The sequence below is a fragment of the Dermacentor variabilis genome, chromosome 7 (assembly GCF_050947875.1).
Source record: "Dermacentor variabilis isolate Ectoservices chromosome 7, ASM5094787v1, whole genome shotgun sequence".
Lineage (NCBI taxonomy): Eukaryota > Metazoa > Arthropoda > Arachnida > Ixodida > Ixodidae > Dermacentor > Dermacentor variabilis.
In genome coordinates, this window is record NC_134574.1 from 122,091,601 (window position 1) to 122,163,689 (window position 72,089).

At 43.6% G+C, this 72,089-nt stretch overlaps 2 protein-coding genes across 2 annotated transcripts in view; both read left to right on the forward strand.

Moving 5' to 3' along the window:
* Window positions 1-2,683, forward strand: part of LOC142587852 (uncharacterized) — a 16,679-nt gene extending 13,996 nt beyond the window's left edge. Inside the window, exon 5 of the mRNA XM_075699155.1 lies at window positions 1-2,683. This exon is cut by the window's left edge and continues 701 nt beyond it. The gene's annotated coding sequence lies outside the window, so the exon portion shown is untranslated.
* Window positions 2,684-9,556: 6,873 nt separating this feature from the next.
* LOC142587853 (uncharacterized) lies at window positions 9,557-30,555 on the forward strand. Its single transcript, XM_075699156.1, has 4 exons — window positions 9,557-9,687; window positions 10,404-10,562; window positions 27,336-27,437; window positions 28,481-30,555. The coding sequence occupies exons 1-4, from the start codon at window positions 9,627-9,629 to the stop codon at window positions 28,510-28,512; spliced, it is 354 nt and encodes a 117-aa protein (XP_075555271.1). The 5' UTR covers window positions 9,557-9,626; the 3' UTR covers window positions 28,513-30,555.
* The last annotated feature ends 41,534 nt before the right edge of the window (window positions 30,556-72,089 follow it).

A 72,089-nucleotide genomic window follows, 5' to 3' on the forward strand; every position in this document is an offset into this window, starting at 1 on the left:
ATTGAGTCAACAAGGAAGAGGAGAAATGCCACACGGACGAAATGGCCCCTCTTCAGCTCGTGTACAGCGAGTCAAAATTTTTTTACTAAATGGCATATAGGTGCTGTATGCGAACGTATTTCGCGCAGGGCCGGATTACGCTTATGCTCCGAAATGCACTATTCCAATGGCTTGACTTGAAGGAATCTAAAATACGGTCGAATAAATATTGACATTCGTAAAAATGAGCTGCCTGGCTTTATTCCCTGGCGTGTGTCTCTTCAATTATAAACAAGATGTATGTTAATTTGTGTGCAGCTGTCTACATTTGCATATAAATGCAACCTATGTTTTGCAAAGAGAATTGATCTTTGTGTGAAAATAAAAAGGATTTCTTACGTTGTCCGATGAACTATGATAAGCTCCGGAGAAGAGTAGCTTGTAGCATGCAAAATAATAGTTGAGACTAACGATGATTGTATACGTATATTTGAATGTAATAGGGTAATTTCTTATCGCACGCGTCAATCAGAAACGCCATTTATTACCAGCAACCTATAGCTTTTCTAGGCACTATACAACAGCTTTAAATGAAAGATGACACAATATCACATTGCTCATAATGTGTCGTAGCGCAAGGTGGTTATTCGTTTCTGGTGTTCTGTCAGGCATTATGTTCTTGCTCTTCAAATGGGAGCGCAGGCGCGTAATGGATTAGGTTGATTAAGCTCTTCTAAATTCAAGTGCCTATTTTTCATAATTTTTCATAAGCGACGGTCCGTGTGCTTGAGCTGAAGAAAGGAAAAAAAGAAACCTGCCAGGGGCAGTGCACATATTGTTTTCTTGTGAACTGGGCCGCGCTACGTGAACCTGAATTTTCTGGTGCTACGAGGCTGTTGATATCAGTCACAATAGTTAACAAAACATTTTCAAGCTCCTCACACAGAATCATTTAGACGAACGTCCATCAAGAGGTTCACTGTATCAGTCGTGTACAAATGCCTGTTGAACACCCGTCATTTTCAATAACTTTCTATTTGCGTGACGTGCGCGTAAGTATGGCTGACTGTGGCTTCACTAGTATTTTAGCGGCCGACATCCTGTCCTGGTCTATCTTGTTCTTCTTGCCGAAATTTCTAGGATATGTAAGCTGGGGCGCCAGGTACATTCGAAGGAATAGTGTCAATCATTGGCCGCCTATGCACTATCGGTATCTGCACAATAGCCTTAACGAAATGCTCCTCAAAGTGGCGCTCACACATCATTAATGCGGTTGAAACGTCTCAGCACAGCGTAGTTCAAGCTCCGGTTTCTCGGACAGCTATCGGTTTCACGGCATCAAAATCAGTAATAATTAGCCCGTGGCTTCCGTATTTGCAGTCAACTTGCTATTTTGCGCAAAGCAAGTGGCGCCCCTCTGGCTAGCTTTGTTCTTTGCAGGAACACTTTCACTGTGTCTCGAATACTAAAATGGTTGGTACTCACGAACATCAAACACAGTATTCAGTTAACTACTTAATCTTCTAAGTTAATTAGAGGAACATGGATAACTATCGTGACTGCGAGCGCAGGGCACCTACGTGTTAAGAGACGATAATCATGACCGTTTTTGAATATAACTCATTGCAGTATTATTCATCTCACTTTCGTGCCCTCTCCCAACATAATGTAACCATTTCGTTTCATCAATTTGCTACAGTAAAGAAAAATTACGCTAAATTTAACAGACGCGCAATTACAAAGACAAGGTAGCAGACGGCGCATAGTTCGCGAGATGCATAAGAAGACTGTAGCGCCACTCCTGTCTCATGACCGGGCGAAGCAGCTCATTACGCCACTGGGCGCACCTACCCACTTGGCCACTGTAGCAAAGCCAGATCTACGACTACGAGACAACACGTGCGCAGCAACTGCTCTTGTGTTACTACGCCAAGCAGTGCCAACGTTTTGCTGGCCGCGTACAGGACCAGGAAGGCCATACATGGACAGCAAAAAGCCGTAAACTAGGATAAGCAACCTAATAAAGCTTGTTGTTTCTTATAAAATGAATCTTGAACAAAAATAATTTGACTATTGTTTGTTTTAAGCTGCGTAGCTTCCAGTCGCTTACATTCGCGTACTACAAGTACATGTGCAGTTAAAAAGGTGTGTTTCGGCAACTAGTTTTCAATGTGTTGCAACAGAAAGCTGCCGCCGGGTATAGGGAACCTTTATACAGACATATCCTACAGCAGCTGTTGTATCACGTGCTGTCGAATACCGCGTATTGTTTAAAGATGGTATGAGAATATAGTTGTCTAGGTGGATGTTAAAGTTATCAATTCAAAAATAAGATAACTTGGCCCCACAGAAAGCCATCATTTCATTTTTCACCATATCAACGTGTTTCTCAGAGGGTTCAGTCAAAAACAACTTGAAACAAAAATGCACTATTCTCCATTTACATATGATTCCAGTACAGTGCATGCTATGGTAATTTAGAACTGTATCATTAACAAAAGGCGACTACTCCACGCAAAGGATTCGAGATGGGCAGCTTAATGAAAGTTAGAATAAAGCCAATAAATTTCAGCCGGCATATAGGCTCTCGATGAATGCCCCATCAGTAACGGAAAGTCTAGTGCTCGCTTTCCACCCTTTCACCGTTAGAAATAATACTAAGGAAGCAATTAGCTATTAACCAGTGCCACATCTCGGTAATTGTGGCACTATTGTCATCAGGTTATTGTTCGAGAGCAGCTTCTTTTGTATTTCATCTATATGTATCAATAAAATGTGCTGCTCATACCTGCTAGCTACTGTCATTCATATGTGTTGAATGATGCTCCATTGGGAGCATAGAGCTTAACATCTGTGCAAGTAAGCTGCTCACGTCTTCGATAAACTATTGCCGTGGCGCAGATTAGTTTCGCTTCGCTTTCAAGTATTGCTTTGTACAATCTGGTGGTTAGGGCAAGATTTTGAAACACTATTTGTTCGTAGAATAACATCTGTACAATGTTCCCGAGCAGAAGCTCGTATATAACTATTGTTTAATGGCATCCACTCATGGATGTACTTTCGTGGAAATTCCTCAGGAATTCTCGTTGTCCGTCTGCTTATGGACTCTGGTGCTCCCCATCGCACCATGGGTGCTTCTGCATTTGTTGTAAGTACTTTGACGGTAAAACACTCAGCCCCAGTGACTTCCAAAACACACAATTATACAGTGTGAATTGATTTGTTCTCTATTCTCTAACGTGCTGCCGACAAGATAAACTTTTCGAGTCATCTATTCCCCCCACTTCTGATACTCTGATAGTTATAAACAACTAACTTTCCACATTTAAATGAAACTACTGCTCTGACATTTTCTAGTGTTAGTGCTTTACCGTGTTTCCTTTCAATAAGAACCACTCTGTGTACAATATTTCTTGGAATATGGACGTGAGAAATGCCTAAGTTCGAGTAAAATTATATAATGTGTGTAGTTTTACGTGATCCTGAATATAAATCAACATGATACTTGTGTTGTTTGCGGAGGCTCTGAAAAAGAAAGCTTGTAATTTTGGCTTTCCAGCCCCAAGTTTGTCTATATTATTTTTTTCCTACGTCATGTTAGTATTTATTTGAAAGTGATATATTTGTCCGCAGGTGAATGGCGTCGCATGGGCAGATTGTATATTGTAAATATCACGGCGTCTTTTTTCTATACAAATAGAAGGACATCAAAATTTCATGATTTGGTCTTCGATGTAGCCTACGACACTATTAGCTGAGAAAAATCCAGGGAATATATTTTTACAAGTTTGTGGTCGTCACTGTTGGCTATTAGGAATGTGAACATTTTTTCCTGTACACCCTCAATGCGCCAGGATGTTAGATGGAAGCTAGGACCACTTTTCTTTAAAGGGTATTGAACAACGCAGTACACTACAATATATTACAAGACGTGCATTCGCACTTTATCCCGCTACAAGAACCCCTATATTTCATCAAAACAGGCAATATTTAACAATAAACAAATCTGAAAGTAGCGCATTCCGTACCTTTAGACGTCAGGGATCGTCCTTCCACAATTTTTTTCTCTCTCTCTCTTCCCACACAAAAGACATCACTGTAGTATTGCACGCCGGGGGGCATTTTAACACATTCTTCTCGCGCAGCCAGGAAAATGCGCGAAAGAAATAAGGGTGCAAGGACTGTGTGAGATTGTTTACTCAGACTATACGTCTGAATAAGAAATGCCACACTCACTGTGAAATGCGCATGTTTTGTAAGGATTACATTTTTATGCGGCGATGTACATTCATTTATGCCACAGACAGGGAATGCCCACCGAAAGAATTCGCCAGCACTTGACGCGTTCTATGTTCTGCATTTTGGGAGATGATTTTTCTGCATATAATTTAAAGCAGAATGTAGCGTGAGCGATGCCGGTTATGTTGTGAAACGCGCTAATATCATTCAACACGCTTAAGTTATAGCGCACATGATACAAATAGCACTTAGGCACCCTAAAATGCAATAAGAATAATGGGTAGAGATCCAGGAATTCCAGGTAAGAAGAAAAAAACTTATATGCACAGGTTGTCTCGCCATAGTGTTCATAGTTGTCGCTGGCATTGCATTGATGCCGTAGCATGTTCTGTTCAATATTTAGGCAAATGTTGCTTTAAAAGATGAATTCACGCTAACAGAATACTACTTACAATATGGGTACCAGTCAACGCAGGCATAATAAATGCTGAATATGTATTTAAATGAAAGTGAACACTTTACTCATCAAGAAAAAAGTAACAAAGTTCGTATGTATGTACTGTTAGATTTTTATTCGTAGAACGCTAAACTTGCAGTCCAGTGTTGTTATATGAGGGTGAAGATTTTCGTTGTATGATACAGCTATGTAACACGATGTCTAACTTTAAGATTTACTTTCGATGTAAAGGTACAAATGACTAGATTGTCAGCAAAATGCATAATACTAGCGATCTTACCGTATATGTTAGAATTTTGGATTGACCTCCGACAACACAAAAACCTAACTTATGAATACGTGGGCGAAAGGTACCATCGGCGCCTGCAATGAGTAATAGTATATCATGATGTCCCTGCGTTGTTACGCACTCCTTTGTACTTAACCTTCAGGTTAACTCGGATTCAGCTACCTTGAAAAACTTGTAAGCTACAACCAAGTGCTCATCCAATCTTTCTGGTTTCCAATTGATGCTTCTCTGCTTCGTTGCAAAATTTGCCTGAGATTTTGACTTCGTGCAGTTAGTCGTGAATCTGAGTACGTTTGGTGATAAAACATTTGTATGGCGAAGTTGCTTCCGATTGTGTATTCAACTTACAATGCTCAAGAAACGTTCATGTACAAAATGATGACACCAAAAACGTGCCTACTTCTTCAAGCACGCCTTCTCTCGTCTCGATACACTGATATCAGCACTTCTAGGAAGTTTTGTGAGTAAATAAGCACCCTGAATGAGCACTGTCTCCCTATACCGTGCTAATAAAGTTCTCATCTCCCAAATAAAACATGAGGAATTTGAATATTTTAACTTTGCTGTCTTTATTTACTAAATAAACAGGATCACACTTTGTAAAATTAGAAAGAGCGTATTCATTGTTCGAACTAGTTATTATTTTCAAGGGGTTTATATTTCATCCGTTGCAAAACAGGTGGCCGTTAGCAATTTATATTGCTGTCACTCAGTGTCTTACTGGTAGTTAGGTACCAGTGTTGCTTTAAAAAGCCTTTGTTAGGTTATACACAGAACACCGTTAGTAAGCGATAGTTCCCAGTGTCTACGTCCCGTATTTTCGTTACATCGCAATTTATCCCCGAGGTTTCCGCGAGCGTATTGATGTCGCAAAAAGTGAAGCAAATGTGAAAAGTGTAACTTACGTGCGGAACGCACGATAGTCCCTCACGTGGTTTCAGGCCAGGCGTCTTACCGCGAAATATTAAAGACAGACCGTTGTTCCCACACGCGTGTAAATGTTAGTTCTTCTGTGCGCACTCAACTTCAGAAATCACATTGTGGTAAAAGATACCGAAGTTGGTGCCCACATCATAAGAACTAGAACCAAGCTAGCGACACCTTGTCAGCAGCTGCGCGTTGTCGAAACTTAAGCAGTATACGAGTAGGAATAATGTGCCTCCAGCACGTACGCAAACGCATCCTCCTCTACTAATTTTCCGCTGTGATGACGAGCTGCCCGCCATGTCCTCTGTTCATCATGCGAATCCTCCTCATGGCAGCGCTGTCTTCTGACCCTCTTGCTGACGACCAGCTGACGACACGTACCGTTTGTTCTCATTGTTCTCTCCCCAGAGGAAAACTGTTCTAACTACGTGCAAGTGCCATTCATTTGGACGATGAAAAGAAAAGGAAGTGATGTGAACAGAAGCTGCTTGAAATATTGAGAAGCGACGAGGTGCTAGGGTATGCTTTATTGCAAGTACTACCAGTGACAAAAGCAGCCTCGCATTCTTCTCTGCGATATTTTTAAGGAGTCCAAACGGATGACACGTCCGTAAACGTGATTGGCAACAAGAACCGAAGGCCAAACTGCACTTCCGACGACATTGACTTTGGTAACCTAGAGGATCCAGCACGCAGCTTTCACAGTTGTCTTGCCAGCTCGAATTGCCCTGAACCCAGCATGACGGTGGGTGGAACGAAAGGCAGGAGGGTATGTTTTGGTGCGCGTTAGATTTAATTTCCGTACTAATTTGGCTGTACTGGCCATGTTATTGGTAAAAAAGAGGGAATTGACCTGAAGTATGGGGCTCTGGGAAAAAGAAGTGCAAGATGTGATTTTCGCTTGAACGATGCCATTTGTGTCGTAAAGAAATACCCTCCATCGCGTTGCCCTCCGAGCCATGCTTACCATACTTCGCGAGGCACAATCACTTCCATTACTTACTGAAGCACATCACTTGTCCCTGAGGCTACAAGCTAGCCACAGAGCACTATATGACATGGAACGTCTGCACGATGCATTGGATGGCCAAGCACCTCTTCATAGACTGATGCAGCGCCCATTGCGTTGCATGGCAAGGGGCGGCATTGTATACAACCATTGCTGCCAGTTCGGAAGGTGCTGTTTCAGTTACGCCTCCAGTACGATTAACGAAATTTTTCACTGCCCGTTTAACTTGCAATTCCTCAAGTACACAAAACGTTTACACTGCCTGTCCCGACGATGTTTTAATTGGTCCAGTGAAACTGATTAGAAATATTTGGTCATTATAATAAAGTAGATAAGGACACCTCTTTGCGCAGCGATTGCCAAGGCGCCTCTTCAGCTGCCGTTTGCGCTTCGACCTACGTCCGACAGGTGTTTTGCATACCGCACCCAGCCTCATCAACAACTGAGGAGCTGGAAGCGATAAGTGTTACTCTGAAGTACATGCAATGCGAGTTAAAAGACATTGAATGTGGTCGTCCTTACACGCTCCCGCGCTGCTCTCACCAGACTACAGAAAAATCACGCGGATTGCCCAGTTGTGCGCAGCATTATTGCGTCTACCAGCAGAATTGCATGACCTGGAGTATCCTTCGCAGGCCAGTGTATACCTTTAAATGTATTGATCACCCGAAAGAAAAAGGCCGATCAACTCGCTTGCTCTTGTGCCAACAACAAATGTGAGTGTCCGGAAAGTTTGTGTAGTCTTGACGATGCTCGTCTTTTGATACAAAGATGCGTAATCCAATAGAACCTACACCACCGTGCAATAAAAGGATCATTTTCTCCCCGCTTTCCTTGTCGAGGCTTGCCTAGTTGTGCTAGAGATGTAATGCTCAAGGTAAGTGTTTGCTGTGTGCTGATGTGTGAACGCTTATAGAGGCAAGGCCATGCAAACAGTCCGTCCTATGCTTCCTGCGGTTCCTGCGAGACACTTCAGCAGATTATGTTAGAGTGAAATTAGATGCAACTGATGAGACGCATGCCAAACTGCCGGCGTTAGTCAACACCCATTTAAGTATGCGGCAACGTTAGGTTTGCGTTCACTGCGCATATATACCGCCCTTACCAGTACATAGACGCTGCAGCTCAGTGCGAACACAAGTGTGCTTATGGAATGCGAGCGCTTGCAGTGTGACAGCTGCGGAAGACGGCCTGACCTAGCTTCACCGCCGAGTCAGTTGGGGGGGTCTGTTGAGCATCCACTTTGGATCGCTCTTTTTCGCAGCCAAGCAAAGTGACTCTTATGATGGTCGTTACTGCCTCCAACAGTCATTTGCTCGGCTTTGCACTTCCTGCAACACCCGGCAAATGAACACTAACGCTTATAAAAGCGACCTGATGTCCTTCGGTAAACAATCTTCTCCTTCTCTTTTTCATTACTCCATCAATAACCCCGCTTTGCGTAGGGGATCTGAGTATAACTTCCTCGGTGCCATTTCTACGCATGTCATGGTCTAATCACATTTATTGCATTTGTAACAAAGCACTAAAAAAATTTGGCTACGCAGGTCATACACTACCCGATTCTCGAAGACATACTCAGCTACTGCTATAGAAATCGCTAATTCGTCCTGTTGCTGACTACGCATTTGTCGTTTGCAACCCTTTTAAGCTGTGTGAGAATAACAGGCTATAATTTATAAAGAAAGATGTGTGATTTACACGTCACCATTCTGATCGTGACTTTCCACACTCTTCTGCATTTCGTTCCTTGAATGCACCTTAGCCCTATTCTCGTCGCCGCATAGCACCTTTACATTTTTCGCACAGCATTGTCAGTTCTCCCGTTAGACTTGCACAAAAGAACTATAGAAACGTCTCACCAGCGTCATCGACGAGACGACATAACTTCAACTTGATGCCCGACTTGGCACGCCCTAATATGTTTATGTGCAACTTTTTCCCTCATTTTACTGGAGACTGGAATTCCTTACCTGGCTCTATTCGCTTATGCTCACCCCAACCCGAAGTTTTGTATCTGCCATCCACGATAAATAGTCCTAGCACATCACGCTCATCATTGTACCGTACTTTCTGTGTATAATTTTCGTCTCTAAATCCACTCCTGCTATAGCCTTCATTGCGCTGCGGTATCAATAAATAAATTAATAAATAAAAACGCAATCACAATTTTTAGAGGCCCTCTAACCTTCCCAACTGGAGCAGTCCATGCACTGCTCATGCCGGGGTTGGACAACAATAACGGCGCCGGACTCCTCGGCAGTGGCGCGAAGGCGCCTCAATATCTCTCATATTTGCTATCCTAGTGAGATAAACTAGTAATACAAAACTCCAATCGCAAGGCTTTCTAAGATGAAAACACCCTACAGTGAGTGAATTCTCATTTGGAAAGACTGAACGATGAATCTTTTCATGGCGCTTAAGGTTTTTAACTTACTACATGTATAGATATTATACACGTGAAGCAATTAGCAGATAACGCCTTTTGGGTAGGTTGAATGCTCAATAATAACCAAGACACTAAGTTGGAGTACCAGATATAAACATTGTGCAGCTTCCTGTTAGTACTAGGAGTCCTTTAACCACAGGTGCACTTGAACAATAGGACGACTTGCTGTAGTCATTTTTTACATGCACCTTTTGCTGCGCCGTCCAAGATTTACGTATTGCGCTATCTATTCAGTACTGAAAGCCGAAGACCCAACTGGTATTCCTTACAGCAAGCTATGACTTCGAGACCATTTCCCTCCTTCCACATCCTTGTACAGCTTGTTGTGCTGACATCAAGTAAGTGAAATATCTTTGACAATTTTACGAAATACAGCTATGTGGGCTGGAAGCCACAGGGTACCAATAAATGTTTAGAAACTGCGAATTACGAGTTTTAGGAAGGCCGTCTCTTAGTTTTGTTTTGCTCTAACGAGAAAGAAAGCACTTTTTCGATTTTGAGGTTTTAGTAGAGCAATTTTTTTTTCCGCCTAATGCCAAATGTATGGACAGTTGAAATACCGATACTTATATTTGCATTCTTCCTGCTCCACGACGTCCCTCTACGTATTCGTAGATTGCGATGACAAATAAGTGGCACTACTGAGCAGTAATCTTTATATGAAACTAAGGTATTAGCAGGCATCTTATCTATAATGTCAATGAGATCTATCGCAGACATTATTGTTCAGGTGCATAGTTTTCTATACTTACCCATTTGGAGTTACGTAAATATTACCCTGAGCATCCGAGATGCTGCAAGTGGTTGACTAATATATGGAATGCCGATATAACGTAGTGCGCTTAGTATACAAAGGCTCAATAATTTCTCCTTTTAACTAACTAAATATAACATCACTTGTTTTCGACACCTAAAGTGGTCGATGAGTTGTTTTTTTTTAGCGGTAATGTGATATTTTTAATGAAAAAATTTTACATCACGATTGACAAACTTAGAGCACAGGAGGGTACGCAAGCAGAAAATACTAAACCCATGCAATTGTACTTTTTTACAGTATGGTTATCGCACGTGCTGGAAACGAAGGTATACTCGCCAGAAGAAAGTCTCCATGGTTTTGTAAGCACGTGGCATGAATCAACTGGCATAATTGAGCCCCGTATGGCTTTATCGGCCTTTCAAAGTTATCGGCGACGTCATTACGGTACACCGGGAGGTACGAGCAATCTTTAATATACCCTTGTCTTCAATCATATATACAGTTTTGTAGAAATAGGTGAATGAGTAAGAGAAATGAGACATCCACTTATTCGTACCATATGCTAGAAATGAAAGCCTACGGGTTCTTCGAAAGAAAAGATTCCCCGTAGAAGAAAAATTCCTCCTGGTCTGAGAGTCGAACCTGGGACCACCGCCTTTCCTGGACAGCCGCTCTAGCATCTTACTAAACCACGTGGCTAGCAGATGGCAATGCGAAGTCGAATTTTTCAACAACTCGAAGTAAAGGCAAGCGTTTGACGTAATAGTTGTGCGGAAACCCGCAAGGTGGGCAGAAGTAATTAATTAAGGGACATGAGAAATCCACCCATTCGCAGCTATTGCTACAAAAGAAACAGATACGGGTTCCTCGAAGGAAAAGCGTCGCGGTTGAAGAAAAATTTCGATACCTCTGATCAGATGCTACAGTGGCTGCCTCGGTAAGGTGGTGGTCCCGGGTGAGAGTCCCGGACTCGGACGAGTTTTTCTTCGTCCGCGATGCTTCTTTTTTCGAGGAATCCGTACGGGTTTCCTTTCTAGCAATTGCTACGAATTGATGGATGTCTCATTTCTCTTAATTACTGCTCTCCAGCTTGCGGCTTTCCGCAGAACTATTAGTCAAGCTCCTGCCTTTGCTTCAAGTTCTTAACAAATTCGACTTCGCCTTGCCTTCCGCTAGCCGCCTGGCTAGCTAAGATGCTAGAGCGGCTGCCCCGCAACGGCGGTGGTCCCAGGTTCGACATCCCCCCCTTCCCCGTACGAATTTTTATTCAACCGCAAGGATTTTTTTCGAGGAACCCCCATGGGCTTCTTTTGTAGCAATTGCTGCGAATGCCTGGATATCTATTTTCCCTGAATTAATTAACTCTCTCTAGTTTGCCGGTTTCCGCAGAAGTATTACAACAAACTCCTGCATTTGCTTCAAGTTGACAAATTCGAATTCGCACTGCCATCTGCTAGCCGCCTGGTTAGCTCAGATGCTAGAGCGGCTGCCCCGGAAAGGCGGGTGGTCCTAGGTTCGAGTCCTGGACCAGGACGAAATTTTCTGAAACCGCGCGGCTTTTCTTTCGAGGAAGCCGTACGGGTTTTCTTTTTAGCAATTGCTACGAATAAGTGGACGTCTCATTTCCCTAAATAAATACTTCTCTCCAGCTTTCGGGTTTTCGCAGAACTATTACGTAAAAAGAGGTGCTCAAAATAAAATAAGAAACTTGCAGAGCATAATTCAAGCTACTTAAGCAACGCATATTTCCGCGTTCTTTGCTATCAATGATCATTTAAATAACAATTGAGAACTTTGTGCATTCGGTTCGTTTATTTTCACCATTTCGTACACACGCAATTGCAAAGAAAATTGAGACATATATTATGTGAATCGTGATCTCTGGTAAGTGTCTCACATACAACAAAATGTGTTTCACAATTTGAATCTATTTCTTAATGACACATCAAATACGAACTTACTTGCGTTCACGAGCAAAACAACAGTGTTACGTCTTCCGTCTTGACTATAATCACCATGGACTCAAATGCATATTTGAAAGGTGACTTCTGCTTTTCATCTTACTAATCACAATCTGTTTGCTGTATATAGGTGTTTATTCAACTGCAGGTAAAAAGTATTGAAGACTGCCAGTTACTTTTTGGTAACTCCATGAATGTACTGCGTGAAAATATACCTAAAGGTAAAATGGTTTTTGGGGATCTTCGCTATATGCTGCAAAACACACGAGCATGCCAAGAAACTACATTTAGACAAACGGGTCGACCACGATACTTCACTCTAGCTACAACATTTATTAATAAGCATGAAATGCTTTTAGCTCACATTGTCGACGACCTTCAGCTCACCTTGAAACTAAAGGCACAGCCATTATCAGGGCGTTCAAACGAGAACACCTGGGCAAGTTGCGAGAACAACACAAGATCACGCGAGCAAGAGAGAGAGAGAGAGAACAACTTTAGTGAAAATGCCTGCAGAGTCGGTTAGGCTCCCTCCAATCACGCGAGCAAGCCGTCAAAAGTTAAGAAAGTGCGGTCTCTGGCCCACTAGCCTTTGTATAGAAGCACATTGCGTACGCTAGTTACTGCGCAAGCACGTTACAAAAAAGTATTGCTTTAGAGTTCTTGTTGATGTTTATGGTTTGAAAGTTTATTTACCATAAATAACATATACAATTGGCAAGGACAGCCTTTCGGGATCCAACAAATTTGTTCAAGGGTCCCACAATACCAATGAAGCTTTAACTTTTAGTACTTTTATTACGCTCAAGTTTTATATATCATTTCCAATGGCGACGTTCAAAAGGCACTTAACTTTTAGTAGGCTCAAGCTTTATATATCATTTCCAATGGCGACGTTCAAAAGGCACATGCAAGGCACCATACACTTCATCGTCATCTTTACCGATAAGACAGACGCCAGCGGTCCCTGAGTTCCGCGACGCGGGCTTCGCGTCACCTTGAAAGATGGTGCCACGCTGTGTGGCGCCTCCTTCAGGCGATTTTCTTCAAGCTCTGCCGTGCGCTCGGTCGTGTAACCTTCAGCTGGTTGTTTTCGTTTAGCTGGTCAGTCTCCATATGGACTAGCACACAGTACGGGGTGGTGTGGTGGTGTCTGCCGTTCCGAACATGCACTACACTCATTTAATGATTGTGGCTAATATCATCTCCAACCATTCTGTTGTGCCGGTTGCCGTTTCATTCTTACATCTACTATTGATTATGGTAGAGCCAGAAATGTTTATAGTTCATTGGTATATGACAGAAGAACTGATGGTAGCAGGCGCTTGTAAAGTTTGACCGCAGGTTCTCCCGCATATGTATCATTAACACGAAGAAGACATGCTCCCTTGATGAACAGAAACCAAAAGTGGTAGGTCTATTTAGCTGAAACCAGTAACTGCAACTGCTGAAAAGAATTACTGTTATTCACGCGTACCAAATATTTGCGAAACTTTTTTTATTTCTCGGGGATTTGAGGCACATAGTGTGTGGAATAGGTGAAAATAAAACAGGGCATACAACGCTATCGTGCAGAAACTGCAGTAATGTCATGTAAATTTATTGTCTGTGGAGAAACCGATGACGTTTCCAATCGAGCAAGGAACGTGCACTAAGTCTCCAGCTGTTGGGGCAACGTCAAATGGTCGTGACCTGCTTTAAGTGCGCCCTATGAGCAAATGTTTATATCTGCGTGCGTAGAATAGAGATCTACAAACAGTACTTAAATGCCATCGATATTGAGGCATGATTGAAAGACATTCACATCGAGATATCCGCTACAGTCAGTGTTGTACGCATGTTTGGCAAAATCTTCGCAGAGATTTTGTCGGCGTCAAGTGGACTTCTTCCTTCCTTATATAAGGGGCAAATTATGTTTTCAGATTGTTTGATAGTTTATATGTTAGGCATTACAACCGATATATATGCGTTCTCCTTTCAGAACATATAATTCGGCTGATTGTCTGTTTAGGCTCCAAGACTTCTCTACTTGAGGATACAAGACAGGAGTAGAGCCTCATGTATCCGAGGAAGTAAAAACTTTTTTTGCGAGGAATAATCTCACTACAATGGGCAGAAAATCAATGTTCCCGCAGTTGCTAGCCAAACTAGTAAAATATCACAAAGACCAGTATCGCCAACCGTGCAGGTCACGTGTGATTTTCTATAAAACAAACACAAGCAAGCGCGCATACAAGTTTGTGTATTTGTGTTAGTCCATTAGGCAAAAGTATTGCCATTGAATGTTTCGCATTCCTCCAGGCCAGATAGCTTCGTCGAGATTAATATTCCTATCGCTGCGGCAGCTTAAGTGGGTGAATCAGCTGTAGCGCAGCGCTGCTATATTGCTCAAGTATCGGTTTTGTAAAAAAACTGCAATTTCGCTTTCTTTTCTATCTTGGCTTAGGGCTGACAGGAGTAATTATTCGTGTTATGACTTATAAATTAGACGGACGAGTGGTATAAGTAGCAAATTATGCCACTTTTGGGTACCCTCATGCTTATGTGTCATTAATCGCGTGGCCATGCCGTACGTGAAGAAGAGCGGTAGCATTCTTTTTAAATCTAAAATACGCCAGTCTGTAGATTCGCTTCAATTGCCATTAGACATCGAGGAGGCCACGAGGGAACGATTATCACGTTGTAATCGTCATTTGCACGCCTCCAGCCTACTCGAATCTTTCGACTTCACTAAATGTCCGCTCGTAATTTGAGTATACCATTATTATGCCTCCGTTTTCAAAACAGTGCTATTTCACCTGCCCATTATTCGCATTATTCGCCCATTAAATGAAATTAGGTAAGTTCTCAATATCAGTAAGAAAACATTAGAGTATGTATATTGTGTTGTCTACCAGGAAATATGCCTTTACGACAAGGTTGATAGATTGGCACCTGCATAGTTCTGATTGCAGCATATAGTGTAACATATAGTGTAATAGCAAGGTGACACTGCAAAACTTTTCTTTCAAAATAAACGTATTACTCCAGCGTTATTTCGAACGTGGCACTCTGTGTCGCAAATCAGAAAAAATAATCTGCTGCTGTACTTGAGATTGTATATTGAATGTAGTGTTGTGAGTGATAGTTGTGAGTGAGCGCTCGTGTGTCCAACTTCTCTGCGTCCTTGTCTATTGTGCGCGCCGCAAATTTCACCATCAAGATTTACATTCTCGTTCAACTATCAAGTCTGCTGTAGTGTTCCTGGCAAACTACGCCTAGGAGAGGCATTCAAGCAACTTATTATGTTGTTACGTGAAAGGGTCACCATTCAGGTGTACTGTGTTCCTTATGCCGTAAAAATACTTATAAACTGAAGTAGTGTTGCTTTATTGTAAATTAGACTATGATGTCTATGAGACTATGATGACTATGACCTTTGATGTTGGCGTCACGACGTTGCTCGTCGGCGAAATGAAGCAGCTGCAAAACAGAGAATACACAAGCAGCACTGGTAATATTGGAGGAGTCAGGGTCGAAAACAGGGTAATGCGACAGGCTGTCAGCGTCTTGGTGCAGGCTGCCAGACTTGCAGACCACAGAATACGGAAATTATTGTAGTCTCAAAGCCCAGTGACCAAGCCGGCCTGTATGATATTTTAGGGATGAGAGCCAACAGAGAGCATGATGGTCAGTGACTACGGAAACAGGGCAACCGTAGAGGTAAGGACGGAACTTCGCAACCGCCAAGACTACAGCAAGGCATTCTCGTTCCGTAATGGAATAGTTGCGCTCCGATGGTGTTAGGAGGCGGCTTGCAAGAGCAATAACGCGATCCTGGCTACGCTGATGCTTGGCTAAGATGGCACCTACGCCATGACCGCTGGCATCTGTACACAATTCTGTAGGGGCATCAGGGTCGAAGTGGGCGAGAATGGGTGGGGAGGAGAGAAGAGTGACGAGAGGAGTGAAGGCGGCGGCTTCTGTAGTACCCCATGAGAATTGTACGCCTTTCTTCAAAAGATTAGTGAGGGGTCTAGCGATTGCCGCAAAATCTTGAACAAAACGACGAAAGTACGAGCATAGCTCGACAAAACTTCGAATGTCTGCGGCTGTCTTCTCAACCGGAAAGTCTCGGAAAGCGCGAGTTTTGTCGGGATCAGGCTGTACTCCGGCAGCATCAACGAGGTAGCCCAGAACAGTAATTTGGCGGTGGCCGAAACGACATTTCGACGAGTTAAGTTGAAGAAATATATCAAGTATAGCTGTTAGACGCTCAAGGTGAGTGTCGAACGTGGGCGAGAAGATGATGACGTCGTTGAGGTAGCGGAGACATGTGGACCATTCGAAACCACGGAGCAAGGAGTCCATCATACGCTCAAAGGTGGCAGGGCGTTGCATAATCTAAACGGCATTACTTTAAATTGGTATAGGCCATCAGGTGTGATGAACGCGGTTTTTTCTCTGTCCATATCGTCAACAGCAATCTGCCAGTATCCAGAACGAAGATCGATAGAAGCGAAATAACTGGAACCGTGGAGGCAGTCAAGGGTGCCGTCTATACGTGGGAGCGGGTAGACGTCCTTCTTAGTAATGTTGTTTAGATGGCGGTAGTCTACACAGAAGCGCCACGTGCCATCCTTCTTCTTAACCAACACAACATGTGACGCCCAGGGACTCGAAGAAGGCTCAATTATGTTTTTGTCCAGCATTTTGTTGACTTCGCTTTGAATTACTCGGCGTTCCGACGCAGAAACTCGATACGGTCGTCGCTGAATAGGAGTAGCATCGCCAGTAAGAATACGATGCTTTACCACGAGCGTCTGGCCTAAAGGGCGATCGTCGCAGTCGAAAATATCTCTGTAGGGCGATAATACTTGGTAAAGGTCTTCAGCCTGCGCAGAAGACAGGTCCGTGGCAACCAGTTTCTGTATCTTGGGATAGGCGGCTGAGGCTGGCACGATGGGCCTGCTAAGCTCGCAAGAAGCATCGGTTGATAACGCTGCCACGTGATGGTCGCCGAGACAATCAAAGTTGGCAAGGCAAATACCTTGCGGTAGAATTTGCTTTGCCAATCCAAAGTTAAAGATAGATATGCGAGTGCGGTTCGCAGTAATAGTAAGCACACTGTGAGGCACGGTAACGCCATACTGTAGCGGAATGTTGGGCAGAGGAGTGACGAGGTACTCACCATCAGGGACTGGTGGGGAAGACTAGAGTTCAATATAGACTATTGATTTTGGCGGCAGGCGAATAAAGCCGGTGGGGCGTAGGCGGCACTGGGGTGCGTCAGAATGTTCTGCGAGAATCGGCAACTCAAGGAGAAGAGTACTGGCAGACCAGACAATAAGGGCAGAAAGCGCGAAGAGAACGTCGAGGCCGAGAATTAGGTCGTGGGGGTAATTAGCAATCACGGTGAAGAGGACAGGGGTGTGGCGGCCGGCAATGCTGACTCGTGCGGTACACATGCCGATAATATCCGCAACGCGGACGACGCGTGCCGTCGCTGGGGTGGGGAGCTTTTTGAGTCGTCGTCGGAAGGCAACACTCATAATAGAAAGATGTGTGCCTCTGTCGATAAGTGCAGTGACAGGATAGCCATCAACGTCAACGTCAAGAAGGTTTTGTTTCGTTGGTAACGTGAGCAGAGGATTTGAGGGCAGGGTCGACAACGCATCCTCACCTCCAGAAGCTGCAGTGCCTAGTTTTCCGGCTGAGTCCGGGAGATGATAGGCGGCGAAGAGAAGCGGTGGGGTTGGGGCGAACGAGACTGATGGCGTCGAGGTGAGGGCGAGCGGCGGCAGCGTAGGTTCGGAGCAGGCGCATCAGCAACAGTGGGTTCATGGTGGGTGGCATAGGGAACAGAAGGTCTAAAAGTGCGGGAATAAGTGGCGGCGTATGTCCGAGGAGGTGGCGGCCATCGGTTGCGACAGTGACAGCGACGTGGCCGATGCGACAGCCGTGGAAGCAGATCGGCCTGTCATCGGGCGGGTTGCGGCGAGATATGGCAGAAAAGGACTGTCGGGGATGAGGAGGGCCGGTAGAGAACTGGGGAACGTTGGGTTGAGACGTTGTACACACGGAGTTCAGACCCATGCCCTCAAATTCCTGTCTGACTACGGCCTGAATCATCGCAATCGTGTTTGTTGGCGGATCGGGAGGCATCGCGGCGAAAGCTGGCGGACAGGCGCCTCGAGCTCACGGCGAACAATACGGGTGACGTCGTCACAGGTGGTAACCTGACGTGGTCGACGCTCACATGTCGACGTTGCAGCAGTGTAGGGTAGCCGCGTGATGTGGTGTGTGATACGGCGGCTCTTAGCCTGTCCAAGGCGACGGCATTCTTTAATGTTGGCGTCGATTGTCGAGACGTTGCCGAAAACAAGGAAATCGAAAGCGTCGTCGGTCATGGCTTTTAAGACGTGTGATACTTTATCAGCTTCAGACATAGCGTCGACAGCTTTTCGGCATAGAGCCAAGACGTCGAGGATGTATGAAACGTACGGCTCTGTAGATGACTGAACACGAGACGCAAGAGCCTTTCTCGCGGCAACCTCGTGGCCAGTGGGTCGCCGAACAGTTCCCTGAGCTTTTCTTTCAAATTATCCCAACTGGTTATCTCGTAGTCATGCGTCTGGTGCCACATGCGTGGGGTGCCGCCGAGATAAAAGATGACATTGGCAAGCAGGATCGTTGGGTCCCACATGGTATTAGCGCTGGCATGTTCATATAGCTTGATCCATTCGTCAACGTCCTGTCCCTCCAGGTCAGAGAACACACAAGGGTCGCGATGTTGGGCAACCATGACGGCGGGAGCAGTCGGACAAGCCGAAGCCGTTGCAGAGGTGGTCTCGTCACCGGGAGGCATGGTGACAAGCTCGAAGTACCGACCACTCCGGAGTTCCGTGGTGAGGACGGCAATCGCTCACCTCCAACAGAATGTTACGTGTACAAAGATACAGACGGAAGAGGCTATTGACAAGCTATTTACACTGGACTGGAGCCAGAGCACCAGGCCGACATTTTCTCGCGCCAAGGGCACCGACCCATTTCGTCGTCGTTCTCGCGGCGGCTCGTCTCTCGGGTATCTACCGATAATATCGTAATAATATTGTCGGATTAGAAGCAACAAATTGCCGCCACCAGTTTTATAAGCATCATTCTGTTTCCAAGAAGCGTGTGGATTCGGAACGAAGGAATAGCTAATGATGAGGTCATCGAAAAACGTGAAATTAAACTTTTTCTTGCATGTTCGCACAACGTTTATAAATTGGCGTTTTATTTGTGATAAGATATAAAAAAGTCGTTTCGAGGTATTTTTCAATAATAAGCAGATCGCACCTAAATACTTGCTGGTCAACCAATTCCAACCAAATTTTTGTTGTTATTATTACTGAATTTAGTGCCTCCAAGTTGCAAGAAGGACTGTGGAAAGGAGAGAAAACCTCTTTGTTTTACTAGCCCAGGATGGAAGGCTTGCATGTGCGCCTGCGGTAAGGATTTCACGATATCAACATTTTGACTGAATTGCTGCAAAAATTTCGCCCGTCTCACGATCACTGTCGACGGGAATGCGTTTAGGATTGAATCAATACAGCGACACTTAGAATTGTTTGCTCAATTGGCGCAAATCCAGTGGCACATACACACTAACCAAAGTTGGCGAGAGGTTCACTGAATAACGGCACATATCCTGCTATTCTGTTAAAAGATGGGGTTCCTGTCTTTGAGGAAACTGCGTGACACCGGTTCCATTACTCAATAGCCGCATATCCCGTGGCACATACAGAGTAACTCAAGTTAGCGAAATGTTCACTGAATAATGGCACATATCTATGGATTTCTGCCTATCCGGTTAAAGAATAGGGTTGCTGTCTTTGAGGAAACTGTGTGATGCCGGTATCATAGCTACCACCATGGGATAAGTTTAAGTCCCCCTTTTTGTCATTGTAGAGCAGCACGCACCTTTTTGTGTGGAAACACACAGGGACGCCGGTTGGCGAGAAAGCGGTTACACAGACAGACAGAGAGACAGATTGATTGATTGATAGATAGATAGATAGATAGATAGATAGATAGATAGATAGATAGATAGATAGATAGATAGATAGATAGATAGATAGATAGATAGATAGATAGATAGATAAAAAATATCCGTCGACAAGTACGTGAAGTACCCTAAGGGATATACCCTAATACCATAAATACAAACTTAGATATATAGCCCCCAGAATGTGGATGAAACAATCTAAGGATGCTAACGAAGTGCTCATATGTCCATATAATATTTTTTTTTGGAATATAAAGAGGAAGCTCGGTTTCCATATGTACCAAGGTTTGCAATTATGCTCTAGGAAGTGCAACTCATGCCATTTTCTCGCTGCACCACTGAGGAATTGTCCCAGCTTGAAAAACGGAGTGTTTGTATGACAGACACCCATTACCGCATCATAAAAAGTGATCCATATTTCTGTGTTGTCAGGCGACCCGCCCAAAATTTCTCGCAGAAAAATTTCAAAAGGATAATTTCTCTTGTGGCATAAAGCAGAGAGCAGTGCTTGAGCCGAAATATTCTCGCGGCAAAACAGCGGTAGTTGCGTCTCTACGGCCGGAAGAATTGTGTGTCTCTCGTCATATGACGCCGCATGCCCGATCGGTCATTTGAGTACCATCAAGTTAAACAGGGCCAAGGCAAATTCACCTTCGCCGAACCTCCTTTAATAAGCGCCCCGCGCTACACAGAAGCTCGATCAGGACAACCGGCGCTCAGGAGCTCAACCGGCGTTGTGTACAAAGGGAGATCGAGGGTAGACCCATGTTAGAATTTGTAGCGTTTGAATTTTATAGTTACATTCGTTACACCTCTCCATGAAGGAATTCGCCCACATTTCCGTTGAGTGGTCGATAGCGCGGAAATATGTAACAAGCCCGCACATATGAAATAAATTAAACGAGCGCCATGTCGCCACTTACAATTTGAGTGCTCTCCTGTGTCTCTCTGCCTCCTATGTTCACAGACTTCTTGTTTTTTTGCATGCTTCACGCATTAAAAAACCCTGTTAAAGGAACGCATACAATATGTAGAAACAAAAACACCGTTTTAAGGTGGGGGGGAGTTTAATAAGTGAAAGATATTAAACATACACAAAATGCAGCTGCATATCTCAATGTTCAGATGTAAACGCCTTAAAACTGAGAAAATTGCTAAATAATATACATAAATAAGTAGACAGCGATAGTAACAGAAACTGCTATAATCTCGCAAGGAAACATTTTTTTTCTGCAGTATCGATGATGTAATCTTGTATATTTTCCATGTAAGAGCGCAAACGACGCCTTGCGCTGGCAAATTCTATTTTGAGTGTCAAAATGTTATTGGCTTTCTTGGCTCCTTGGTTCAGTTAACACTGAGAAATAGTGTTGAAACAGAACCGAGGGTGCACCTTTGAGCCGGCAAATGATGGCAGATGCGTTCAAGCGAGTTTTCGTGTTCATTCAGCCTCTTTAAGCACACCTTCCCGTTTACCCGATGCACACAACACTCAAAAAATGGAGTAACATGTACACCATGCAATTTCAAAGAATGGAACCGTTAGACTCATTGTAAGAGCAGCGTGTATTTCTCTGTATCTTGAGGAGCGTTTGGTAATCGAGCAATAAATGCAACCAGGTTGGTTGTGATTCTAGCGAGCTACAATAATGACTGATTTATATCGTCCTACTTTCTTTATGGCGTACTAAAGATGCTAACGTAGCCCAGCGGCAACATCCCATTGTGTTCGTTTTCGCAACGCTATGACGGTTAACACAGGAAAATGGTTTTTCGGGTGAGTTAGAATGCGCCATCGTTAATGTGCCTCGAAAACCAGTCCAGCATAGAGGGCCACGCATTGCTAACTGATTCGAATTTCTCTGATAGCGAGAGCCAGTGCTCTCAACGGCTGCTGTTACTTAGCGCATGAATGGCGAAATATTAATGCGCGTGAACATCTCCAACGTACAGGCTTATGTATGCTGTATCCAACTATAGATTTATTCAAATTGCATGTGAAGCTTGATCGTTCGATGAAGTCCTGTAACAAAGTCGTTAATCTCTCTTTCCAGAACTTGCAATTGGTCATAGCAGGAAAGTGGTCCACGTATTCTAGGCAATATTGAGAGCATTTATCAAAAAATGAAAAAAATGGGCGGTATGGTATGGAAGCATGGCTAAACTGATAGCGCGAACTACTGACACACAAGCTAAGGCACAAACGCCGCGTTCAGTTTTTTTCTAGTGCCTTAGAGTGGGTGCCAATAGTTCCCCCTTTGAATTTTGCCATTACGACCATTGTTGTACATTCGCCTGTACAAGTAAATAAACGCGCACTGTATTTCACTATTTATAATTTGACTCAAAGGGTGAAGCAATAGCAGTGATGGCAATTACACGAGGTCTGTGCTGCTGCGCAACGTGAAAAGCAACTCGGAGGATACCAGGCGTCGTAAGAATATACGACGCAATGTTGAGGACGTATATGTGGTGGAAGTCCGTGGGTGAATGGTTAGCAGACACAATAAAATGTCATGAAGCCCTGCGGAGCCACCGATTTTTGACGGTTGACGGGTTACCCTTCGAAAAACACCATAAACACACCAGGAATACCGTCGTCCGTAAGCACCTACGGAGTTGGACCGCAAGAAGTTTCCAAACGCTATCACGTTTAAAAAGCTATGGCTGTCAAAGCTACCCTGTTTTTTTAAGAATTACACGCTGAAAAAACAAGCCATACCTAAATATCATCGCTCCAAGAAATATAGGCCATGACGAGCACAATGCCTTTTGTAAACAACATTTCTAATGTTTGTGCGCCTACTTTTATAAACGTTAGGTAGGTGCGAAACAAAAAGAGTAAGCATAGCCATCTCACACATTTTTGAGATGGTGATTCCGTGACGCACGTACGTGGGGCAGATCTTCGCTGGAACCAAGCGGAGAGCATCTCCGTGTTGTATAAGAGTTTGGGAGTTCGACAAACGCCCTCAACCGCGTTTCATTTCAATGGCGCAGCTGTAATGAGATATTTTAAAGACAGCTTGATGTTGTAAGATGCTCAGAATATAAAATTATTGCACGTTTCTCTACGTGCCCTATTATTACACACGAGTAGGGCAGGAAGGTGAAAATATACCTTGGACTAACTTACCGTAAAACACGAATATTTGATAGCGCGATCCCAACAAAAGTTTCTCTGAAAGTCATTTGCATAGTAAATATAATCTTAGAATCGCAAATAACTTTTCACCACTTGCTAGCTCCACTTCAAGTTAATTAATCGAAACATAAGAAAACAGCATTGAAACAGATAATAAAAATTCGTGTCCACATGTGCCTTTATTCCGCATTGAAAATCAGATTGAGGGGTGTATGCAATCCTGGTTCCTTGCTTTTTTATAACATGTGTGTACGAAAGAATATTCAAAGGCATTAAAAAAATAATCAAAGATGACGAGCCCCGACATGAAAAAGTGGAAATAATAGATTATATGCATAAGATGTCACACAAGAGTCAAGAAGCTCACTCGCTTGTGTGATAAATATGCAACCTTGTTCAATGTCTACTCAGGTTTTAGAAATTTAATGTATATTGACTAAGCAGGAGGGAAAAGACAGTGCCCCAGGAGTGGGAGGTAGAATATGCCGAGTGCAGGAACGGCGTAGTGCAGTGAATATCCCAGATTTGCACAATAATACGCATAGGACACTAAAAACGCATAAGAATACAACTTAAATAAAATAATTGTTCCGGTGGTAACCTGTACTACTATTTAAGGTCGTTCTCGTTCGACGTCGCGTCTGTATAAAACCAGGCTTTTCATCCTGCAATAATTAGGAGAGGAATAAGGAGAGCGCACATAAAGGAGCAGATATTCCTTCAATAAAACCACATTTCTTTTAAAAAAAACTTCTACAAAGTGCACTAAACATTGGCCGCCGCTGACAGCTATTAAACCCGCCATTCGTGATATTCAGCCACTAAGCTATGGCGTTGAATATTTGGAATATGTGATGGCTCAAAAAGAAAAACGGATATAAGTCGACAGAACACGATCACGAATACTCTCCCTGCTGTCTTCGGAAGATATGTAAGCAAATTCCTGTGGCAAATCAAGAAGCGATGTTTCAAGCCCGCAAAAGGTTTCTGTACACAAGCCTAGCCATATATTAAAAATTTCAGCCCCACCATTTTGCTAGGGACGAAGAATTTTCCGTTCTTAGTATGAACCTGCTTCTCAACCAGATAAAGTGGAACCCAACTGTTCATTCAACTATTTTTAATAAATCTCATCTAGAATGCCAGCTACCAGTTCTACTTCAGAGTTAGTCTATACACGTTTTTCTAACATTCCTTCCGCCTTCATTTTGGGGTCTTTCTTTTTTTTGCTGGCCGCCCACCTCTTTCCTGCAATTGCTACCTCTTTCCTGCTCGCTTTCAAACTAGCAATCGTTGCATGCTCATAGAGGGACTTTTGTGTGCAACCCGGAGTGCTAATTTGTCTAGATGGATCCTAGCAGTATAGCAAAATTACTACTTGCATCACGACTATAAATAACAGCCTGCTTGACCTTATCATTGTTGGAGAATTGGTGGCCTCCAGTACCTCGTTGTGTGGTCCAACAGGAGATAGTCACTTGAAGAAATGTCAGGATTTCACTGTGTTTTAAGCGGTAGCTTTCAGCCAAGATATCGCGAATTGCTCATTGAGTTGGGGGTGGGGCATATGATGTGCGGTAGGAAAACGGCCATGCTGATCACAGGAGACCGCACTTTTCCGAGGGCAGAGTAAAAAATGATAGCAGAGCCGCAAGGAGCACTTTGTGTTGATGGTTTCACTGGTGGAGAGGAAACACAAAAATGATGCCGTGCTTGTCCGACGAAAAATGTTCAGCATGAGTTTCTCAGATTACTAGGCCACTGGAAACTTCAATGCTACGGCGTTCTTGTGTTTCAACTGTTCTTAAGCCATTTTTTTTAAATATGACGTTATATATTGAGGAAACATTTGGTGGCAGATGATTTTTCTTTCTAGTAATGCTTTTGGCGTTCTTGTCAAGACGCTGCTTGAGCTATGGAAAGGATTCAGGCCTCTTTTTCTGGAAGAAGGTGGCAGGTATTCTACGCACGCAGTGCGCGCTAACTTCGCAGAACGCGGTCTTCACGAACAACTGTGTTCATTGTCCCGTGGGAGATATCTATCAGTACCGCAAGCTAAGAAAATGCTGTTCCTTCTTGCACAGTTTTTCTTTGTAAAGATTGCGATGCGCTCCATGGTAAATACTTTCTTTACATGTACGAACGGGCTTGGTAGCCCTGGCCCTCTTCTTGAAGTCAAGTGGCTATGAAAAGGCAAAGCGCTGAACTTTCCAGCCCTTGACAATGTTTATTAAAGGCATGTGCCTTTAATAAATACTGTGTAAGGCTGGAAAGTTCCGAACTTATCAATTGCTGAATATATGATCAGCAGTTGAAAAGTTTAGACGTTCCCTTTAACGAATGTTCCCTACGCAGCAATGGCCACCTAGCTGTCTTGTCAAGCATTGTCTTCAGTTCACATCTAGCTGTGTCAAATCTATTTGCGCGACTAAAATATGGCGCCGCCAATAATTTCCTGGTCCAAATACTGAGCTCAAGCTATTATGTTAACTTTGGTCCCCCTAAAACCTTTCATCATAAGAAGCTTTAAAATATGCATTGTTCCACCCTTACCCCCCCCCCCCCCCTTCAGCTGGGGTCACATAATTTTCTGCAGTCCTCTTCACATATACACGTTTGCTGGGAACAGACATCAAAACGCAACGTCGTTATTGCCGTTTCAAATCAGGAAAACCAGTTGATGCCAGTGGGTTTATCTATGTGCATTCTGTGCTCATGTTTATCTTTTCGTTCTCCTTACATTAAGCTGTTTCTTGAGGTAGGGTGCTCTGATTTTATACCTTCGAAGGACAAGAATGTGCTGCTCTTCAAATTTTCAGAGTATGATCTGAATCCTAAGTGTTGCGCTGGCCTAGAAACGCATATTTCTGGCTAAATTGAGTTCGCAACGAATTTTCAGATTATTTATTTCATAAAAATGAAATAAATAATCTGAACTTGCCATTTTAAACAACCGAAGTGTAATGAAAGGCACCAAAGCGGGAGTTGTTGATGTTACGCATAATGCGTGGTACAGCAGCCTTTTTTGTAGGATCGAGAACTGAAGCGTCGATTTAGCTCTCAGCTGACGGAGGCTCTCAATTTTAGCCACATGACCTTTCCTAGAACTACAGCTACGTAACTGAAAGTGACGCCTTTCTTATATGTTTCCAATAGCAATGATCGGCAAAACACACTGCAGATAAAGACAGTGGTTACCGCAACACGAAACGTAGAACTACACGGAAATAGACATTGGCATCTTGGAGCTTTGGGACAGAAAAAAAACACACCTTTCATAAGAAGCAACTTTTGCGTAATAGGTGTTTTTAGGTTCTACTTGTACCCATATCGTGCTCAGTCTCCTCTGGCGCTAAAGGTAACATAAAACCGACGAAATATGAATAAAGCGGTCTGCATGATACTCCTAAAGTGTTTGTTGGTGCAGGTGTTGACCACACTAATCATTTTGCAGCTGTAAATCTGCATTTCTGATGACTCACGTTATTTCGCACAAACAGACATGCTGCCAAACACCCTTAAACGCCTGTTAAATGTGGCCATGACATATCTTGCTTGTTGTCTGGAAAAGTATTGATTATGGTTTAAGATTTAGGGAAATAAATTATCAAAAAATGCTTTATTTGAACATATGAACGCGAGCCGGACTGTCTGTCTTAGGCGTATGCGGGCTTGTTTTGGGAACATTTGTTTCAGAAAACTGTAAAGACGTACATGTAAAATTATTCTACGGAATAACTGGCCACTTCAATGTATAGATATAGTTCGTGCTAAATTCGGTTCCAGCTGTGTAATTTCTCGGGAGCACTTTTAAGCGCTGCCTTAAGGAGATAGAGCATGAACTTAAACATGAGATAAATATTGTTGTTGAAAAGCGACATATTCCAGGCGGCATTCCAAATTCTCGCACGTGAAATAAAATATGAACTATTGCACATATGTACGAATTATAGATGATGTTTCCCAGGAGTTTCAATTACTGAAATTCATTTTTGGTGTTCATTCTGAGTCAACGAATCTAGAATTTGCTGTCAGATATGGTGGCTACGAAATGGCCTTTTGTCGTGCTAAAATGATCGAGCCTATTCTTCCAGTCCTGGCCAGTGATGCATGTCCTGCAGAGGGAAGGGATGCGTGTGCCGATGGCGTTCGCTGCATATGGACAGTTACTCGTACTATGTGCCTTTGCACATGTGGTAAGTGTGTAAGTGAATGTAGATACACTGTGGTACACAGCTGGGCGTTCTTAATCAGTGGTGCTTAATCAAATATTGACTTTGCGGGTCGCCACTTGTACAGCATTTAAATATAAAGCTGTGCAAAAAGGCGGAGCTATCACTACCAAGTGATTTAGAATGCGGTGGAGGCCTACAGAAAAGTATGATACTGGGGGGCACATGTGACATAAAACAAGTTCTAACAATGCAGGAGAGTGACCATTTCAAGAAATCTCACAAATTTCGATGTCGAGCACTAGTTTGATAAGTAGAACGATGATTCCCGTGAAAACCTGGTAAGTAACATTGTGCTTTCCGCTGGTGCGACTGCGCACCAGCGCGAACAGAATAGTCTTTAAACAAGATAATGAGCGCAATTGTTCCTTCGAATATAAGATATAATGTGTATAATGCATGTGGCATTACAGTTTCGAGACGCGCTCGAGGTGACGATGCAAATTCTGGAACGTGGTATCTACTTGCTTATCTACTTCCTTATATACCTACTTATTTTTGTCCCAGCATGCACTGTAATTTACTGTATATATTTCTAGAAATAAATATGATGTCAACCAAAGATGCGCAATCAATATCGTGAGCATGTTAATACATGATAAAGGAAACATGCTTAAAAAACGGTGCACAGATATGGAGTGCCCGAGACTGTATGGAACACGCATGGCGCGATCTCTCGCACCAAATCAAAAACAATCGCCCCGATGCTCTAAATCAATGACAGCAGTGACTGCAATCATGCATACGCACAAGAAACTATATGGAATAAAGATCACATGCACTGTCGACATACCTGCCAACGCGATTAAATTAGCCTCGAACGCAAGATGGAGACAACCGTAGTTAATGTGTGGCGTTGCTGTGATTGCCTCCATCCGCTAGAAATTTGTATAGTCGAGCGTGCTCCGAACACCTTGAATAAACATATATACATATGTGTAATACTGAAAATTGTAGAAGGCATTTGAATTCTTGCGAAAACTGAAGGTATTATTTTCTTTTTACAGAAAGCAATGGAGTCAAAGCTGGATCAGGCTGACCTGGGCTCCTTTCCCTCATATATACCTGAGCCGTCAGCACAACATTGAATCAAAATCTTACGTAATAGCGTTATCAGCTATGTGCGCTCAACAAACTTTAAGATTCACAAATTTTACAGGCTTTTTATATCCTAGGGCTCTTTACACATAGCACGTGCTGGTGATTACAAGGCAAGTTACGGAAATGAATTGTTGGAAAAAAATTATGCAAATCTGATGCACTGTGGGAATTGATTTAGGCGAATCTTTCCGTGCTGGATGCTTCGGTTCACGATAATTAGCGGGGATTTTGACGACAAAAGCTTAATTCCTTCAGCGTCTAGGCTAACATGAAAGTGGTGAGTTGATGTTTGTTGCCGTAATACACGGAACACACAGGGAGAGGTATTTATTTGAGGCGTTGTTGTGCGCCATACTTTATACCTTCTTAGAGGGTTGAGCGTTGTCATTTGCTCGCAAGACACATTGCATTGTGGCAGAAGTAATAAACTTGCATTGGATTATGCGGCTGTACGTTCCAAAACCCTACTCGGATTATGAGGTAAGCTGCAGTGGCGGACTCCGGATTAATTTTGACACCGGGTTGTTCTTTAACGTGTCCCAAAATTTAAGTGCACGCGCGTTTTCTATTCTGCCCCCGCTGAAATGCAGCTGCTGCGATTGGGAACAAATCCACGACCCCTAGCAATGCCATAGCCGCAAAGCTAACGCGATGGCCACAGAAGTATTAAATTAAACGACGAACGCTTCCGTAGTTTCGCCTGGATCCTGCGGTGCGCTTTGATTAATGCCGCTCTGCTTCTGCACGCCCTGCGTAAGTTGCCCACTTGACGTATTTGCATGGCGATATTTTTCAGAAATAGCAGCAGCGTACTGTACCGTAGCTTCAACTTAATCTTATCCTGTTTCCCCGCAACCACTGTCGTATAGTAGTGGGGTTTCCTTGCCTTCTTACGTCACCTCTCCCCTTCTTTTGTATAGGAACTGCATCTTCTCCTCCCTCCCCTTCTCCTTTCTACAGTTCTATATGCGTCCCATCTTGCCTCGCAGGTTAGTAGAAAAGGAAGCGCTGCAGTTTTTCCGGAGTGACGGATAATTACAGCTGTCAAGCGGTTAACTTAGTTACGGCCAGGGATCTCCGGAGAGCATTATGCACATTCGACATGGCGAGATGAAAACGAGTTTTTCCTGTCGCCTTTTCTCTCTTACTCGCACTGTCATCGATATACATTCTCAGAACCACCCTGCGACGTGGTGTGCGCGACAGCAGCCCACAGCAGCAGCAGGCGGAAAGTCGAAGGAAGAGGCAAATACCGCTTCGTTTAAAAAAAAAACAGAGGCGAGGCTCCTAAACCACATTACATATTAACACACCTCATTATGCCAACGTTGCGAGGTACCTGGTGAATGCCAGAGCGCTGCCTCTATTAGAAACCTACGGCCGACAGGAACTTTGTGTAGCAGCACAGCTATGGTGGCTTGATGAGTGGGTGTGCCGTCTTCCTGCTGGGTAGTTCGGCGCTTCTCCGCTTCATGAGGACAAATTTGGCGCTGCGGTCAGAGGCCTGTCTCAAGCGGCGCGTGCCACGTATTACAGTGGAAACGCGGTGTATTTATCACTCTATTTAAACAGGAAGCCGACTTTGCAGTGACCCTATAGAATGTTACACATTTCCGAATGCAGCAAAGATCTGTCACTCGCGAAAGTAACATATTGCTTTCTCCGTCAGCTGTTTGTTGTAGAGTTGGGAGGCAAAAATAAACAAAAAATTGTAACCTGGTTTAGTTTGATAAACATGTAAAATTGAGTCTGCAAGGAGGAACACAAATACCACAAGGACGAAATAGTCCTGCTTCTGCTCGTGAACATCGAATCAATTTTTTTTTACGCAATGATATGTAGGTTCTGTGTGCGAACGTATTTCGCGCAGGGCCGCATTACGCTTATGCTCTCAAATGCATCATCCAAATGACCTGGCTTGATGGAATCTAAAATGCGGTCGAATAAATATTGACATTCATATAAATAAACTCCGTGGCTCTATTTCTTTGCGCGTATCTCTTCAATTGTAAAAAAAAAATTGTGTTAATTCGTGTGAAGCTCTCCAGCTTTGCCATATAAATGAGACCTTTGTTTCCTACGTTGTTCGATGAACTATGATTAGCTCCAGAGTGGAGTAACATGTTGAGACTAGTGATGATTGTATACGTATATTTGAATGAAATAGAGTAATTTTTTGGTCACACCCATAAATTAAAAAAAACCATGCTTTAAGAGCAACCTATAGGCATTCTAGACACCATATTACAGCTCCAAATCAAATATTGCACAGTATCACATTGCTCATGGCATGTCGTAGCGTAAGGTGGTTTTTTGTTTCTGGTGTACTCTCGGGAGGCATGTTCTTGCTCTTCACATGGATGCGCAGACGAGTAATGAAATAGCTTGATCTTGGTGTTCATAGGCTCGAGTTTTTTTTTTTTTTGGCGGGGGGGAGTGATTTCTCCAGAACGCTTGAGCTGAAGAAATAAAGAACAGTCTGCCAGGGGCAGTGCACACAGCAGTCGTTTTCTTGTGAACCACGGCCGCGTACATGAAGCTGAATTTTCGGGTGCTATGAGGCTGTCGATATTTGTCACGGTAGTTCAAAAAACGTCTTCAAGTTTCTCACTAAGAATCATTTAGACGAACGCCTATCGAGAGGTTCAGTTCATCGCTCATGTACAAATACTTGTTGAACACCCGGTACATTCAATAACATTATATTTGCGTGAAACGCGTGCAAGTTTGGCTGACTGTGGGTTCAGGATTTTATAAGCGGCCGCCAATCCTGGTCTAGTTGCTTTTTTCTTTTTGTCGAAATCTTCAAGAATAAGTAAGCCGGAGCGCCGGGTAGATTTGAAGGAACAGTGTCACTCAGTGGCCGCATATACACCCCGGGAATCTACACAATAGGCCTATGAATGTGGCGAATAGGCCATCACTAATGTGGTTGAAACGTCTCAGCAAAGCGAAGTTAAAGCTCACGGTTCTTGGAGAGCTATGGGTTTCGCGGCAAAGAAACTGGGGATAATTAGCCCATGGCTTCCGTATTTGCAGACGGCTTACGATTCGGCTCAAAGGAAATGGTGCCCCTCTGTCTACTTTTCGTCTGTGCTGGAACACTTTCACTGTGTCTCGAAGACTAAAACGGTTGGTATTCACGAACATCACACACAGTATTCAGTTGGCTACATAAACGTCTAAGTGAATTGCAGGAACATAGAGAACTATCGCAATTGTGACCGGAGCTTACCGTGACACCTCCGTGTTAAGACACTATATGCATGACCGTTTTAGAAATTGCTCACTACAAAAAGAATCATCAAACTTCTGTACAGCCTCACAACCTAAAGTAACAATTTTTGTTTCGTCAATATGCTACAGTAGACACTAATTCTAGTAAATATGAAAGACACGCAATAACAACAGATCGACTAGCAGACGGCGCGCACTTCGCTACCTAGTGACGTAGTGTAGCGACGTAGTGTAGCGACGTAGTGTAGCGACGCAGTGTAGTGACGAGGAGAAGCAACTACGCCGCTCCGGGTACCCACCCGTCTAGCCACCGTAGCAGAGGGTAAGCTACGAGCACGCGCTAACACGCGCGCACTTGCTGCTCTTATTTTACTACGCCAAGTAGTGCGGACGTTTTGCTGGCAGCTTACAGGACCACGAAGACCACACATGGACACGGAAAAGCCATAAAACAAGGAGCAGCAAGAAAAGCAGATCATTTTACTAATCAAGACTTTTGTTTGTTATGAAATAAATCATTAACAAAAAATTATTTTTGGTACTCTTTCTTTTAACCTGCTTAGCTTCCAGACGGTTACTTTCGCGTACTACATTTACATGTGCAGCAAGAGAAAGTGTGTTTCGACTCCCTAGCTTTCAATCCGTTGCAACAGAAAGTTATCGCCGGGTATAGGGAACCTTCATGCCGACATACGCAACACGCGACTATTCTGTCACGTGCTGTGGAGTGTCGCGTATTGTTAGAAAAATATTGGAAAACTTTAGGTGCAACTCTGAGCGTTGGTGTCTGTTTCAATGCTTTGCCCTGAAGGTAAAATTGTGACTTTTCACCAAAGCATTTCAGCATGAAATGCGCCACTGAATCAAATATTCCACTTTTAAGTAAACCAAACTTTGTTATTGATTAAAAGTAACCATCTGGACAAGGCCTGGTTTTTCTAGTAATTAGGTCACGCTGTCATTATCAATCATTATTTGCTTTGTACTTTAAATAGGTCGTATGTGATCGGGGGTTTCTATGTTCTATGTACTATTCATGCTGATGCATATCAAATGTGTTTAAGTCTTTTCCGCTGTACGCAGGTTGTTCGTTCAAATTTGTAAGGCAAGGCAGGGTGTGTCCACATGCCTCTCAATACAGCTGTTTTTCCTGCTGGCTTCCTCATATTATGAACGTTGGTGTACTTTTTCATAAGAAAAAAGTAAAATCGAGAGCCATCAAATTATATTTGCTGATGAATAGCTTCACCTTTTGATCATCACATATGAACGCTTACACGTAATTTTGAGTTGTAGGGCCACATTACAATTTGAAGTTAGCTTTCAAAAGGGCCATCAGTGATGCTCCTTGTTTTTAGCGAGTCAGATGGTCCATTCTTTGCAAAGCGCTAACAAGCACCCATATTGCGTCTTTACTGTGAATTACTCCATTGAGTGAAGCTGGCTTAGCAGCACTCTTTAAGGAACTATGAGGCATTGTGTGGGATATCATTGGCCTTAGTGAGGTTAGAAGAACTAATAAGGCTTATACAGTGCTGACTAACTGCCACGTCTTCTGCAATAGAGGACTTCCAGATAAGAAGCAATACGGTGTAGCATTCCTAATCCATTAAGACATAGTGGCAAACTATTGACAAATTCCACCGCAATAATGAGCTGGTAGCAGTAGTCCTATCAAAACTTCATAAGAGGTATATTATAAAGATAGGAGAAGCCTACGTTCGAACCTACGGCCACGATGATGATAAAGTATTTTTATAAGGATGTTGAATACGTCATGAAAAAAGTGCAAACTCAGTATACTGTAGTCATGGGTGACTTCCATGCAAAAGGGGGGAAAAAGAAGGCGAGTGAACAAACAGTTGGTAACTACCGCGTCTATTCTAGGAACAATAGAGGAGAGATACTGGTAGAATTGGCGGAAAGGAATACACTGCGAATAATCAAAACCTTCTTTAGGAAGCATAGCAACAAAAAGTGAACCTGGAAAAGCCTATGGCGAAACAAGAAATGAAATAGATTTCTTATTTCGGCCGGTTGCAGCATATATGGCAGGATGTAGAAGTGTAAAGTAAAGTGCAGCGATCATAGGATAGTGAGGTCGAGGATTCACCTCAATTTGAATAGAGAAAGAGTAAAATTGGTGAGGAAGAAACACGCCGACCTAGAGGCAGTAAGGGTTAAAGCAGACCAATTGAGGCTGGTACTTGCAAACAAATATGCAGCCTTAGAACAGAGAGATGAAGATGACATAGAGGTAATGAATTATGCCGTAACTAGGGTGACTTCCGCAGCACCAGTGGAAGTGGAAGGCAACGCACCAAGGCATCCAAGAGACAAGCTCTCCCTTGTAAATAAGCACCTAATAAAGAAACGACAAAAATGAAAGTGTCCAACTCAAGAAATCATATAGAATTCGCGGAACTGTCAAAACTGATCAAGAAGAAAAAATTAAGGAATATTCAAAATTATGACTTAAAAAAAGACTGTGGAAGCCGTAAATAATGGTTCCAGCATGAAAACAGTGAGAAGGAACCATTGCATAGGGAAAACCAAGATATATGCACAGAAAGATAAAATATAGCAAATGTAGAAGAATGTAGTAATGGCTTCACAGTACCCAGAGCAACCACGATACCTCCATTTGAAGTAGTAATGAACACTTCACAGATGCTCTTTCTATAACTGGTGAGAAAAGTAGAATCCCCTTGCAAGACATGAAATGGCCGCAGAAGATGGAATAACATTCGATTTATTGAAAGATGGAGGAGATATAATGCCTGAAAAAGTGGCAGACCTTTATGTGAACAGTCTCACCACTTCAAGCGTCCCAGAGAACTGGCATAATGTCAAGAATATACTAATCCACAAAAGGTTAGACGGTAAAGAATTGAAAAATTACAGGCCCTTTAGCTTACAAGCAAGTAACATTTAATATATTCACCAATGTAATTTGCAATCGAATAACGGCAACACTAAACTTCCACCAATCAAGGAAACAGACAGGCTTCAGGAAGAAATGCTCTACAAAAGGTCACACCCATGCCATCAATCAGGTAATCTAGATATCCGCAGAGTGCAATCAGCCTCTCTGCTTCACCCTCATAGTTTATGAAAAAAGGCATTTGATTCAGTAGAGATAGCAGCAATCATAGATGCATTACGTAATCAAGGAGTGCAGGAGGCTTACGTAAAGATTTTGTAAAATATCATCAGAGATTCCACAGCTACTTTGATCCTCCACAAGAAAAGTAGGAAGATACCTGCAAAGAAAGGGTAAGCAAGAAGACGCAATCTCTTCACTGCTATTCACTGCGTGCTGGGGTGAAGTATTCAAGATATTAAACTGGGAAGGCATAGGAGTGAGGACCACCGGTGATAATGTCAGCAACCTTCGATTCGAATATGACATTATTCTGTTCAGCAACACTGGGGAAGAGTAACAACAAATGACTGGGGACCTTAACAGAGAAGGTGTAATAGAGTGGTTGATAATTAATATGCTGAATTCAAAGATGGTGATCAATGGTCGGGTAATATTATCATTGAAAAGAAAGGTTTACAGTAAATGCATTATACCGGTGCTGACATATGGGGAAGAAACTTGGAGACAGACGAAGAAGCTTGAAAACATGTTAAGGACCGCGGAAAGAGCGATGAAACGAAGCATGTTAGGCGTAACGTTAAGAGACAAGAAGAGAGCGGTGTTGGAATGGAGAGACAGAAATGGAGCTGGGCAAGTCATGTAATGCGTAGGCCAGATAATGGGTAGACCAGTAGGGTTACAGAATTGGTGCCAAGAGAAAGTAAGCACACTCTGGGATGGCTGAAGACTGGGTGGGGTGAAGAAACTAAGAAATTAGCAGGCGCCTGTTGGAATTGGTTGGAGCAGGACAGGGGTAATTGAAGGTGGAAGGGAGTGGCCTTCGTACTGCAGTGGATATAAAAGAGGCCGCTGCTGATGATTATGATCATAATGAAGCGATGAAGTGTTTGTAGGATTGCAATACCTGTTATTTTTTGATGCAGCATACGTACTTCCTCCTGCAGCAGCAGGTGCTAAATTTATTACTGCCAGCAGGAGCTCCTATTGGTATTGCAAGCACAAATATACAATATAAAGATAGCAATACTGGAACTTACATAACGTGCGCCAATAATAACAATAAAAAGAAAAGTAACTAGCCGGTGTAAGAAAACTGAGTCCTCGCGTCTTTCTTCAACGTGAATCGCAGAGAACACAGCGCGGAAACTATCAGCAGTCGGCACTCTCTACCTGTATCCCAGGTCGCGTTCAAGATATGGTCCACGCGGCGCATAATGGTTCGACTCGTATGGGCAAGACGCTGAAGGGCGATACCAGCTTATAATGATCGGAACTTCATGAACGCTCCTGGTGCTTCCACATGTATTAGTTTGGTTGCCTCATGAATTCACCATGCGCCCTCACCCGCATGAGTTTGTGTTGTCGTAGCGTCGTCGTTTATACCCGTATTATGAAGTTTCATAATCTCGATAATGACACCGCACTGCGTGCAGATGAGTAAGTTGTACAATGCTTATGCATATTTACACAACTCCAGAGAAGTTTCTGCGTGATTTTTATATTTATTTATCTATTTATTCACTTATCGCTGAGTGGTTCCTTTAGCCTACCGTATTTTCAGGATTAGCCGAAGAAAAAAGTTGAGGTACACGGCACAACACGTTCGAATGGGAGAAAAATTCCACGTATTAAAACAGAGTAGGGCCTTTTCCGAGCCCTAGGGCATCACGGGGGGTACAGGTTGAAAAGAAGGACGGAACATGACACGTATCGCTGGAGCACGGTCACCTAAATAAGGTAACAAGAGAGACATGTACCTGCCACCACGACAAAATACGCACTTGACTTCCGGTACCGCGCCAATTACTTCTATCGATCTTCTCTTTTGGAGAAACCACCTTGCTGGAGATAAGGGAAGAGAAAACACGCTCCGAACTCCCAATTGCATTTACAAGTTTATTGTAATGCATGTCGGATTATGCCACGCCATTCCGCCAACGTGCCAGGGCATAATGGAGATTTTACTGCAGGACTTTAAATTACCAACATATCTTTGCTACCTCAACTTCATCATTGTCTTCAAGCTAGCGCTGCACACTCACACTTGAGGACATTTTTGCCACACGTGATCTTTTTCGCGTGATGAGGCTGCAACCAAAATATGGAATTGTCGCTCGGGCCGCCGCCAAATTATATGATTTGGTCATACAGCCGATGCTGATGGAGTACAACCTGACACACAGTGTGTATATATATATATATATATGCTGTTTTATGATAACATTGCATATGTTGACATGTTGATCAGTTGCCTTCACCCAAGAAGATCACGTGCACGTGACGCCTGCGAAAAAATGGTGTTCCACATCCGCCGTCAAGGCCTTGAGGTGTGGCACTCGCTAATACTCCCAGATTTAGTTCAAGTAGATCGAAATACCATATAGCAGATGGGAAAACGGCGTTCCCGTAGATGAGGTGGTAATAGCATTGCATACGTAAAGCAAAGACTTGGGTTCGTGCTCCAAGGGCGGCCAGTTGTGTTTTCATCCACTTTAATTTCCGTTATCATTTCCTTATTTCTATTATGAAATACATGCAATTTCCCCTATGCTGTCCTTTGGGCTTTTTGTTTGTGCTTGTTGGTTTCTTCTATCTATCTATCTATCTATCTATCTATCTATCTATCTATCTATCTATCTATCTATCTATCTATCTATCTATCTATCTATCTATCTATCTATCTATCTATCTATCTATCTATCTATCTATATATCTATCTATCTATCTATCTATCTATCTTGCCATGGGGAAGAATTAGGGAAGCGTAGGTATATTTAAAATATACAAGTTGCAGAAACACTACATGCACAATATCGCTGCCTAAACTAGCCGCACGCTCTTCTTCAGAAAACGTGGTCTTTTTTTATAGTTATACTCTGACTGTGCCTCACTGCTCCGTAACATGACGGCCCGGTCGGAAAGCCGCCGTCTCGACTGTTGTGTTTAGGAGGGCGAAGTCGCGGTGAAGGCAGGGTTTCCGCCTAGAAACGTGGGCAACATTAATGGGCACAATGGCAGACGATGAACGATATTCTAGTGAGGATATTTCGCGATTTAGATCGCCTGGTAGCGCAGGATTTTATAAGGCCCTGTGTAGCGCAGGATAGCTATCTCAGACAATCCGATGCGCTGGCATAGTGTCCAAAAACGAACTAGCGACCCAGAGGAGAATGGAACATCCTGGTGGCAGGTGTCGTACTTAGTCTTCTGGGCAACTTGCGCGGCAGTGAGCCGTGAGCTGGCAATCTGGCTAGCTGAGTGAGCACTGGCGAAGATGTCGCCGGCATACTCGGTTAGATTGTTGGTCGTAGGTAGAATGAGTGTGTCGAATGGCTAAGTTGTGTGGTGGCGGAACATCAGATAAAAGGGAGAAAGAACAGCTATCTTGTGACGGGACGAGTGATATGCTTTTGTTATGTGTGTAAACGTGTCGTCCCCGTCACTGTGTTCCGAAGAAAGGTGCAACGTCCGGTTCAGCCACTCAGTTAGTCCATTGGTATGAGGATGGTATGCGATGAAGAGTGAAAGTTCTTTTTTATAAATATACCTCATAAATAGTTTTCAGTGTTTATTTTCTCGTTCGTGTAACACTTCGGTCAAGGTTGGCACTCCATGTACTCCGCGCGAAACTCCACAGCGGCCACACCGTCGAGCTTTCCTCAAAGGCTCCAGGTTACGACACCTCGTCTGCATCTTCACCTGTGACTGCAGCTACAACGTGCATCACCGTTACCAATCCACCTCATTCTGGTATATTCTCCCGCGAAGAAAACGTTGACGCCGACAACTGGCTCAGCATGTATGAGCTTGTTAGCTACGACAACCACCGGGACCCTAGCATAATCTTTGGAAATATATTATTATACTTCGACAGAACTCCGTGTGCCTGGTTCTGCACAAACGACGACGAGCTCTCAAGCTGGAATGTCTTCAGGGAGAAGCTCCGCCATCTCTTTAGAGTCCCGAGCGAACGCCAACTGGCTACTAGAATACAGCTGCCTACCCAAGTGCAGTCTTTCACTCAATCATACATCCCGTACATACAAGACGCGCACGTTCTTAGCCGGAAAGAGGACGAGAAAATGGCTTAGAGAAAGAGAGAGAAAGCAAGGACAGGAAAGGCAGGGAGGTCAACTAGAAGAGTACCCGGTTTGCTACCCTACACTGGGGGAAGGGAAACGGGAATAGAAAGAAGAAAAAAGAGAGAGACTAAGTACTGAATGCGTGTGGGAGGGACACTATAAACGGTCTCTTAAGCACGTGCACTTCAAGTATTGCACTAGTGCACGAATTGCTTTTCGTGCCAGTGACGGATGTGGCCACGGTCCCCGTACCTTTGACTCGGTGAATGGTCTTGAGTCCAGTCGTAGCAAAGTGGCCCGTAGAGAGAAGCGTTGTACATCGTAGCGAGCGCTACGCTGTACAACGTTTGTGGCTGGGAGCAGTGTTCACGAACGCATACTCCTATCGTTTGGCAATGGCCGAGAGCCCGATGTGTGACTCCTGTGGGTGCGAGGAAACTATCAAGCACCTATTGTGTAGAAAATGGGTTAGATTGACAAAGTCAGTAATGTTGTCAAAGTTTCTCAACAACGACATTTTCGCCATTGACGTCATTGTCAAAGAACGTCGTCACTGTAATCTGGCCAAAAGTCGCCGCTTCATGTCACAGTTATACCGTCTCCCTATCACAGCTGGGACCTCCTCCTGCGTCGATCTTACGGCTCTACCGATTTTCAATTTGAACATGACGGGTATCGTTCGCCGTGAGTTTGTGGCTGCATGTCCAACCCCATTCTATTCATGCCTACTTGACCATATTACTTTCCAATCAACTTATTCAGCCAGCCGGGCGGCAAATATTTGCCAACTTGTATTTTCTCTATTGCCTGCTCTTCCTCTTGACGCCGGAATACCACTGCCGACAGCTGTGCCATGCCAGGACCTGTATTAAGGCGAAAATATTAATTACCTCATGAGCCGAAAAACGTCTGGCGTCACCGAAAAATTGACCGTCCGGCGTTATGGGACCAAAATGTAAAGGCACCAAAATTTATGGTGCTACCCACAACGATTGGTGAGACACGAAGCCACGACATTTGGTTGGAGTCGAAACCACGACAATTGGTAGCAGCTGAATTCAGAAACTTTGGCGGTAAATAAGTTGCATAAGTTAGGTGTTAAATAAGATAAGGCGCTCGAACCCATGATCATGGGTCAGAGTCGAACCCTCAGCTTTTTGTAGGACAAAATTTCAACGGCACCAACATTTACGGTACCACCACTGATGGTCGAACCCACGACCAATGGCGAGGATCGAATGCGCGACGTTTAGCTTTAAGGTGAAAGCCTTCAGTGCATCATGAGTGGCACCCATTCTCTAGCGCTATCAAAAAATTGACGGTCCGATATTATGGCAAAAAATTGATGGTGCCACCGGTGACCTTAGATGGGAGTCGAACCCACGACCTTGGGTGTTAATTAAAGCAAAGTCAACTAAGGCAGTCAAACCGACAACTTTTGGTGTGACTCCAATCTTCGACCTTTGGTGGGACCAAAATTCAATGGCATTGAACTTGATGGCGCCACCAATGATGGTTGAAATCGCGACCATTGGTGGGAGTCGAACCCAAGACTGTCGGTTTTAAGGCAAGGTAATTAAGACACTCCAACCCGTGACTTTTTGTTGGTGTGAAACCCTCAACCATTTGTGGTAATTAGGGCGAAGGTAGTTAAGGCACAAGAAAGTAGTGACGAGTAATTTAGTCTTTACTCTATCTCGAATTAACTGTACATGCTAATCAAACTCATGACATTTCGTGGAATAAAACAATAACAACACGTTCGAATAGCCATGTCTAGTAGTATTATTTAAAGTCTCGGAACCACGCAGACATTCACCGTCATGCTCTTTAGCGCATGGTAAAGTGGCTGCAAACCTTTCCTCCACCCAGATTGTGCAACCCTTCTGAGTGGGGATCACCGGACGACAAGCCATTCTGCTTCCGTTGCTACCAAATTAGCCATGTAGCCCACCATTGCGGCATCTTAGTGACACCCCGTACTGGAGGGCCTTGCCCCCTCTCCTCGCCCACTGTCGATCCTCGCCGCTATTCGCGCAGCCGTGTGCCTCCTACCTCTGACACTCTTGTAGATGGTACGCGCCACGCTTGCTCGCCATCGTCCCATGCCATCGACACCGCCGCCCCAGCCACGCCGAGCAATTATGGACCCTCCCGGGCGAAAAACTAGATCATGCCACTCCTGGGGCTAGCGCTGCAATACTTCAATGTGTCAAAAGCCTCCACTGATGCCCCCAAAGCACTGGAACCTAACGTTTAAATGAACGATGTCCCTTTGATGGCGTGTATTGATACTGGAGCCCACCTTCCAATAATGAGTGCTAACCTCCATCGTCGAGTATTGAATGTTCTCGCGCCTGCTACTACGCAAGCCGTACGCATAACAGACGGTAGCACTGTTGTCAGTGAAAGTTATGCAGCCCGTATAAGTATCGCGGGTCGCCACGTTTCAGTTCTGTCTACAGTTGCTGGCCAATTGCCAAAATAACAAGATGAGGCTTATAGCGCAAGAAAGGACATGGACACAGGAAGACGTGGTACACAGAGGCTCTACTCTTCGAGTAAGACTAACTCTATTTCGAGTAAGAGAACCACATATATATGTAACGTCTGCAAGATTCACCTATCTTTACGCACATAGGATAACTGTTTAGACGAAAGGGCAATTGATGGTTATGAAATGCAGTTATGTGCTAACTTATAAATCATTTCGGCTTCGATAATTTTTGCGAGTTAACTGACACCTGAAGCAGTTTTGATATACTGGAACGCACGCAATACGTCGATGCACACTTTCACTGTCACCGGAATCTCTACAATGACTGCAGTGCCCATAGAGAAACCTTCGCCGCTTTTCATTTGTGCTATAACGATGCTCCTTAAAACACTCATTGAGCCATCTTTCGCTTTGTCCCACATATTTCTTAACGCATGCTAATGGGTGGTTGTGCACTGCGGCCTTAGAAAATGTTTCTGTGTCTTCCTTTCATTCGCCATAAGCCTCATCATGTTATACCAACACGGCTGAAATGCTGTGTTTCTGTCCAAATGACGTTACTCTCGGACTAGACTTTTCTACAGTGCAGTCCGCATTGATTGACTGTTCTGCCGGTACACTTCACTTCGAATTGTCTCTTTGCTATCATCGTCAGTTTGCTATCATCCATTCCCCTGCTCAATGGTGATTGCGTCGTTGCACCTGTTCCTGATGTCCATTTGATCCGCAGCATCAATGTGCTTCCTCTGTGAAATTGTTGACTATAACCAAACATGCTTCCCCGTCGTCAATTTTGACCTGACTTACCAAGTTCCAACCCAAGGCATATATGTTGCCATACTGCGTGTTGAGAGACGCAGCACGCAGTGTAGATGTCTGCTCCGACCCTTGAGCGTGTGCGCAGTATGCAATATGCCGAGACGCCACCTTTAGACGCAAGATTGCTACGGACCTACTTCCTGAGCAAGCAGCAGCTCTATGCCTCGTTTTCGTTTACCTCGATATCTTAAACCTCAAAAATTGAGAATTATAAATACTGGTGATGCTCGTACCATTCGTCGCCGGCCGTATCGAGAGTCTGCAGTAAGAGGAACTGCAGGATATAGGCGATGGCTTTCGAAACTAAAATACGGCCATGATCAATGAGCAGCTGTTCTCCGGGTCAAGCGGATCAGCTTTTATATATGACTCGTCATAAGTTTTATTGTACTCGCTGGTTCCCGCTTGCCTTTCAGAAAGTACTACATAATTCGTGCAGCGCATGCAGGCTGATTATACAAGGTGCGGTGAGAACATACATGGACGATAACATTCGTGTAAGTTCTAAATGATGGCAGCGCGTGTTGCGCATAAGGATATTAACAAGTTAGCGAGTGAAATGCAGTATAAGAAAATGTATTAAGTAATTACGTATCAATAGCAAGCGAAGTTACTCCTCTTTCTCTGAATGAAAAAAAAGTTTGAATATTATAAAAATACGCTTTATAAAAGAAAGACGTGGTTTGTAGCTGGTCTGATACAAGGAGGGCGCCCACGTGCCTAGATGCGAAATCACATTATTTTCAGAAAATATCATGCACGTGCACTGGATTCAAAAATCAAAATGACTACAACAAAATAACAATCACAAAAGAACAAAGAGCTATGCATACGGTCTGAGCTCTAGAGCGTGTAGTGACATAACTACCCATATATGGGATCTGGCAACTGAAAGAATGACCAAGAAACAAGATTATCAACATAAAAGTATAAACTTTATTGCATAAGGACAGTTTTTACTAGTGCAAGTATCTGTGCTTTAATTTATACAGCTCTTGACAGCGATGCTTAGGAAATACAATGCAAACAGCCTTATGTCGTTTCTTGACACTTCCCACTACCTGAAGACAATCTTACCAAAGGCGTAAATCACTAGGGCACTGCATTCCTGAAAAAAAAATTGAATAATTGGAAAATGACACCATCCAGTCAGTTGTCAATGTATGACAGCTACGACATATATAGGGCTTTATACACGCGTGTATTAAAATATTGGGTTTACTTCCATAATTCCTGTTGTTTGCACTGCACTTACAGTGACAACAGCAAACACTTACAGCTTACATTGCCATCTTGTGAAGGACAACTCCCGTGCGACGCACGCAATTTCGCCCATGTCCTTTACACTATTACCGGTTATGTCTTCCACAGTGTGGACGAAGGCACCAAGGCTCACAGATGCTATGACGAACAAAAGATGCTGCGTACACTGCCAGTCCCAAATGTTGCATGATAACACAGTGTATATCGGTAGCGTCATGCTCGGAAGCTCAAGATACCGTAGGCGCGTTTTATCTCAAGCTCAATGCCTGACTTTCTGAAGTTTAGTTTAAAGCATTTATTCGGGTACCATATGTGCGCTTGTTACTTTACTGTAATACACGGAATGTACCTGCAAGGTCGCGTTCATAAGTGATACCCGTGAGCTTATCCTATAAGACATATGTTAGTAGTGACATTATTGGATTACGTAGAAGAAATGTGCACATACCAGACCTATTTTCTGGTTCAAGGTAACGTTCAGTAAGACAAGTATTCCAGCGTGGTATAGCTTTTAGTGGTGGTAGAGAGAGAGAGAGAAAAATAGAAGAGAGGAAAGGCAGGGAGATTAAGTAGACGCACGTCTGGTTTGCTACCCTGCAATGGCGAATCGGTGAATCGACGAAAAGAGAGAATGAACGAAGATAGAGAGAGCACAGTTTCGCGCACATTTGAAGGTTTGGACCGAGTCTACAAACGCTTGCGAAGACCTGTCCACTTGAGGGACTTCAAAAACAATTTCGTGGCTTTCTGTGCCATCGACACGTATGACCATGGTTCAAGTATCTTCATTTCTGAAACTGGTCTAGAGTCCAGCTGGTTCAATGCTGTTCAGAGAGCTTCACGCTAGATGTCATACTGGGGACATAGATATAGGATGTGTTCAATCCTTTCTATAGTTCCACAAGAGTCGCACATGGTCGTATCCCCTCTTCCAATGCGGAACGTGTAGGCCTTCGTAAATGCCACCCCGAGACAGGGGCGGGACAATACTGTCACCTCAGAGCGGGAAACTTTTGATTGTACTTGTAACTTTAAGGATAGACCAAGCTTTTGAAGATGACTCTTCGGGAGGTTGGGAGAAGACCAGTATTTGTGTGCCATAGCTTTATTTATGGTACGAAGCTTTCTTGCAGCGTCGATTCTGGATGAGGAGATTGGAACTTGTCGGGCTCCCAGATGGGCAGACGGGGCTATGCTTGGCCCTGTGCACTCTTCAATGAGCGAATATTTGACTTGCACGTATTGGACGACACTGGAAGACTGTAGCGTAAGTACCTTAAGAATAGGGCTCTATGCCACTGAAGCATGCAGCGTACAGATGTGCCCCATGTTTTCCCGCACATAAATCTCAGTACCTGTGCAATCGACAGCAGTGTTTTTTTCTTCAGGTACGTGCAATGAGAACTCCCGGAGAGATTTCGGTCGATTATTACACCCAAGAATTGATGGGTCTTTGCATAGGTGATAGTGTGTCCGATAATAGAGGCTGGGTATGGTGTCATAAGTTTACGTGTAAATGCAATCAATGCGCATTTCTCGGTCGGTACAGTCAGCCCTTATGTTTCAAGGTGTGCTGATGTCAAAGTTGCTGCCCGCTGCAATCGCGCGCAAGCCTGAAGGCGAGTGACCACTCAATTCCAAAAGAAGTTGTCAGCTGCGTATATGAAGGCGTAGATTGTTTTAGGTAAAACTTCAGTTAGTATAATGGCGGTATTGGATTCGACCTTTGAGCCTTTGAGGCTAAACAAAGCATGGCCTAGTGATCGGAAATATAAATACTTGAGAATTGCCCGGGCAAAATTTTCTTCCCTGAGCTTGAACTTGTAAAAGTTCACTCACCCGAGTTCCAACCAGGGGCCCAAAGCAAGATTCAGGCCTGGTCTAAGCACGAAAAAAATGACACCTTCCATGCCTGGTCCAACCACAAGTAAGACCCAACCGAGGCCCGAACATGTCGTCGAGACCAAAGTGCTTACAATAGTAATAATCGATGTTTGGTTGATGCATGCTTCGCTAACATGTTATTTAAACATCAGAAGTTTCTTTTAAGAAAAGAAGTCAGGGTGGACAAGCACCACCACTCATAAAGGGCTCAAGTAACGTTACTTGAGCTACGACATACTGTGCTCGTTTTTGTTTAAATACAGCGGTGAGAATAGTTAAGAGCGTTTTGTAGCAGATTTTGTAAGTATCAAGCGATATATTTTTGTAGTAAGTGTCCTCACTTCAGCAGTAGGCCGACATAACATTCGATACAGAGGAGGAAAGCGAAATAACGGGATTTGCTGTAGATAATGCGCAACTCGGAACCATGATTTCCTAGAAACCCGATCTGTGTCAGTTGTTACTAAATATCATAAATACATAATAGTTTAATTCTGTCCAAACACACCGTCGCTCTCAGAGATGCATGAAAGAAGTGGAGCGAGCTTGTAGTGATCGCACAGTTTCGAAGTTGTACCTGTGATCCCTTAGTGATTCCGTGTTCGAATGGAAAAGCTTGTGCGGGACCCTTATTTATCCTGTGCCACGCGTGTGTAGCCAAGTATGTACAGCCAAAATTTAAATTTTGAACCTGGATTTACCGCTAAAATGTGACCATGGGAAAGCGCAGGTTGGATTGGCAGCCTGTGAAGGAATTGATTTCGAGCTGCTTTGGCGTTGGTTTGGCGAAGTATGTTGACATTGGCACCATGAAACTTGTCTGTGTCTGCTGATGTGGTGCTCATGGCTCGAGGTAAGGGGACATCCCTGGCACAGAAACCGTAACATTCATGTCCAAAGCAGATTTCTGGCTAAGGCTATTGCGGCCATGGCGTCCACAACACGATATATTTTTTTTAAGATTTCAACAATGTTGCCGCAGCCTCATGGAGCTCAAGCAGCATATAGACGAATAATACTAGCGCATGCGGTGATTTGGGCACTCACGGACGGCAGCGCTGCATGAGCGTCCCACGTCGCATGGGAACATGGAACCGTAATAGCTTGTTGGTCAAACATTTTACGTGTAAATCTTAATCTTGAGAGACCGCCCACACACTTCGTTTTTGTGAACAGTGCTAGCTTTCACAAAACTTCGCGGCTATGGAAGCCAATCATTGCATGTTGCGATCAAGAATAATAAATATAAACTGCATAATGCCATAAATAACTGCGACTATAAAATAACATTCGACTTATAAACTGTAATGCGCGCATATAAGGAAGCAGGGTACATGTGAGATCGGTGATTTGCTGTAGCATTTTTGCAATGAGAGAGCAAATAATTTTCAGGAACGAGTGCCTCATCCACTTAGGTCTCGTCCGTTTCACATAAATCAAGCAGAAACAAGCAAAATAAATTCAGTGTTTCAGATAAAACATCTCGAAGTGGCTTGTTCCCCATAAAATCAAAGTTCGTTCCAGATAAAATGTCTGGAAGATGTATGTTTATGCAACTTACGTAGAACGAGATTTACAACGCACCAAAGAACAAGCCGGGCTTTAGCCAAGCCTGCCACCTCCGTCCCGGGATGGACCCGAAGCCCTCAGCTCCAAGCATGGGTCCAGCCCTGGCCCACCTTAGGGGTGCTTCACCCTGCCTTACCCATCCAACGGCAGGCCCGAACCCATGCAGTGCACTAGGCAGATAGGTCACATTGCAGTGCGCCTCGTATTTTTAAGATATTGCATACTATAGAACACTGACGCATCCGAAGCATAATTTATACCTGTTTAGTCGTATGTGAGTGCTCAGCAGTTAAATTCAAGGCATTTAGAACCCAGAGATACTACAGTTAACTTTGTGCTGCACTTAATAATGCACGATTTATTGCAATTTAGAAATTTGTCAAATCGTAAATATTTCCAGAAACAATTTGCTGCTTACGGCGTCACGTGAATAGTCGAGGTTGCCGTATTTTCCTGCAGCTAAAAAGAACACTTGACCAATTGTAATAGCTGGACCTTAAAAGTTTGGCAAAAGCTGCAGAAAAAGTGACCGATCTACCAGGAAAGCAAACGTTTTGTTATTGAACAGTCCTCTTGTTTGACAGTTCATCTTTTCTGTATGATGCAAAGCAATAAAAACCCAAAAAACAATCAAACGAGAATGAACAGCAACCCAGTTTTTAGATGAAGAATAAATACTCACAGCAGTGGCAGTCGCATCTATTCTTAAGGTACTTGCAGTTAGGGCTCGTTTTATCTTTGCATTTCTGTCGTGTCCAAGAGTCGCATGGCTTGTCTTTAGGATCTAAAAAATCAGGAGCAACTAATGAAGATTTTCAATATATTGAAGCAAAAATTTATAAAAATTCGCGAAACACATAAAACAGATAAAATTAAGCCTGAATGGGACCTATTCCTTTAAACCAACATAGCTGCATTTATTTGAAAGGAGCACGTTCAACACACTGAGGAAACTGTTCAAGACCAAAAAAGAAATGTTGAAAAGTGCCATAGGAATGCTATAGCAACACAACATATTGATGCTCCGATAATACCGAACAAAATGCCCTGAAGCATTGTTTTCGTTGGACGGGTGCAGCAAAAGTGGAAGTGTTGATACCTAAGCAACGTATGCACACAGTTCATGAGAAGAATAAGATTTCATTAATAACAATCAATACATCGTATAAGATGTGTCTATGTGCAGGCTACTTTATTACAGGAAATGACAATGATATATTATTCTTTAAGAATGGTATGATTCTAATTATCGACAGTTAGATAGGTATAATATGAAAAGTCAAGGTATTTTAGAATTTTTAGAGTAGTAGAGCACACAATTTGTGAACGTTTAGCTAATTTTTTTCTGACTAAATAACTCTCCGCTGAAAGCGTGCTAGAAGGAATAATTTCTTTACCTAATCCTTCAGTTCATCTTACAATAAGGCATGAACTCATCCCATCTTGATGCATAGAACCTGTTGTGGCGAATGGTTAAAATTTCATTTCGCACGTTATAAGCATTTAGGTTTAAAATGTGAAGGTATTGTATTTTTGAACTATTGTAGCCAAAATGAATGCATACATTTATTGGTACTGAGACATTAAATGTAGTGTATATCTGTACAGCTGAATTTCAAGTGTTACTTACTGCCTCAATCAATGGCTCGGTGTTGTAGTAACCAACTATGAGCGTGCGCAAGTACAAAGCATCAAATTTTGAATAAACGCCCATCACCAAAGCATGTACGCTGCACAATTTCTAAACAACTATTCTAAGAGAGGGTTTTCGAAAGAGGCTTCAAACTATCTGCTTCTCCGTTGCCACCTTTGCGGCCGCTGCCAAGGATGTGTGAAGCATTCACGACATCAGAAAGTTTATCTACACCACCTACGCTTTGTTTTCAGTGCTGCCCAGTTCTCCGATTAATCTGCTGAATTGCCGGGTTGAAGTCGAGCTGGAAGTTTGCGAGACTCATTAGGCAAATCAAAATTAACATCTAGTTTCTCTGATGGGTTTCCCCTATCAAAAATACCAGACTACAAAAAAGACATAATCAGCACTGGATAGCACAGCAAACACTTGGCTTAACATATATTCGAGACGCTGCATGAAATCGTTTTGTAAACGTTCTGTTGAATCAAACTGCCCTCAGGCGATGTCTGCTGATGTGACATGAAATAGGAGATCGGTACATATAAATTAGGTAATGGTAATTACTTAAATTTATTGCCCTTCTAAATTGCAGCAAATATTAGTTCACTAATCAAACTGCCAACGAAAGTGTCACCGCGCACAGATGAACATTAATAAATGTCAATCGGTAACTGAGAACCGTCGCCCTCTCGACGTTGTCATGATGAGGAGCGCAGACAGAGAGGAACGAATGCTTCTGGTACCTGGTGCTGCAACGTTTCTGCGAAATATGACGTCGTGCCCCTTCTAGGAATGGGTGCGCAAGGATGCATCACATGTGACACCACCAGCCACCTCGGCTTGCCGAGCCAATGCACCCACCGGAGAATATCTCTAAGATGGCCGCGTACGCATTCAGCAACGCCGATAGCCATGCGTGGCCACTACCGAGTTGGAGAAGGTGACGCGGGCTGACCTGCCCCCTCAGCGCGCACTTAATCGGGTACTTTGCGCTCACATACCTCATTTCTCATTTTTCATGCACATGATAACGTGATCTGCCACATCGAGTGAGCGGGAATACTGTGCGTGTCAAGCAACCACCTTCTCGGCTCCTCCTCGCGCCCTTTTCATCGCACCCACAGTGCATGATGAGCGGCACGCGACAGAATCTGAGCGCACTAGGAATCTGTACAGAACACTACGGTGACGCGAATCTGCTCCGAACGCAGGAATGGAGCTCTTAAGACACTCGACATCGCCGTCAAGTCTATTTGGGACATGCCTTTGGTCAAAGACACTCTGCGAAAGGCAACATGGACGTATGGATGCTAGAGGACGCTTCCGTGAACACTGTCGATCATTGATCGTGGACAACACTTTGTAAATGTCGCTTTAGGAGTATGGGCACAAAACGGGCCTACGCGCTCATATTTAATTTCATCCTGAAAGTATGTCGCGTGGCAACCTAAGCGATTAAAAAAACATATGGCGGCAACACCGACAAACGAATGAAGTTGCCTGTAGTGTACGTACGATTGCTCTCGCACAGAAATATTAATGGCAGCTTTGACATAATGCAAGAAGTAATTAAAGCTACTTTACACAACGCTGTAAACAGAAAAATACCCAAATGAGCATTTTTCACGTGTCCTCTGGCGCATTCCCATTGTTACATGTTTTTGCTCCTATTGAAAGGGCGTACGATAAAACTACCACTTTGGTGGCATTTGTTCAGCATACAACGGGAGTAACGTAACATGCTCACTTCACCCCCATTTTACTCGAAGGTTCAATGGGAGTTTTGTGAAGAACATAAAGGCATTTTAGTTTAGGTACGGCAAGCACGTAGCGAAATTTTCGGTGGCACGGGTGGCGCGCTTACACAGCACCAGACGGACACCGCAGGCCGAAGTTCTGACGCCGGCGATCAAAGCTCAAGGGAACGCCGCAGCCCGTGAGCTGCCACCCAAGCAGGCGTTGCGCCTGCTCGGAGTGGTCGCCGGTGTCCGACGCTTTGACCTACGGTATTCCGTCTACGACTGCGTAGGCGCTGCGTCCCACCACGAAGCACTTCGCCGCGTGCTCGTTACGCTTGGCCCAATCGACGGCACAGAGCCATCACTGAATTGACCAAGTGACGCGCACATGTGGTCCAGTGGCGATTGAACCCGTCACAGCATGTGTTCAATATATTTTTTGTCCTTTCACTGATCAGAGAGCCCCTTCTTGCAAATCTTGTGCTGTGATACAGTCGTCCTCGCGAAAATGCGAGTTATCGGCAGTGCCTCCGAGGCCAGCAAAAGTCTTCGAGATCAGTTGCTACTTGCTGAAATGAAAAACACACCAGACAAACACACTGAAAGAGAAGAAAATTTATTACAGACATCAAACGTAACAAATGTAATAAAGTATGATCACTTTCTGTCTCAAATGAAAGCATATTTTCGCCCCAGTAAAACGACTGTTTAGATTTAAAAAGCACTTCATTGTAAACATGCCAGTTACTAGTATTGTACATATTCGAACTCAGCGAGATCAGTAATTGAAATAAATGATCACTTAAATGTTATGTTTTCCCATATAGAACATTAAGCACAGAAACACGTGTTTTGACTGTTACTTTGCACTGACATTCGGCACTTTCACACAGACTATATATTGAGCCACCCAAAATCAACAGTGGATTGTACAATGAGGCAGATCAGTGGTATTTTGCATGGACTAGCACAAAAATAGAACGATAAATTTCCAAGTGCTACATAAAGCAATTGGGACTCATCACACAAACCAGCCAAATAATTTAGTGTAGTTATATGCTGTACTTATGAGCAAGCTGGTAAAAATTATATTCTTGTTTTTATGTGTTAGAACCAGTATATGATTACGAGGCACGCTGTAGTGATCAACTCCGGATTAATTTGGACAACCTGGGGCCCCTAATTTCCACCTAACTTTAAACACACCGGTGTTTTTGCATTTTGCTCCCACTAAAATGCTGCTGCCGTGGCCGAGATGTGATCCTTGGCTATTTTGCTTAAGACTAAATTTTCAAAGTTCCAAAGGAAGTTCCCGCTATGTAGTTAAAGTGGATGCTCCCTAAACGCAACCTCAAGGGACCAGGGAAATTGGTTCCGTTTATGAGGAGTGCCATTTGCTGAGAGACATTGCAAAGAGCATTGCATGAATACAAAACCAACGAACCATAATGATGGTGTTCTGCTTAAGCAGCAGTTCCGGTTAAGTTCTGCTTATCGAGATTGCACGGTAGTTTATATTAGTGCATAAGTTGTGTTCTGGCATGCACACCTCAGCTTGGCCATCACGTCTAGTTGAATATTGTTCAAGCAGCCACACTTCATTTTACCGAATGCAAAACATAACGCCAGCAATGTACCATGTTGCAAATGGGGCCACGACTAAATACCTTCCCTTATCATATGCGATAGCACCAACTTTAGACAAAATAAGCCATACTTTTCTAATGTTCAAGTGCCTTGCTCTCGGAAATCGAATCCTCCTGTTGTCATTGGACTCCCCTTGTGTCGTCCGCAGAGCTGAGGTCACTCTAGATTGTATTTATCTGTGTTTGAAATAGTCTGTCGCTCTTATTGAAAAAGCGCATCACATGACAGTCACAACCTTAATGTAGAATTCGAGCTGCGAAGCAGGAGCACGCATTCTGAGAAAGAACCCTAACTATTCTTTTGAATCAGGATGCCTACTCAAAAAGGTACTATGTGATTGCAGACAGGACTGGTAGTGTAGCAACGAGGACAGTTTTAATGGACAAAAAGGAGCAAAACTGTGTGAGATTCGAATTATTCTCTCTGAGGAAACATGCTTTATAAATATAACTTGGGTATCCAGAAAACGTAAACGTAAAAAAACACACCTCCGAACGGCATGAAGCTGAATAGCAAACGTCGAAGCAAGTAGGCTCATAGCGTTGCCGCGGCTACCAGCGGACCTGCGTGGCAGAGTGCCGGTTCGAGGCGCGAGGTAATCAAAATGGTGACGGTGATGAATTTGATTAATGCCGCTTCAGACCTGCTGTCACGTCAGAAATACCGGAAGATCGGATGGAGAAGGCTTCTTGCGTCCAAAATTTCAGACGTTCTTATACATTGACTCTATACGGTACGTGGTGATGCCGCGAAGTCGTCCGAATTAACGGGCGTCCGGAAAGTCGGACGCTGAATGCACAATGGCAACTCCTCCAGCCGTCGGCAATGTGTCAAAGACAATTCGTTACGATTACTCTCTGTTACTCGAGCCAGCATTACCGCGAGTGTCGTTCCCTTTTCATAAAACTACAGCTATTTTTCTCTGATACAAGCACAAATCCCTTGTGTTTCGCCTGAGTATTTCCAGACTATTCCCAGACTAGCTCCCTGAGAATTCCTGGTTTTCCCGGTTATCCCGGTTGGTAGAAACCCTGTATATTAACAATATTTTTTCCCTTTCTTCGCTACACCATAACGTCCTGCTAATTCTAGATAATGCTTTACAGAAAAACCTATATCCACACAGTGACAACTCCGATTAAGATTGCGCAGTCTATGGCTTCAAGGTGTGTGCATAGGCGCATTATACATGTGTAGAATGAAAATATAAGTGACTGTTCTGATATGCAAACTTAACATACTCCACAACAGTCACCTGGTTTCTAAATGCCTTTTTTGTTATCACACATAGAACGGCTACAACTATAAATTTAATTCTGGCAGTGATTCAAGACACTCCGAAAACCACCATAGCTCTATGAATGAAAATATTCAACATTACAGTAGTGGGACATAAATAACTCAAATAGTTTTTTAGTGGTAAATAGTGAACTGCTATGGTACATGGAGGTAAAACGTCATGCGCTTGAAAGACAGGTACTGTTTTCATATAAGCACATTCTTATATTTTTATTTTCTTTCCTAGAAATTGCTTCATACAATTTCCTTATGTGTAAATTTTGTCCCCTGGGTGTATTGTGTTATCACTTGCCTTTTCACATTTGTCTTAATGCTAATTTGTGAGCACGCAAATGGGCCAGTACTACCTTCACCTGAATGCCAAACACTATGCTGTCCAACGTACACGCATTCAATAACACCGAACAGTGGTCTTACATAATTCGCTACTGTCTGAAAAGTGCGGTTCTTTGGTACACAGATTCAATGACATATACCTCGAAAACTAAGATTTGCTAAAATGATAACGTAATTTGATTAGTACTAAGCATAATGCATCACACAACAATTTGCATTTACCAGACACCGCTATAGCCACTGCGACATCTACGGCTTCTCCTCAATCTGGCACAATGTACTCAAGCTGCCTCTAAACCCTGGAAGGTGTCTATGATACTTTTTTTAAAAAAGCTGGGCAAACTTGAGATGGACCTAACATGAAAGTCAGAGAAGCAAAGCAAATTTTTAACAATTCCTCTCTAGGTGTCTGTGGATGTGAAGGTGAAGGCAAATGATGTACTTGAACTGTGTTTTAAGCGTGAAACACTAGATAGCACATTTTTACAATAATATAGTGGTAGAGAACAACGAAAATTAGGTGACAGAACCCAGCCTAATGAATATTTTTGTAAACTTGCACGAGGTTTTCGCCATTATGCTGATGCAGACCTGCATATTTCTACTGCGCACCAAGTGTTATTGTTTCGGTTTTTCTTATTTTGTTCTCACATATCAATTCACATGATACACCTGTCCTGAAATGCATCATGTCGGGCTACACCAGTATTTTTATTTTTTTTACTGAGACACACATACCTATACCGGGCATGTGTTTCCCGGGCAAGCCCGCTAACACATGCAAAATTGCCGCGTGACTGGCCGTTCGAGGCACTTTGCGGGTATCTCGGGCTTCTTTCATGCTTGGAAAAAACACGTTATGTAGCACATATTGAGCCCCACAAAGCTGGACCGGGAATATCTTATGTTGCTGTACAATTTTCTCTTTGGCACTTTTCATCTAAATATAATATTTGACAAGTTGAATAAATAATTGTGACTAATTGTGAAATCAGACGGAATGCAAAAAAAACCAAGTATCTTCAAGTGACAGCAAACAACATTACCTAAGGTTTGTCCAGCTAGTTGGCATTTGCATATACTTAATGTTTTGCTAAAATCACGCGGGACGCCGTGTATATGTTGTTCCATGAAACAGGTGCCACAGCTATCAATCAAAGTGAAGCGGCTAAACCATTTATTGCGCGTAAAACATACAGGGAAAAAGTCTAGTTAAAAGCATACCAACGCCTCTGTGGCTAAAAAGGGAAACTGCTGGAAGGCGTCTGATGCCCGGCTATGAAGCTACTTCATCCTCATAGCTGGCAATAAAACGGCCGCAGTCCTGAAACAAATGAGACAAATTACACATTACAATGATCGCATAAAACACGCAACAGCTGGCCGCAAGTTTATATTGGAATACTTCCGGTGCTACATTGAGCTTTGTATGTTATTCAGCTTAGATTATCGTTAAATTAAGCTTAAGAAAATTTCATATCTTAATGGCTTTGCTCTTTATAAAATGAAACCTTTGTGCAACTCATGCACTTAAGCCATGAAATATGAATGGCTTCCAAGGCAAATTATTTCACACAAAAGAATGCATAATAAATCAGTGTTACTGACATTAAGTACCAAGTTAGTATCTCTTTTTGCATTTGACAATGGCGCACTTAAAGTCCTTTTTTTTACTTATATGGGTCGATCGGCCAGCCGTTTTTTTTTACCAGCAGCAGAAATTGTGCTCTTATGAATAGTTATGTCATATAGGACAACAACGCATAGTGTTTTATCATCCTGAGTTGAAAAGCTCAACCTCTTTGCGTGGCTTTGGCATCTACAAATCACAACTGAATATTTGCACCCAATGGCGTAGCAGCAAAATAATTAAACATTAAAGAAGTCGATTCATTCAGTGCACATATATAGATATAGCATAGTAGTTGCACGGGAGGCGTAGTGGTGGCGCCAGGAAAGAACAGAGCCACGAAGCGACGCGCCGGTATGACCTGTCGCCGCCAACGCTACCTCCTAAGTTGATATATCTCGTCACGGCAACAGCATCGTTTTCTGCCCGCCGACACGCCAGCACCACTGGTACTCACATGCTCCAGCCACCGAGGGTCAAGTGACGGCGCATTCAGTAATTTGAAACCAAGCAGAACACCTGTTGCCGCCAACCAGTACGCTAACTATAAAGAGTTTCTTAAAGACGTACCACAACCATCTCGATTACTCTGATTGGCAGCTCGTGTGCCGTTGACCTGAAGTTCCGTTGGAAGCTCGCATCACGCTTTTAATAAAACAAACGCGCTGCCGACATTCGTTGCCCGCAGATCAAAGTCGAAGGGCGCAGGCTCGCCAAGAAACGCGGCTACGCACCGCAATAGCGCACTGCTTGAATCATCAGTGGCGTCGGCGCGAAGAGACAGACGATAGCGCGGAGCGTACCGGCAAATCTGCACAGTGCGCGCTTACTGAGGGACCTACAGGACGCCATAGTACGATCTAGGGGATTGGCGCCAAGAATGGGACAGCTAGCAGATACCGCGTAGAAAGAAGCAACGCCGGTTCTCACTCAAGCGATGGCTGTACAAACACGCAATACGCGCACTGCAGTATCCTTAAGGAGTCGCCGCATTTTAAGGCCGCGGTTCAGCGGCAAAGATTAGCTGACCTCGGACTGCACATAGCTTTTGCGCTTCGGGGAACATGTCGAACGTTCGCAGCCATCCAATTAAAGACGTGCCAAAGTCCCTCATCATCTAAAATCATGATTTTTAACACTCTCGCTTCACTCTAAGTATTGAAGTCATCTCGAATACGACAAAGCTCGGACAAACACAGTGACCTTGCTAAATGGTTCTGGACGGCCAACTGTTGCAACATCTTGCATTGAGACCTTCAATAAGTCATATCAGCGCGTCAGTTCACTTAGAACACATATACACACTCACAGAACGTGCAATGGTCGTTCAAAGTCACTTACCGTGAAGTCTTGGGTGTTCAAAGCTGTGAAAGACATCAACAACGGTAGAGGACTGCGCCGTTGCTCGTAATTGCTGCTACTTGGTCGCTTGCAACGCTCGTGCGTGCTTCAAGTCCTGGGCTCCTCCGCACGTTGTTTCGACTTTCGGCTCAAATATTGCGGCGTCCTCTGCAGCGCCAAGGCACCGCTACTCCGAAGAGAAAAACAGCGCGGAAACATATTGCGAGGGATATTTCGAATCTGACTGCACAAGTATATCCACGGAAATTGCCGCTGGGGCTGACGGCCGTGTGGGTCACGGCTGAGTTATCCTTTTCGCAATTTGGTTCGAGTCAGATATGCGCCTATTTCAACACTCCCACTCTACTCTACGCTACCATTAACTATTGAAAATCCCCATTTTACAACCACAACGCCCTTTAACATGCTGTCGCGTGTAAAATAATGGTTCTCGCTTATTTTAGTTCTTCTCGTGGAAGTACCTATATTAACCTTGTGGGGGGATGGCATGGAAGCTGTAAGAACGCCCATATGGGCTAATTTGTGTTTGCAGTAAATGTTAGCCTACGCCTTTTCCTTTATATTCGCTTAGTTTAGCTGACATACTTTATACACTATCAGTAGTTTGCAATCAACATTTTATGATTGGCCGGAGCAAAAAGGACACTCGCTGTGGGCCAAGTGCACGAGCAGAAAGATATTGTCTTTTACAAAGGCGACCATCTGCCCTGGTAAGTAGTTCCCCTCAAGCAGTAGTTACATTTGATAATCTCGTGTTCGTCGTCAGAATCGCCCGTGACTCTTATCAGATCGGTGAGAATGATGTATATAAATGCTGCCAGGAAATACAATGTCAACCTAATGAAGATAAGTTTCTATGTGGAAATTTCGGCCAAAGATACGTCACTTGTTTCTTCAACCAATGCTGATCACCCAGCGCAGTGTAGGTTAGAAATTACAAAAGAAGTGCTTAGGCAGATAGTCTTCACATACTTAAGATGGCCTATAGACTTAGGTTTACATTTCTTAATGATGAAAAAAGATTTAGGATCGCTAATCTCAGTTATTCATATCAAATTACCTTAGCTATAGGGTCCAACATCATCTACCAGTGGATACCGGGTCACTGCGGAATTTCGAGAAATGACAGGGCGCATGACGCTGCCCGGTCGGCCCATGATGGTGCCCAGGTTATACCCATAGCGCTGTCAAGAATAGATGCAGCCACAAGTCTTGGCTCCTTCGCCCGCGACCTTACGCAAAATCTGTGGAACACCAGTGAATTCATGAACGCACGTCTCCACAGATTGGATCCACGTCTGCAACTACGCCTACCACCAGGGTTACCACGAGCGAAGCAACACTTCTGTGCCGCCTGTGCCTCAGCGTGGCATTCACGAACTCCTATTCATTCCGCATTGTAATGGCCGACAGCCCTACTTGTGACAACTGCGGCTGCGAGGAGGTGATTCAGCAACTCCTTAGTGACTGTCCCCGTTACAAAGTGTCAAGAAAAGTGCTCGTGACCGTGCTTGAAAAACTGGACAATAGCTCCTTTACGGAGGAAAAAGCTCTAGGACACTGGTCCAGACGGTCTTCGGCATTCAAGGTCTTAAGGGCTTTCCTCAAGTTTTTAAGGACGAGGGAATTGTGCGACCGCCTTCGAATATTGTACTGTGTGATTTTTCTAGTTCCCACTTTTTTCCTCTTCTTCTTCTTTATTCCCTTTACCCCTTTCCCCAGCACAGCGTAGCCAGCCGGTACTTACACTGACTAACCTCCCTGTCTTTCCTCCCCTTTGTCTCCTCCTCCTCTCCATCGTTACGTCTGCTTTCTTAGGAAGAAAACCCGTACTAATGAAATAATTTTCAATTTTCATCATTTTCGTCTTCCAATTTAGATATCTCATTTAGGTTAAACTGGGCCGGTAGTTAGAATAATTAGCTAAAAATGATAACGTGCATGTCATGTAGATATAGAGATCAAAACACTGAAAGCGGAAACAGCGCTTAAGACGAGTACAAAGGAAGATCTACAACACCTGAGCTGTGTTGCAATATTTTTGAGTCCTGGTGTTACGCGCTGTTTTCTGCTTCCAAATGAAAAACCAACTAGCTTAACATCGATCCCTTATTCAAAACGTTGAGTCTAGCAATTCTAGCCACCATCAGTTTGTTTGACAACATAACATGCGTACTTTAGCACGCCAAGCTCTATTAAGCCAGTGTTCTAAGTGAATTATTCTGAGAAGAACTTACTGATTCGCGGCACCTGAAACGTGCGAAGATAACATTCGGTTATGTAACCACGAGACCGCGATTACCCAATCCCGAGATACATTTTACTCGTTAATTCAGAAGCGCCATGTTATATTGAATGCTTCGACAATGATACAAAACCATACAGCGCAGGATCTGCCAAGATACGAGTGCATCCTTATTATATTACGTAAAAGAACAGTCACTGCCTATCTGAATTATCTAAAATACATTAGTATGGGCCTGAAGTTTTCTTGTGTTGATGAAAATTATTAGTCTAATAGTTTTCTATCTTCAAGTGAGCTTGCTATGACAGCTTGTGAGCGCTAAAGACTTGCAACTGCTTCTGTAGAGCAGTTTTCCATGCCCCCAGTGTATGTTTAATTTCAGCTTGTTTTCAAGCAAATAAATTGTACCAAATACTCAATGCGTTGGTAAAAAGTGGAAGGATTGTTTTCAAAGATCTCATGCGTAGACCATTTAGTGTCTTGTAATGTAGGCTCTCCTATCCTCGCGCCAACCTATTGCAGTATATTAGAAGACAGTGAATTTGGCTATAAAAATTGTCATTTATAAGGTGAATCTTCCAACAGATCTCACTTGTACTTTTTTGTACAAAAGTTTAGAGTGTATCCAAAAAATGTTATCTTTTACCACAGTTACACTTGCAGTCCCCATTTGTCAGGTGGAAACAGGAGACCTCTGTACCAGCTTGGCATTTTTCGGTGCATTTGTCCCCTGCAAGAGTTAGTAAAAAGAGATGAGCTGGGTAGGCTACGAAACACTTCAACGTCATCATTATCTTACTCTTCTCCTTCTACTGCGTCATATTCATCATTTTTCAGCATCAGTATCATCATTTTTCAGGATGCGTCAGCATCAAGGTCTTTCCCATAATTCCTGTCCGAATTACCCTTCTTTTGCATGAACCTATCACATGCAGGATTCCTAACTTTATGCTAGCCCAACTAGCCAACTAGCCCAACAGGCCACTCTCATGAACCTAACTTTATCACAGCGCCTAGTTCTCTGCCATCATCGAATGCGCGTTCTATTTTTTGCGCTCATTCTGTTACTCGAATAGAGCATCTGGTATATGCCTCATGCATTACACGGCCTCCCCAACTCCGTTCCTTACGCTTCATTGTAACCAGAATATCGGCTACTCCGGTTTGCTGACTGGTCCCTTCTGCCGGTTTCCTATGTCATAAAGATATGCCTGTTCTTTCCTCTTCTTCCGCACTTTCAAATGTCAATAGATTTCCAATCTTCTTTGCTAAACTATACATTTCAGCAAGTTACGTAAGCAGAGGTGGAATGCAACGAATGTACACTTTTTTTTCCAGAATAGCGGTTAGCTGCCGGTAATTACGTGGTAATGCCTGTCGGGGCACTTTGAACTATTTTATTATTATGTCACTTTTATTCTCATGATCCCTGTCACCTACAACTAATTTGCCTAGATAGGGGCTTTTCCGCCGAATCTAGAAGCTGACTGTCCGTTGCTATTTCTCATGCTCGTCTATTGAATATATTTTAGTGTTCCCATTAAGGATCTTGAAACTAAATGCAGGACTTCCCCTTTAATTTCTATACCAGCCAAGAAAGAAGAATAGGCCTAGTAGGTCTACAATTTTTATTCGTTTCAATCTTATTTATCATGTACAAATACGTACCAAATTAAATATCACAATGTTTCTCCATAAACTGTGCGAGGTATACTAGGTCACGTATATTGTTCAGCAGCCAGTTAAACGTAAATGTAAAATCCAGGAGTGGCGTTGGCACTGGCTTTGGGCAAATCAATACAGGCTTTGAGATGCACGTCGTTGGTGCATTTGCCTAAACAAAGGAAACAACTTTCGCTGTGGCGAGAGTAGGGCCACTACGTGCGCTAAAAAGAAAATACGAAGCCTGTGGGCATTGTCAACCAACATATACTGGTGCCCAGGAACATCGTCTTTCTGAATACCACTGTAGATTAGGTAGGGAAATTAACATGATTATATGTGGGATTTTATGGCGCAAGGGCCACTCATGGCCAAAGAGCGCCAAGCAATGTTTTAATGGAGTCAATGATGCAAATAATGATCAATGGTGTCGTTGTTAGCGATAACAATAGAACCTGGCTGTATAGGGGCCTAAAAACAATAAATATATACATATATATTAAAATAATCTTAATGAATTTTCAGGTGTACTATGAATTTAAAAGATATGTTCTGATGGAAGGAGGGAATAAAATGTGTAAATGCCAATAGCCTCAAGAGCCCCTTAAATGCAAGGGCCTGTAGGCACGTGCTCTACAAAATGCTACTATCGCAGCAGCAGCGTGTAGTAAGATGCTGTGCTACGAATCTCTTCGGCCTATAACTTGCAATGAATTAACCTCATGCAGAAAGTTAAAAACTTACTTTCTGTGAAAACATGGCTCAGCGCCAAGCAACATTGCTGGATGAAAAGGCATGTTCGGTCGGTAGGCTAGAGAGAAGTGTTTTTTCATTTCAGTTTCCATTACTCTACACTCCAGGAAGACATGGAGGACGGTTAGTGTCTCGCCACATCTGCAGCATATGGGAAGTTGGCTACCGGTCAAGAGATAAGAGTGCGTGCCATACGTATGACCTATCCTGAGGCGGCAGAAAATGACCTCGATTCGATTTATTTATGTTATCGGTGGCAAATTTGCTAATTGTGGCTCGATTAAATGGAGTTTATTCGAGGTTTCGGTGTTCCCACTTGTGTTGCCAATGCCTTCGAAGTTTTTTGCACAAGAAATGCTTTAAGTCTGAGTCAGGGATACCTACGGAACAGTTGCTAGCTTTCGTTGCAATGGATGTGGCAATTTCATCTGCAAGCATGTTGCCCTTAATGCCTCTGTGCCCAGGTACCCAACATACTATGACGTGCTGATTAGATGTATATGCTGTGCACAGGAACGAATATTGCTCATTGAGTACACGATTGTTGCGTTTCTGGAGTGATATTAGAGATTTTACGACACTAAGGGAGTCAGTGAATATGATGGCCTTTTGCAATTTTATTTTCTTGATATGTTTAACAGCTGTCAGTACAGCATATGCCTCAGCAGTAAATATGCTTGTTTCCGGGTGCAGGACGTCAGATTCTGAAAATGATGGGCCGACAGCTGCATACGAAACGCCGGCATGCGACTTTGAGGCATCTGTGTAAAATTCTTGGCCAGAGTACTTCGACTCAAGTACAAGAAAGTGCATTTCAATGTGTACCTGGGGAGCGTTCTTCGTTATTTCAACGAACGAAGTATCACACTCAATGAGCTGCCATTGCCATGGCGGACATAGGATGACCGGAGCCATAAGGGGATTTTCAAAAAGTGGAACATCCATTTCTTGACTGAGTTTCCGTACATGCAGTGAGAAGGGTTCTCTAACTGCCGGTCGATTATTAAATGGAGTTGCACATGTCATGTTGTTTACACTTGAGTAAGAGGGATGTTCATGGTTTGCATTTACCTTCAGAAAATACATAAAATTTGAGTACGACCTCTGAAGATGAAGCGACCACTCATTATCTTCAACGTAAGGACTCTCCACAGGACTTGTCCTGAAGGCACCGGTCGCCAGGCGGATACCTTGGTGATGGACAGGATCCAGCATCTTCAATGCACAAGGGCTAGCCGAATTGTAAACTATTGACCCATAATCTAAGCTTGTTCGAATGAGGCTCTTGTAAAGGCTCATTATGCATTTCTTATCACTACCCCACGTTGTGAGTGACAGAATTTTTAGAATGTTCATAGTTTTTAGGCATTTGTTTCTGAGGTACTTCAGGTGTGAAATAAAGGTTAATTTCACGTCTAAAATAACGCCTAAAAATTTGTGTTCCGTGCTCACAGGTATGTGCTGTCCCTGAAGTTCAACTTCAGGATTTGCTATGAGACTTCTTTTTTGAGTGAGAAGAAGACAGGTACTCTTGCTGACATTGAGCGTAAAGCCATTTTCATCAGCCCACTTAGACACCTTGTTTAAACAAAGCTGTACTTGTCGCTCGCAGATAGCGAGATTACATGACTTAAATCCAATCTGAACGTCATCAACATATACTGAATTAAATATACTACGCGGTATTGATGAGCGCAAGGAATTCATTCTTATGATAAAAAGTGTGCAGCTAAGCACGCCACCCTGCGGTACCACAGTTTACTGTATAAAGGGTCTCGAGAGAACATTACCAATTCTGACACGGAATGTGCGATTCGATAAATAGTTTTCGAATACATTAAGCATTTTTCCGCGGATGCCCAAGTCTGATAAGTCACGTAGAATTCCATACCGCCACGTGGTGTCGTAAGCCTTTTCCATTCTAAGAATACAGAAAGAACTGTTTGTGTATGAAAGCGTCGCGAATATTTGCTTCAATGCGAACGAGGTGGTCTGTCGTAGATCGGCCTTCCCTAAAACCACACTGATATCGGTCAAGGAGCTTGTTTGATTCAAGGAAGTGCAGGAGCCTACCATTAATCATTCTTTCAAAGAGTTTGCATAGACAACTTGTGAGTGCTATGGGCCGGTAGCTTGCCACAGAGGACAGATCTTTACCTTGTCTCAAGACAGGGACTACAATCACCTCTCTCCATGCCAATGGAATGTCTCCCGTTTCCCAGATAGTGTTGAAAATAGACAACAGAGCCATCTGCGTGTCAGGGTGAAGAAGTTTTATCATTATGTACATGACTCTGTCGGCTCCTGGTGCCGACTTTGTGCAGCCGTTCAAGGCAGCTCTGAACTCAGCAATGCTAAAAGGACGATTGTACGATTCACTTCCGCTAGCCTTACGGTTCAGTGTCTTACTTTCAGCTATCCGTTTATGTTGCTGGAATGACTGCGAGTAGTTCGCAGAGGTAGAAACTCGCTCGAAGTGTTCTCCCAGAGTGTTCGCCTGGTCTTGAAGGCTTTGGCCTTCATCATCAACCAAAGGCATGTTGTAGGTTTCTCGAATAATTAATTTTCTTAGCCTGATCCAGACTTTTCCTTCTTGTGTATAGGAATTCACGCTTGTGACGTATTTTTCCCAACTTTTTCTTTTAGCGAAACAACGTGTTCGTCTGCCTTTGGATTTCACGTGCTTAAAGTTGATGAGGCTTTCTGCCGTTGGAGATTGACATAGTAAACGCCAGGCTTTGTTTTGCTCCTTAGGCGCATTCTTGCATTGCTCATTCCACCACGGCACGCGCCTCTTTCTTGTAGTCCTCTTCGTTTGTGGAATGCACTCTACTGCAGCGTCAACTATAAAAGTGATAAAATAAGCAATAGCATCGTTCACACTAAAATCTTTAAAAGCATTTCGCTGCATCTGGGTGATTTCCTCAAATTTTTTCCGCTCTGCGGATGCAACTTTGCATTGAGGGGGCTCTGGTAGAAGTTCATTTTGTTCTAAAGTTTTGAGGCAGATGTAAAAATGATCACTCCCATATGGGTTTTTGACTACCTCCCATTCTAGGCATGGTACAAGTGTAGCCGAGTAGATAGCTAAATCTATCGCAGAGTACGTGCCATGTGCTGTGCTATGGAATATCGGATCCTTTTTATTTAATATGCATCCACCTGAAGAAACAAGAAAATTTTCTATTAGGCGGCCTTTGACATCGCATCGACAGTCTCCCCAGAGAGTATGGTGTGCTTTGAAATTCCCAACGAGTACGTAGGGCTCAGGCAGCTCATCGATTAGACTAAGAAATTCTGCTCTTTGGAGTCGATAGTGGGGTGGTATGTACACAGAAGACATTGTAAGGAGTTTACCTAACAGTAAGGCTCAAACCGCAGCTGCCTCAAGAGGCGTTCGGAGTTCCAAGGCCTGACATGCTACCCGCTTATCAACTACAATCGCGACACCACGGGACGAAGCGAAAGCATCGTCACGGTCTTTGCGAAAAATGTTAAGTTGTGGTAGAAAGCCTGTCTGTGTAAGTTTTAAATGGGTCTCTTGTAAACACAGCACCTTTGGATTATATCTACGCAAGAGTTCCTTGACATCATCGAGGTTATGTAGGAGACCCCTGACGGTCCATTGTAATATTTGTGTAATAATAGTGTGTGTGTGTGTGTGCTGTGTGTTTAGAGCGGAAAATTGATTTACATTACAGGGCCTTCCTAGGGCCCGTAATGCGGAGTTGTCTTTCTTGCCGCAGTCCTGAGACTGGCGGCGGTCCTCGGGTGTTTGCTGCGCCATCTGGGTTGAAATAGTGTCCATTGCCTCTTGAGAGGTACTGGACGTCCGCTCTTGTGAGCGGCGCGTTTTTCGTGAAGGCTTCACCTGAGCAGATGAGACCTTCGTGCCTACCAACCCTGAGGTCCATGAGCCCTCTTTCTGTGACGGCGAGGCAGCACTGGCTGCTATCGCCGAGGGGGCTGGTGGCACAACCTCGGCCACACTCTTTGTGGGCCGGGCAGATGCCGGAGTCTGCTGCGGCGTTGCCGCCTTACGCGCCGCACCAACATAGCCTGCGGTATGAATGAATGAAACACGTTTCCGCGCTTCTTGAAACGATATAATCTCTTTAACTTTCAGTGTAATAATATCCTTTTCTTTTTTCCACGTCGGACACGATCGGGAATATGTGGCGTGATCACCGTCGCAGTTCACACAGTGGAGTGCGCCAGTGCAGTTGTCGGAAGCGTGCTCTTGACCACATTTTGCGCAAGTGAGACGGCCTCGGCAGCTTAGTGAGCCATGGCCAAATCTTTGACATTTTAAACATCTACGTGGATTTTGAATATATGGTCTTACTCGTGTTTTTGTGTATCCTGTATCGAGAGATACTGACAGAACACTTGTAGCAAACGTGAGAACGAGATGTTTTGTAGGAATTTCTTTGTTGTCGCGCTTGATCGTTATGCTTTGTACTTTGACAACTTCTTGTTCCTTCCATCCTTCAATTAGTTCTTCTTCACTCAGGTTCAAAAGATCGGCGTCTGATACCACACCTCTCGATGTGTTCATAGAGCGATGGGGCGTCACTGTGACTTCGACATCACCAAAGGCCAGAATATTTGAAATCTTTTCATGTTGGAGCTGGTCACGTACTTCAAGCAGTAGGTCGCCACTAGCCATTTTAGTGATTTTGTATCCAGGACCTAGAACGTCGGTGAGAACTTTCGCAACGGTGAATGGTGAAAGGGTTCTTACTGTCTTATCGGGGCACTGACTATGTATGACGTGGTAGCGCGGAAAGGATTCCTTGCGTTGGGCAAAAAATTGAAAAGTTTCTTAGGTGCGCCCTCTTTTCGAAAGAGGGCGCCCAGGAAGTTGGGGAAAGATGCTTAAAGCCATCAATAACTTATAACATTTCGGCAGCTATGCCCGCCACCCACCACCGAACCCAACAAGGGGACGCTGCGTGACCCGAAGGAAACGCAGACGCCAGCTTTACATAGCTACTATAACGGAATATAATAGATCCAAGGTTTGATGAACTACACCAGGTTAACCCTTGCTGCATGGAGAATTGGAAGTACACGAAGTGAGAAGAATACAGGACAGGAGGAAAGTGAGAGAGAAAAACGAAGGTTTAAGAGAGAGAGATAGTGACAGGAAAAGGCAACTACCGATTTCCCCCGGGTGGGTCAGTCCGGAGGTGCCGTCTACGTGAAGCCGAGGCCAAAGAGGTGTGTTGCCTCCGCTGAGGGGCCGTAAAGGTCCAAACGCCCAGCATCAGCTCAACCCGCAGGATCCCCTTTTCCCCGGACACGGCTAAGCCGCGCACGGTTAGACGCGGGAGGATCCAACCCTCGTGTGCTCGGGTACGTGGTGTCGCAACACACCAAACACCTGCTGACGCAGACGCCGCTGCGGGGTGGGAAATTAAGATAATTTGGAAGGCACGGACCAATATTTGGATTTGTATAGCTTTTCATAGTGTTTTGTTATTTTAGCAATAATATCGACCTGCCAGTAAAAGGGGCAAATATTCTCAATTATCTGTTTTCAATTATCTCGTTGCTGGACACGACAATCTAATTCCCAAACCCAAGGTTGCTGGGATGTGCCCATTAAGCGTCGCACCTAATGCTTTACAAAATAAGGCCTAAGATAATTATGGTAAGCATCTCATTACCAGATATGTAGCAAGGGTGTCTTTTTGACTATCGCTTTTTCCCATTGGTACAATTTTTTGCAATTTTACTGAGCGGAAATACGGTGTTTCTCTCAAATTTTAGGTTTCTTTAAGACAAAATGTTCCGGTGGAACACAGTGTCTTAGTAATTGCCATTATCTTTATGCTTAATTACTTACAACGTACAAACTTATTTATTGTGTTTCATATGAGTCCTCCGAGAGAATGTCTAGCCTCAAGTCCTCCCGTTACTAACCGATATAAGTAGTATTTACGCAACTGTTCTTTAGCCAGTGCTGCAATGCACTTATCTTGCCAGCATACGTCCAAGCGTTCGTGCATCAACATGTCCTAAATATAATCTAGCATTATCGCTTTCAACGACCTGCCACCGCCCAGTAGCTTTGGTAGTCCCGCTACTCAAACCGAGATAATACCCCCATGACTGCTGCGTTTAGATTGGGGCGAAGTGCAAAAAACGCCCACATGTTATATTTCGGCGCAAGTGAAAGAACGCGAGATGCTCGCAATTAAACTGAGTCCATCAGTATGGCGTGATTCATAATCATATCAGTTTTTTGCTCACGCAACCTCGCAATTGGCTTTGGATAACAAAAATTGTTAACGCGAACCGTGGGCATGAGTGGCTGGTCGGTATGTTATAGCTGCTTTCAAGGACTAATCAGTTCTCGTAGAAGTGCTGGCTGACGTCTCTCTGGTATGCGTTGAAGTGTTCATGTGATATAAGGGACTCACTTATGGTTTGGAGGCCCCGTTAGGCCAACCAATTTCCCCCATACAAAGGCCAGCCTTAGAACCATATTTATTCAGAATCTTTTTTTTTTGAAATAGTGCATTTTAATCTGTGAAGATCTAACTGTTCTTAAGATGCCTTCGCCGTGGTATAACGACTGATCTTGTCTACTAAAGCTGCGACAACAGAACTAACACCGACTGAGCCGTAAAGAACAAAAAATCGCAGTCACACATGGTCGAGTATATCCTTGGTCTCCACGACTATTCGACTTCGCTGAGGTGGCAAATTGCACCCTAAACCACGTGCTGCAAAAATAGCGCGAACAATGGAGTGCCGTTTAATTCATGCAAAATTTTTTATAGAACACTGCCTCAGAAACATTTCTAACCAGCGAACAATGTGGAGTCTATCGTGCTAAGATCTAGATCATAAAGAATGAATGAATGTGTGGCTTTTATTGGCGCAAGGGCCAGGTATGGCCAAAGAGCGCCATGCAAGTGTTAGTGATTTCGCAGTGGAGTTATGAATTCTGTGAAGTTGAAGTGACGTGGCTTTAAAGGGGCCTAAAATATAGTCGCTGTAAAGTGCGTAAAATGCACGTGCAATAAAATTATGGCGGTTACAAATGACGTGTACTATGAGCATAAGGTGCATTGTAAAATAATGTTACGATATGAAAAATGCATAGGTTTCTAAAATTAACTAGAGCACCTTGGCCTCTTTAGAGCCCTTGAGACACAAGGGCCTGGAGGCATGTGCTATATAAAACAACTATCAAAGCGGCATCCTCTGGAGAGAGAATGCGCTACGAATTTATTGGGTTCATAACATGTAGGACCACCTCATTTATAAAATTGAGGACTGCTTTGGTGTTGAAAAATGGTCCTTTACCAAGAAACATAGCTGGGGGATGAGGTATGCACTAACGATATGCAAGATGAAAATGCTTCTTTCTTTCAGGTTCGGCTTTGCGACACTCCAAGAGGACATGGAGGACGATCAGCCTCTCATCACATCGACCACAGGTTGGCGGTTCATTTCCAGTAAGCAGAAAATTGTGTGTACCAAATGTGTGCCCTATTCTGAGGCGGCAGAATAAGATATCTGTTCGCCGTGATATTGTTGGGGAGGGCCAAAAACCTAGCTGTGGCCTTATAACGTGAAGTTTATTGTTTATTTCTGCGTTCCACATGCATTGCCAGTGTTGTTCGCAGTTTCTTGCGCAAGAACGGCTTCACATCTGTGACCGGGACAGCAGCTGCAGAAAAAGTGCTTAGTGATGTGAGTGACGTCGCCATTTTATCAGCCAGTACATTACCCTCGATACCTCTATGGCCAGGCACCCAGCATATTACTACATGTATATGTGATATATAAATACGGCATAAGAGGGAGTAAAGTTCTACGAATACAGAATTTTTAAGCTTTTGTAATGAAATTAATGCTTTTGCGAGTCTTAGCGAGTCTGTGTATAGAATTGCTCTGTCGAGTTTTAATTCCTGTATATGTCTTACTGCAGACAGTACTGCATAAGCTTCTGCAGTGAAGATACTTGTTTGCGGGTTCAGTAAGTCAGATATAGAAAGAGAGGGACCAACAGCAGCATAAGATACACCAGTATGTGATTTAGACGCGTCTGTGTAGAATCCGGAGCAGCTGTACTTCGATTGAAGTTCGCAGAAATGCATACCGACTTCGATGTCAGGTGCGTGTTTTGTGACTTCTACAAAGGATACATCACAGTCTATCACCTGCCACTTCCAGGGCGGTTATAGCTTAGTTGGAGGCATTAGTTGATGTTAGAGAACAGGGACATCCATTTCCGTGCTAAGTTCTCTTGCACGCAGTGAGAAAGGAAGTCTCATGGAGAGTTTATTATTAAAAACTGTTCGACAAGTTCAGTCATTAACAGTCTTGAAACACGGATGTTCTTTATTGGCACGCACATTGAGAAAATAGGCAAAGCTGATGTCCGTTCTCTGAAAATGTAGTGACCATTCGTCTGACTCTGCATATAGACTTTCCATCGGGCTTGTTCTAAATGCGCCAGTGGCCAGACGGATACCCAGATGATGAACGGGGTCTAGCATTTTTAGTGCACTAGGTGCAGCAGAGTGATATACTACGGCACCATAATCTAACCATGATCTAACTAGGCTCTTGTAAAGATTCAACAGGCACCTCCTGTCGCTACCCTATGTAGTGTGGGATAGAACTTTAAGTAGGTTCATTGTTTTTGGACATTTTGTTTTTAGACATTTTATATGTGAAATGAATGTAAGCTTGGAGTCAAGTATAACACCTAAAAATTTGTGCTCTTTGTTAAAAGGAATTTGTTGTCCGCGCAGTTCTAGAAAAGGATCTGGGGCCACGCATTTCTTTCTTGTGAAAAGAACACAGGAACTTTTGTGGGTGTTGATTTTAAATCCATTTTGGTCTGCCCACATGGACACCTTGTTTATGGCCTGCTGTACCTGTCTCTCGCAGACTGTGAGATTGCAGGATTTGAAACCTATTTGTATATCGTCTACACAGACCGAATAAAAAACGGGTGGTGGTAATGATGCCCGAAGCGTGTTCATCTTTACGACAAAGAGCGTGCAGCTAAGTACTCCACCCTGGGGTATCCTAGTTTCCTGTATGAATGTACGCGACAGTGCAGGACCTATTTTCACCCGAAATCTACGGTTCTCTAGGTAGCTCTCCATAATAGTTAACACATTACCGCGGATGCCCAGCGCCGAAAGGTCACGCAGGATACCGTACCGCCACGTTGTGTCGTACGCTTTTTCCATATCCAGAAATACAGATAGAAAAGATTGCTTGTGTACTAAGGCATCGCGAATGCTCGCTTCGATGCGCACGAGATGGTCGGTTGTAGATCGCCCTTCCCTAAAGCCACATTGAAATGGGTCAAGCATTTTACTGGACTCTAGGAGATGTATGAGACCGCGATTGATCATTTTTTCAAAAAGATTACAGAGGCAGCTTGTAAGCGCTATGGGACGGTAGCTAGTGAGCAATCAAGTGTCTTTACCATGCTTCAAAACAGGGATCACAATAGTCTCCTTCCACTTTTATGGGAGATAACCAGCAGCCCAGATAGTATTGAAAAGTGTAAGTAGCGTGATTTGTGTGTCAGAATGTAGGTGCTTAAGCATATCATACATGATTCTATCGGGGCCGGGTGCAGAGCTCCGACATGCTGATAAGGAAGCTTTAAGTTCAGCAATGGTAAAAGGCCGATTATAAGGATCGTTTGGCGAGCATTTCCGATTCAGAGGCTTGAGTTCTTCTATTGCTTTATATTTAAGGAAGTTCTTTGAATAGGGAGTTGAGCTAGACACGCGCTCGCAGTGTTCACCCAGAGCATCAGCCTGGTCTTGTAGGGTATCACCTTGTGTGTTTGCCAATGGGAGGGAGTAGGTTTGTCGCCTTCTTATGTTATTTACCCTGCTCCAGACTTTGGCCTCATCTGTATACGTGTTGATACCCGATAAAAACTTCTGCCAATTCTCTCTTCTAGCCTGTCGGCGCGTTCTCCTCCCTTCGGATTTTGCTTTTTTAAAGTTAATAAAATTCTCCGCAGTGGGAGAGGCGCGTAGCAACCCCCACGCTTTGTTTTGTTCCTTACGGGCGGTCCTACATTCGTCGTTCCACCACGGGACACGCCATTTGCATGCGAAACCACTCACTTCAGATATGCATTTTGATGCGGCATCTATAATGAAGGCTGTAAAATACTGCACAGCAGCATCAATTCCTAAAGAAGACATGTCATTCCATGAGATCCTGGCGAGAGTTCGGAATTTCTCCCAGTCCGCTGTATCGATTTTCCACCTTGGTGCCTGTAGTATATATTCGTTTTCTGTATATGTTCTTAGTAGTATGGAGAAGTGGTCGCTCCCGTAAGGATTGTCGTTAAGTTCCCATTCAAGTTCAGACAGTAGTGACGGGGAGACTAGGCTAAGATCTATTGATGAAAAGGTTTTGTTTGCGAGAGAGTAATATGTGGGTTGCTTCTTATTCAACAGGCACGCACCAGAAGAAAAAAGGAACTGTTCAACAAGACGTCCACGCGTATCTATACGAGGGTCGCCCCACAGGTAGTTGTGTGCATTGAAGTCGCCAAGAACAACATAAGGTTCTGGCAATTCATCTATGAAGGACTGAAATTCATGTTTAGTTAATTTGTAATGTGGGGGTATATCAAGCGAGCAAATAGTGATTAGTTTGTTTAGCAGAACAACTCGCACCGCCACTGCTTCAAGGGGCATCGTAGCTGTAAAGGTTGACAGGCTATACTTTTATGAGTGACAA

Bases quoted from the DNA above. Each gene is read 5' to 3' on its own strand.
- LOC142587853 (XM_075699156.1), top strand. From the start codon at position 9,627: ATGACTTCGAGACCATTTCCCTCCTTCCACATCCTTGTACAGCTTGTT. The intron at 9,688-10,403 runs GTAAGTGAAATA...ACTTTTTTACAG, and splicing joins GCTTGTTGTGCTGACATCAA to TATGGTTATCGCACGTGCTG. The intron at 27,438-28,480 runs GTAAGTGTGTAA...TTCTTTTTACAG, and splicing joins TATGTGCCTTTGCACATGTG to AAAGCAATGGAGTCAAAGCT.